The sequence below is a fragment of the Nicotiana tabacum genome, chromosome 3 (assembly GCF_000715075.1).
Source record: "Nicotiana tabacum cultivar K326 chromosome 3, ASM71507v2, whole genome shotgun sequence".
NCBI classification, from domain to species: domain Eukaryota; kingdom Viridiplantae; phylum Streptophyta; class Magnoliopsida; order Solanales; family Solanaceae; genus Nicotiana; species Nicotiana tabacum.
Window position 1 is genome coordinate 32,895,038 of NC_134082.1, and position 72,089 is coordinate 32,967,126.

The 72,089-nt window shown below is 41.0% G+C and overlaps 1 protein-coding gene and 1 long non-coding RNA gene across 6 annotated transcripts; one reads left to right on the plus strand and one right to left on the minus strand.

Annotated features, from left to right (window-relative positions):
- The first annotated feature begins 43,118 nt into the window (after positions 1–43,118).
- Positions 43,119–52,819, plus strand: LOC107806824 (uncharacterized). Of its 5 annotated transcripts, none has more exons than XM_016631073.2 (8): positions 43,119–43,311; positions 44,513–45,380; positions 48,323–48,511; positions 48,702–48,793; positions 50,519–50,578; positions 50,675–50,744; positions 51,915–52,118; positions 52,255–52,819. In XM_016631073.2, the coding sequence occupies exons 2-8, from the start codon at positions 44,673–44,675 to the stop codon at positions 52,639–52,641; spliced, it is 1,710 nt and encodes a 569-aa protein (XP_016486559.2). In that variant the 5' UTR covers positions 43,119–43,311; positions 44,513–44,672; the 3' UTR covers positions 52,642–52,819. The 5 variants fall into 5 exon arrangements, with proteins under 5 accessions (XP_016486559.2, XP_016486558.2, XP_016486561.2 ...); XM_016631072.2 differs by having other exon boundaries at positions 44,521–45,380; XM_016631075.2 differs by having other exon boundaries at positions 44,680–45,380.
- Positions 52,820–57,259: 4,440 nt separating this feature from the next.
- LOC107806825 (uncharacterized) lies at positions 57,260–60,051 on the minus strand. Its single transcript, XR_001652766.2, has 4 exons — positions 59,724–60,051; positions 59,396–59,503; positions 59,143–59,246; positions 57,260–57,649 (listed from the first exon to the last, which is right to left on the minus strand). It is a non-coding gene; the product is annotated as an uncharacterized LOC107806825 (long non-coding RNA).
- Between the last annotated feature and the right edge of the window lie 12,038 nt (positions 60,052–72,089).

A 72,089-nucleotide genomic window follows, 5' to 3' on the forward strand; every position in this document is an offset into this window, starting at 1 on the left:
TCAGTAGACTCATAGATGTTCTGTATATTTGTTGTGTCAAATGTTTCCCTATTTATGTGGCTTCAAACCTATATGTTCCCAATCCCTTCACCCCTATTTGTAAGTCTTCTTGTCAAGTAAATCTGGGTATTCTATGGTTAATTGGGTTGTTTGCTGAGTATGCTTTTCTAAAAGAATTATTTCAAAACTGATAACTCCTAGTATCTTTAAAAACTATTTCTGAACCTTTAACTTCTAAATTGCTTTACTAAGTCTTTCATCACTATGTCAAGCACTCTCACCTTACTCTTAGACCACTAAGTTCTACCCCTTTTGTGTGAGCCTTGCCTTGGAATCCTTGATCTCCTTCTGAACTTGGACACATAAAAGCTGGCCTTTCCACACTGCTCTTACTCTGTGTTAGCTATGAAATCTGGGTGTGAGCACTACCCGGGATCCCTTGAGGTTCTTAGGGAACTCTGACACACCCAAATATGAGAAGGCTATGAAACAATCTTGGCACTTGAGGTGATTTATTACATAACTCAGACAGGAGGTCTTATTTAGGTGTTGGAAATCTGGGCCTGTTTTTAGGCTTTCTATAGTGTAACTTTTACCTTTCTTTTCTACTTATGTAATTCATTTCAGTATTGGTTTGTAATAATCTGCTGTAAACAAGTATTAGGGCTGGCTAGTAAGAAGGGGAGGGTAGTTATATATGCTATCAACATCAATGGGTAGAAACCATGCCTTAGGATTACATTTCCTATATGTGCATTAGAATCCATGTGTAAGATCAACATATTCAAAGCATGTCATGCATTAGATACCATGTTCTTAGGTTTACTGTTTCAGCATCTCATTTGACATCACTTGATCACTTAGAAATCCTGCTTTAGGCTAAATAACAGCATTAACACAAAATGTTGCTCCTGCACTTAGAAACCATGCACTAGGAATTCTGTATATTCTGCAATCATTTTGCATTTTTCATATGTGCACGTTGGATACCCTGTTTTAGGAACTCACTTAGTCACACCTAGTTAAACCAATAATGCATGAAAAAGGACATAAAACAGTCTCATGTTTGATTATCTTGTTTGAGTAAAACTGGTCACAATCCCTGCATGTTTTTTTTGCAACATTTAGAACAGCATGTTTTAGGTAAAAACAACTTCCAAACTGTTTCAATAATTCTGGTAACTGCTGCATATTATTTTACGCCTAGGCAAGCCTTAGGTAATAAACTTAAATAAAAACCAAAACTGTCTTTGTTTAACTGACAGCATGTTAAAATCAGTAGGCAAACCTGATTAGGACTTCCTATTTGAGTTATGTTATAAATATGACTTTGTTATTATCACTTAGATACCATGCTTAGGATCTGAATTCAGACCTTAATTGTGTATGAGTCATGCTATTTATATGTACTGTGTGTGGAGGTATATCTGAGCCTTTCATTTGTCTTCCATGCTCCCCTTAATTGAAGTCCTACTTGTTTATTATATGTCACCTTAGTATTTTTCCTTTAAACTTGAGGGTCTGCCTAGAACACCCTTCTTATAGGATAGGAGTCCTAAATTCCTCTAGGAGTGATAGGAAGGGACAGGTAACAGCATGCAATAGGGGTCAAGACCAACCCTCACTTTAATTACCTTCATGGGACGGGAAAGAGTAGATATGGATATGATGACCGGTGCGTTAATACCATGTGTAGCTCCTCTTTGAGGAGTATCATACCGGGAATTGCATTGATGTGATCCATATTGTAAACAAACCTAGGACATCCCCCCTTTATATTCCCGAATATGCTTAGATTGTAATTCTTTTCAAAATCTTGCTTTCATTAACTGTTTTCCAAACATCTGTGTTTTTAAACCTAAATCGCCTACTATTTGAGCCATACTTGTTTATTTGCTAATTGTACAAATTCATAAACACTGTTTGGCCGGGAACACACTAGTGGATCCTGAAAGGTGCCTAACACCTTCCCCTTAGGATAATTTCAAGCCCTTACCCTATCTCTGGTTATCAAACATAGTTATAAAATGAACCTTATAGGTGCCCTAACGCACCTTTAATCGTTAGGTGGCGACTCTTCAAAAATGCAAACCCCCTTTCCCAAAAGGAAAGAGTTGTCCCAACCAAAATGTCACAAACACGATTTCACGAGAAAAAGGGGCGTGACAGGCTGTGGAGTGGAAGTGGATGCAACAGTATCTTGAGGAGACATAGGAGTCTGGGAATCTAAGGGCTCTATATCAGCATGAGCCTGGGTCTGAACCTTTGGGGGAGCAACATCTACTGCATCATTAATGCGCGTGATATCAATATCCTTCAGTGTTTTCCCCGTTTTGTCAGTATGTGGCATTGTAGGGACTTCCACAGCCTTACAGAGGGCTGTGATCAAGCAGGGGAATGGGAGTGACATAGCTGTCTGGTTGGCTTGGATCCCTAACTCTTAGAAGATAAAACCACCCACATCAATTTTGATTCCCGTCATAATGCATGCAATGAGAAGAGCTTTCTCAATGCTTATGTCAGTCTCATTTCTGGATGGTATCAATGAGAGGTGACTAAGCCAGAATCTGCCCTCTCGTGTGAGATCTTCCTTGAATATTTTGTGCAGAGGGTTAATCCAAGCAGGGGTCCCCTTGGCTGTCACTGACGCTATCCAGCTCTGCTCATTATCCCAGTTTGCCCATTTGGCATCATACTCAGCTGTGCCCGGTCGCCAGTTAGGAAAGTAGAACTCATTGATGGTATCACTGCTGCAGAACACTTGCTTCCCTTGAACCAATACAGTATCAAAGAACACCTTGTTGCGCTTGTGGTGAGGGGTCCTGGAGGCTCCATAAGAGGCATAAAACTCACGGACAAGTGTTTCATTGTAGTCATCAGGCAGCTCAGTGAGGCACTCCCATTTTCTAGCTTTGATGTTCTCCAATATGTAGGGGTACTGCTCATGTAGCCCATTCAGACTTAGTTGCTTTTCGGTCAGGATTTTACGTTTTGTCAGCCCTTCTCTATATAGCTCCCTATATCCTTCGACCCCAAACCTGAGTTGGAAGTCATCTCCTCTTTTCCTCCTTGCCTCTGCTTGTAGGTCAACTGAGGGCAAGGTCTTCTCCTCATCAGACTGGGAGGGAAGTGTAGTAGTAGGGTCCAATCGTGCACGTTTTGCTTGTTGTGCTTGATGACTGGTGAAGTCCCTTTTTATGGAAGACGATACATGTTTCTTGGGAGCCATATCTGCACAGAAATGAAATGTGAGCAACATAGTAGGCAATAACAGAAAAAGTGCAAAAAGTTTCCAGTATGCGATAGGTTATGCGGTCGCGTAACCACTATGCGGACCGCAAACCTATCGCAAATTCTCTACATGTTGAAATGATCTAGGTATATGATGGGTTATGCGATCGCATATCCATTACGCAGTTCGCATAACCATCGCCATACTTAAATGCTTGGAAAGCCATAATCACACTATGCGATTGCAAAGTCCATCGCAAAGATGGATTTGCGATCGTAGAATGGCCGCAAACAACATGCTACAAATGGGGGGATTTTCTTTGTTGTGAGTGCGCATGAATTGTAAGACTTAGCAGAAGATAGGTTCTTGAAGTATAACACAAGTGCACTTCACTATGAATAGCATTTTGTCATTTTGGTTGAGGCTCTGGTCACAAATTGATTAGTCGAATGGTTAAATGATAAGTTGTTTTTCAATAAGGGTAAATAAATGGGGTTACATGCTTGTTAGTTGTCAGTCAAAACCATCTATAGTCACTACTATTTTGTGGAATGTCGGGAGTAAAAGTAGTATAGAATAGGATAAGTTTGTTTTAGTTGCTTGAGGACAAGCAAGAGTTTAAGTTGGGGGTGTTGATGTGCCGTAGAATTTCGGCACAATTGATACCAATTGCTTAGATTTTAACTTGTCTTTTAATGCATTTATAGTTAATTCTGATCAAGTTTGGTTGTTTTGTAGTGCATGAGCTTGAAGACCCGAAAATATGGAAAAGAAGTCAAAAAGTCACAAAAACATGGATATGCTGCAAGTATGCGGCCGTATAATTCACATGCGGACCGCATAACTGACATGGTGATCACAAACAGAGACAGCTTTTTGGCCAAATGAAGAAGAAAATATGCGGTCCATTATGCGGTCGCATAACACCTATGTGAGCTGCATAATGGTCGCATAACTCCAGTAGAAGAAAGTTCTCAACATGATATGCGATGGAATATGCGGTCGCATAACACACATGCGGATCACATAATTGTTATGCGACTGAAGCAAGAACTGGAACTCAGCAAGTCTGCGATGGAATGATGAATATGTGGGCCGCATAACTGGTTTGCGACCATTATGCGATCGCATAAGCTATCTGAAGGGGAATTTTTATCCGATTTTGACTACAACTTTTGGTCCACTATAAAGAGAATAACTAGGGTTTCATTCAAGTCTAAAACAAGGTCCTACTTAGAGAGCACTGAATACTCCATTTATTTGGAAGATTGTGAAGAAGGAATCTTGCACTTTTGTAAGCTTTATGGCTTTATTAAATACTTTGTTATTTTATTCTAGTATGAGTAGCTAGTTTTAAATACTAAGGTTGTGGACCCTAGATGGGTGTAATGTTAATGGGTGTTTAACATTGAATATATATATATATAATGGTTTGGTGATATTTATTCAATTCTTGTTTGAATATATATATATATATATAATGGTTGGTTGATATTTATTTAATTCTTGTTCTTTATTTATGGTTGGTGGTTGCAAACATTAATCTATTCCATTTTACTCTTTCTTTACTTGGAAAAGTGAGTTAGGGTTTGGTAGAATTGAATATCAAGTACTCCAGACTTTAAATCTAGTTTAATAGAATCACTTAGGAATAAGTGGGTTTTACTTGCCATAAATTGGTTGTTCTTAAATTGCATCTCTTTTATATTTGGAAAAATCATAAAGGGAAAATACTACTCAACTATTGGAAAATATTGGGTAGTCATTTAGAAATCATTTGCATATCAAAGGATCTTCCATTAGAAATATATCATATTAAAACTGATAGCATTACATTCCATTGACGGGGACGCAACTTTGGTTTCCTTAATCAAATCATTTACATTCTCAAAATTACAATTAGTTATCTCTTTAATTCACAATCATATCATTCTCTTGTTACATTAACGGAATAGAATTACGACTTAAGTCAAGTTCCACACTACGAAAGTAAGCTTTTTACACCATATTCCATGTGGGATTCGACCCCAACCTTGTTGGGTTATTATATTTGTCACCGACCGCCTTACACTACTTAATTAAAGTGTAATTTGAGTGTATCAGTCACTTTCTCATGCGATCATTTAATATAACATATTATAACTCATATAGATAGTGCCTCTTCTTTCCGATGGCATAACTTTGTATCACCGGGAAGTTGGTAAAAACATTCTTTTTGGAGGAAAATTTACTGACTCCCTCTGAAAGGTTTTTTGATGGTTGATTAGACGCATTACTCTCCGCATTTAATGTCCTGAACACGGGTCCTCCCATGATTTAGCATAACTTCTGTTGTTTATCGAGGTAATTATCGCCACGAGTTTAGCCGCTTATACCTTCACTTATACACATAAACTTAATTCATTTACACTTCATAATACTCTAAATTTTCTAAGACATTCTTTACTCAACTCATACTTCAACGTTAAACTTTCTTTAGCTCTTATTTGAGAGAAAAAACCCCCATCTGATAAAAAATGGCATCTTCTTCAAGAAAACCTAGTTCTTCAAAGAACAAAGGAAAAGCTGATGATGCTGCCCCCTCCCCCCCCTGGTAGGTACCATCGTCCCAAAGAACACGATTACCAGTAAAGATTTCGAAGAGAAGTTTCCTCCTACTAACCCTCGTACATGGGTTGTTGGCAGATACCTTCTTCCATCCCTCCTTCCAGCATTCCTGTTGTGAATGAAGATTTCTACTGTCAAGAGTTAGACATTATCACTCCTAATTTGGTGGGAGAGGGTAACCTTACCCAAGAAGGGTTTTACGTATTTCTATACGTATCCCTTCACTTTGGAGGTATTTTCTTTGAGTGGAGAGCTTGACTCAGTCATTGTAGAGTTTTGGCTTCGCTACCAGGTGTGTTTGGCACAAGTAAGTCCTTCCGTGTGGAGTACGATATCTTGTCTTTTGCGCTTGTGCCAAGAAACGGGAGAGAAGCTATCCTTATCTCATATGATCAGCCTTTATTCCTCGAAGATCTTCCGTGGGGGAATGGTAAATTCAACAAACGTAGCAACCATGCTCTATTATCTAGCATGGATGATGACAACGACCGTGGATGGATGGAATAGTTCGTTGCAGTTGCCACCAATGATATCATTCCGGGAACGTCTTCATCCTTTCCGAAATCATGGAACCGCACTCGTAAATTCAATGTTTAATCTTTCTTTCATTAGAGATCATCTCTTATCATTATTGACCCTCCTTCTTTCGCCTATTTTAGCAACTTGATGGGTACCACCTAGGTTTGAAGGCTTGATCCAGGGGGTCCAGAAAATCTTGGACGTCACTACGCTCGAAACCTGTATGTGGAAAGAGCTAGCCTTTAAATATGGGTGTAAGGCCAAAAATCATGGTAACTTAGACTCGTCTTATCTTTGCTTTTTCTATGAGGAAATTGATTAATACTTTCTCTCTTTGCTGAATTCAGGCCTACCCCAAGGCTCACTTATCGTCCTTGAGGAGGATGTTTTGGATGATTATGCTGATGCAGCGAGGCTGCTTCAGGAAGCGTTTACTCGAACAGGCATCTCCAGGCCTGTTTTGGGTGCTAGTATTTCTTTTCGGAGTCCCCAACTAGAAAACAAGCAACCAAAAAAAAAGGTGTTCCTTCGCGGCCGGGGGAAAGAATAAGAGAGCGAAGAATGCTGCCCCCAATTCATCCTTGAAATTCATGGTGACAAGACCTCTGCCCGGGTCGACCATAGATATTGTGATGATTGACGATGATGGAGAAGACATCAAAGATGGGGCTTATCTGCACAAAAGACGATGACCTTCCTTAGCTCAATAGACTGCTTAATCTATCGAGTTAGCTACACCAACCGAGGATGATACCTCGGCACTCTAGGGGGAGTTTGAGATGGTGGATAATGCCAACTTTTGTTTCTGGATCCTAGTCATTACACTAGGTGTTGTGATGCTAAGTACCAGGTCCTTGCCGTCTTTGATTGATGAGCAATCAACAACCAGCACTGCGTTTGTCGCGGATGCTGCTCACCCGTCAATGCCATCAGCTTCATATCCTTCTTCACGAACTCTTCCACCAGCAACTGCTACATCATCTCCACCGGTTGCATCTATCAAAGAAAAGGATGTTCCTCTTCCCCAGTCCCCAGTTCATGGGAATTTAGGGCAAATTTATGTTGCCCCCTTAGAAGATCCACAAATGAGGAGGAGTGTTACTCACTTGGTCTCTACCAGATGCAATCCGTTGTCTCGACTGGTGGAACTTGCTAACTATCTAAAGCCTTTGGCTTCAGAAAAATATTGGGAAAAGATATAGTCTCTCTCGGGAGAGTTCTCGTTGAATAATTCTATGCATAACGCCGCAGCGGTATACTCTTCATTCCTATGTCATTTCTTCTATCTTTGATTTAGTATTGTTTTGATTTTACCTTTCTTGTTTTGCATGCCAATTTCCTTGCTTCAATTCCAAGGGCCTCCAAAGGTTGCTTCAAGAAAAGGAGGAACTTACCTCCGAGCAGGATCAACTTTTGGCCGAGCGGGACCAAACTATTGCTCACTTATCAAAACTGGAAGCCAAAACTGCTGAGGATGTTGTGTTGGAGGCTTGTTTGCAGCAAAAGCGAGCAAGAAGTAGAGAACCTTAGCCAAGAGATCGCCCCGCTAAGGGTTCAATTGGAAAAGGCTAAGGCCAAATGGGCTAAAGTCCATAGTGATGTTCTTGCTGCATCCAATTGTGAGGCAGCCTCTATTGAGAGATCAAATAATTTGGAGGCATCCTTGAACTCGAAAATTGAAGAGTCTGCTGCTGTCGAGTTGAAATTTGCTCAGTTGGAGGAGAAATATAAGAGGACCATTGAGCATAATAGACCTTTCATCTCTATTGTCTGTGATCTTGATGTTAATCTTCGATCTGCTAGATCTTCACGGGAAAATCTTTATGTCGAGGTTGACCAACTTAAAGAAGAACTTCAGTGTCGAGTGGCTTCCCTCAGTATTGAAAACATGCGTTCTATGTATAGCATGGCGAGAAAAACCTTGGAATAGACCAAATCGGATGTCATAGACTTTGATACTGAAAACATTAAGGCCCTTGAGCTGGAGTTAGCTGCAAAAAGAGGTCTTCCGGCTAGGTCTGATGCTACCAATTCTTTTGGTTTTGGTTCTGAGTTCTCGGGAACTGGAGAGGAACTGGAAGGAGACGATGCTGAGGGCCAAAATGATGAAGGAAAAGATATCAAACTGGCAGTAGATCTACCTCCTTCTTCTAGGGATGCAGATGTTTTTCTTCCTCTAGGTTCTGGATATGCAGCAGCTTAGCTTTTGATTCCTTTTTCCAACTTTTGTACTTGTGTCATTTGGCACATTCGTTGTAAATAAAAACACTTTTTGCTTAATTACTATACGAACTATCAATTCCACCAATGAATTGATAGATAATCTTCAGTTCGGTAACAACTTCACTTACCCATTGGAATTTATGCTATCGAGCCAAAGACTATCTAATAATGCCTTAGTAGCTTGCAGTTGTGAATGGTCGGGTAACCTTTGTTCGATAGCAAACTTAACTTCCGAATAGGAACTTTGCTACCGAGAAAAATATTATCTATCCACGTGGTTCTTCGCTTGTGTGCCTAGTTATTAGAAGGTCTTATTTCTTCTATTGAAACTTTTCTTCATAGTATGCTTTCCGTTGCTACCTCGTTAAAAACCTTACTAGAAAAAATCCAATTGGGACAATAATATCTTCAGTACAGCTGATACTTTCAATATAAGTGATATTCATCATCAATAATATCTCTTGAGGCGTGCCACATTCCAGTTGCTTGGCAGCTTTTCTCCATATTGATTTTCCAACTCGTACAATTCTTTCCTAGTAATAGCTAAAACCCGGTAGGGACCTTCCCAAGTCAGACCTAACTTCCCCGCATTAAGTTCTCGAGTGTTTTGAGTTACTTTCCTTAAAACCAAATTTCCTACTTTGAAATAACAGAGGTTGGCTCTTCGATGGTAATATCATTCTATTCTTTGCTTTTGAGCTACCATCCTTACATGCGCCAAGTTCCTGCGTTCATCAAGTAGTTCCAAATTGAGCAACATTGCTTCGATGTTTGCTTCTTCATTCGCCTGAAAGTATATCAGGTTAGGTTCCCCAACTTTCACTAGATCAGGTCTTCTACTCCGTACACAAGGGAAAAAGGAGTCTCTCTTGTGCTCGATTTGGCCTTTGTTCGGTATGCCCATAGTACACCAAGTAGTTCTTCGAGCCACCTACCTTTAGCTGCTTCTAATCATTTTTTCAGATTTTGTATAATCACTTTGTTCGTTGACTCTTGTAAGGCCCCGTATAATTTTGCTATGGAATTTAAGCTTTGGTGGTGCCGAGTTAGGATAATGTGTTAAGATATAGTAAAAATTTATCTTCGCGGCTCGCAAGCTTGCTGTGGCACGAACTTTTCAGGTTGAAGAATGCATTGAGGAGTAGATGAAATTTTTTTATAAAAGAAGGAAATTTGCGGTCTGTTTCACGACCGCTGAACCGTTTCGTGGGCCGCATAATCATCGAGGAGTTGAGCAAGAAAATTGTTGAATTTCAAGGGTTGTTTCATGGTCCATTGTGCGCTCGCATACTTGTTTCACTGTCCGCACTTCAGTCGCATAGTTAGGATGAGGAAATTTTGTTGGGCGATTCTGCGGCCGCATAAATGGTTTGTGGACCACAGACCGGTCCAGTGTATCCCAGTTCCTAGCGTCGTATTCGCGGCCCATTTTGCGGGCCACATACTTGTTATACGGTACATTCAGCGACCGCATACCTGAGTTCGGAGGGTCCATTTTTCTCTTTGCATAACCCAAGCCCCTTTTGATAAATAGCCTTTGGGGCTTATTTTGGGGCGTTTGTCTGATGATATTAGAGAGAGGTAAGAGCATTTTAGAGAGAGAAGGGGGAACCTATCAGTCTAAGCATCCAATCTTGCACCAACCTTCAAGAATCAAGAAAGCCAAACGCTAGGTGATTATCTATCTGGGTAAGTCCTACTCCTAAACTTTCATGCAAGAGGTTATGAGTCCAAGTATATATTGTGGGGTTGGGAATAGGACATGCATGTGAAACTAGGTTGTAGTATGTGGGATTAATGAACTATTTTGGGTAGTTTCTTGTTGAAATTGGTTGAAGAAGGAAGGGATTTCTATTGTAGAGCCTTGTAGTTTATTTCGCATGTTAGGTGTTTGACAAAATTTCTTAGAGAGTTACACCATGGGAATCCTTCTAATATTAACCGATTTTCGCTATCTTCCTATAGATTGTTATTGCTAGAAGTGTTGGGGCATTGTAGTAACTTAAGCAAATCTCAAACAAGGTATCTTGGCTAAACTTTCTCTCTTAAAATCGAATTCTATAATGTCTGTAAGTTCAAGTATGGTTGGCTAAAGATTCCTAATTTCTATATTCCGGTTTATCCCCCATAAACTTGATTATCCCGAATGAGCCTTATGTCGAAAGATAGATGTTCAAAGTATGGTTTGCATATTAAAATGGTATGTCTTTGAGTCATATTTTAAATGAAAACTAGTATACCAATTGGGTAAGAAAAACTCGATATGCTTAAGACTCATAATTGCTCATATGTGTACTTAAAGTCTTGATTGAAAATGTCATGTTGTTGATAATTTATAAAGATGCTTGAAAATGAAATAAGTGAATTAAGGAAATAGAGCGTGGCCAACGTGCCAACAATTTAAGTTGTAATTATGGCTAGTGATGCCCATGAAATGAGAAGATGTGATCAAGATTAAGAAATGAGCCTCGACTCAACTGCTTAAAAATGACTTCGAAAATAGAATTACCTAAAAGCTTTTGTACTCAATTCATGCCCATAAGTGGTTGTTTTAACTAATGCTTTGCTGTATAAATATATTTAATGTGACTCAAGTCATTATATGCTCAGGTGTTGACATTGTACGTTGTCATTTCTGGGAAAGAGTAGTGTAAGAATAAATGGTGTATCGATTATTTATGATCTTGATGTGTGTTTCTATTGCTAGCTGTATGCCCCATTCTTTGGGAAAAAACCTTTTGTGTTTAAAATTTCCATTACTAATGAACTTGGATTATATAATTTCTGAAACATTCTATATGTTGGTATTGATGGTGATCCTTGAAAACAAAAGAGGTGAAAGTGTGGAATATGAAATACGGCCACCGTGCCAGGAATAAAGAAGCTTGTGAATGGCCCAATGAGCCAAGAAAATATTGTTGTTGTGAGTGACTAAAATACTATTGAGGATTTATACGATGTGAAAGAGGTTGAGGTAAGTACAATTATATTTATGTTACCTTTGTGTGCAAATCAAAAATATTTTTGGGAGTATCATTAGCAAAACCAAGGAAGGTGGGTCATAAGGACCACACTTGAAACTATATGTGCTGGTGTAAGGGTGGATTGTGATTATTCACCTCATTTGGGATGAAATTGAAATATTGGTGAAACTATGATTATTCCCCTTAATTGGGATGAAACTAATAATAGCTATGAATTAGAAAAGTCAACATGTTTACGGTGAAAATGGTAACAACAATTAAATTTGTAAATAGGATTCTAAAAATACGTGATCTATTCTCAAACTAGTTATTTAGATCATTTGATGCTAAGAAAATGAAGTTTAATGATGAAATACAAGCTAAAATGAGGCAGTAACCAAACCGAGGGTCCTGCTGCCCGGATATAGGACTGATCGATGGGGGACCTCGGGGTCGACGTTAGGGTCGAGCTCAAGCTATCGGGGGTAGTCAAGAATGGAATAACAGTTAAGATATAATTAAATAAGGCTTGTTATACCCAATGCCAAGCAATAAAATGAAGAACAAGTAAGATAGCGATAAATATTAAAGTGTCCTCGGGCTAGCGAGAACGAGCAAGTTTAGGAAGAAGAGAGAGAGAGAGAGAGAGTGAGAGATTATTGCACTTGTGGAGAAATGGAGGAACATTAGCCCTTTACAAGGTTGTGTGAGTTCCTTTTATATAGGAGGGGGACTCGTCCATAGTACAACATACATTAATTGTTAAGTATGGAGATGGGACGGCTAGATGTGACGTTTCGGCGTAGGCCCTGGACAGGTCGGCTTTGCCAAACCTAGCCGCATGCCTTGGGAGCTTCCCCTTCTGTTATGGCTTCGATTTCCATCTTCTCTAAGTCGGGCCTCGACGAGCCCCGAGGTAGGGAACTCGGTCGTGACTTCCCGTCCTCGGGGACTCGAGGCATTCTTCCAAAATGACTTGATAGCGAGAAATCAAGTCCTTTGATTTTGCCACGTACAGATAGTCTCCGTGTTTCCAATAACGAAGTGATAGGAAATGATTCTGACACTTGACTCCTCGAGCATCTTACGGCAACGTCATACCAATGATGCGACTCATGGCATGAGCTTTTGTGGCGACCGGGATGTCCCATGGACTTGTACATTCTGACTTCATTCAATGCACTGCCGATTCCCGTTCTTCAAGGTTAATGTACCGCTAACAATTCGGTCTTTCAAGAATGTAGTAACTGTATCCGCCGATCGATCTTCCAAAGCCTTGATGACCGTGTCGTTACCCCCTATAAATGGGGGTGCCTTGGTGTTGTTTTTCCTATCCTAGTGCTTTCATTGGCTCATTTGCCCATCTCTTCTTACCATCTTCCTCTATCCTTGAAGATCATGCTTGGGGATCATAGCCTTGAGACCGTTTGGAGGAGCTCCCTTAGATTGTGGTATGGCCTTTTGCCGAGGCTCCCCTTTATCGAGCATGATCGTGCTGCCCTATTGTTGTTATGGTTGTTGACATGTTTGCCATGGCCATTGTTGTTGGCTCGAGATGGTGACATACGAGGGCCAACTTTCCTTATTTGCAGAAAGCTCTTTGGATTACATATCGCTGCTCAAAAGGGGGCTCGTATTATACACTGTTACTCACCTTCATATCCCAGCTCAATGTGGTGCTCTGCCCCAAGCTGGGGGCTTTCACAGCTAGACGTTCCAAGAAATGTATTCTAAGTAGTCGTGTAAGCGGGACCGAGGCTTGTTCGATCTGTTGTCTCTCTGAGGTTCTCTTAACAAGCGAGGGTCCTCGAGCTTCGGAGAGCTATGGCATTTTTTCATCCCTCCCTGCTACTCGCCTTATCCCTTGGGGATATCAGTGTGGAAGGCTGGGATGAAACTTCCAAGGATGTGCGTCCGGAGGCGCCCGTTGTAGGAGGCGGACCTTCGAAGGTGGACCGGTCTTCGAGGCTTATACTTCGTCTTTGCATCCCTTTGTTTATTCCTGTATGCGTAGAGATCCTCTGTAAGCTTCTGTAATTGTATGTAATGACCCCTCGAGGGCTGTTGTACATGGATCTTTATGAATATAAATATACCCCATCGACTTCTGCTTTCGATTTTTGCCTTGTAATTGTATGCTCTCGTGCCCTTCGAGGCCTTTTGAATGTCTTCCTCTATTGTTGACCGCTGATATCTAACTCGGATGCAAGCATTCTTTCCGATCCTCTACCGATCAACGTGGCTTCTTTTCGAGACCCTCGTCATACCTCAAACCAAGCCTGAATAGATTTGATAGGTTTGGGCTGTCGGGCCCTCCGAGTTGTATGGAGATAATAAGCTGAGTTTTGGAGATTTCGAGAATGATATCCTGAATGAAGGTCAGTTTTGGGTACCTGGGGGTCACTTTTGAACTTGATGCAAATAGATTTTTAAAGCGTATAGGGTAGACTTCTGTTGAGGAGTTGCTTGTACTCAGGTGCTGCCTTGAGCCTTTGTGGAGCTTTCATGATCAGAGCTTCCCGTTGTCATTCCTCTTTATAGAAAAGGAAACCATGAGACCGGGTACTGCCTTGAGTCGAGTGATGGCGTAGAAAGCTTCCCAAAATCCAACTTCTTTTTGGCAAGGATCCTCGAGGTAGAATGTTGCCTCGAAACTGGAGATAATACGACCGACTCCTTGAGTCCTGGCTTCTCGTCGAAGGATGCTTCTGGCATCAGGTATCACCCCATCGATCTGTATCAAGGTCATTGGCCTCCCGGGGCTCACTCCAAATAGGTGAATTGTCATTGTTTCCCGCATATATGTGGGGCGGCTTTGGCTTCTTCGAAAGACCTTACTATTTCAGATAACTATCCTCCCGCCTTGGCATAGGGTTCTTCATTTCTTCAGGCACAAAAAGCGTTGGCATACATCCTTGCCCTGATCTGTCAATTTTACCATAGTCATGGAAAATATTTCAGGGCAAACCATAGTAGGGAGTGGGGGTGCTACTCCCGGCGCTCAAGAACCGCGGGAGTTCGCTCTAAAGACCGTGTCTTTGATAAGAGAGGAACATATGGAGATGGTGAGGAGATACTGTGGATGGAGCGAGGGGATAACGTTGTGCTTTCCCAGGATGAGAGTATTACGGACTCCGCTGATGGATTCTTGAGCGTATACCTATATCCTTTCACATTTGGCCCCCTTGATAGGGTCGTGCTTGATTTTTGCTTAAAGTATCGGGTTACTTTGGCACAGATACATCCGTCATTTTGGCGAGTGGTGCTGATGATGAGGTTCTTTGCTGAGAGGGATGGGCTTGAATTCATGCTTAGCCACCTCGTCAGGTTGCACCGGCCCTTTCATCAGCAAGGCCTGCTAACCCTGAGGTGCCATTCGTCCACGCCCTTTGTTGTTGATGACGAAGAAGATAGGGACCAAGAGGGGGCCGGTTAGTTCATCCAGGTCCGGACGGCTGAAATTATCCCTGTGGAGCTTTTGCCATTTCCCGGGGGATGCAATTATGCACGTGAGCGGATTGTCTGGTGCTTTTTCAGATTTTGCTTATAGCAAAAATCAGTTGAGTAATCGTGTTTTTCCCCTTTTGCAGCAACTTCATGGATGCCGAGTGAAGTTCTTGACCTGCCCAGCTGAGTCCGGAGGCTGGTGACCCATTCGACCTGCGATGAGCGTAGTTGACGAGTTGTATTCCGCATCAGATGGGGAGCGAATTACCAAGGTATGCACGCACGCTGCCTTTGCCTTGGCCTTCGTATATTTGAGGTAACATTTCCCCCTTTCTTTTGTACTGGCTTTGCTGTTTGCAGGTATCGGGCAGTTCTTTGGGATGAGGCAATGCTCTTCCGAAGGAGGGGAAGGAGGCGTCGGCCTCCAAACTGAGGGATGATGGCGATAAATAGGATTGGCACCCGCAGTGTGATGGAGCTTTTAGTGGCGCTGAACGGGTCTGTGTCTTCGAGGAGAGGGCATCGTCCGAGCCTGCTGTTCCCGGGGTATCTGATTCTCGGACAGTGGTTCCTCCGAGTGAATATGCTTCGCTCGAGGTTGGTTCTCCTGGGGCCAAAGAGGCAGGATCAACAGGAGTGTGCTCGGACTTCGAGGAAGTCCACCGGCTTCACGTCATGGTGAGTTTAGGCGCAGTTTTTCTGTATTGCGTGTCCTTCTATCTTCATCGAGTTTTCCCTTTGTAGGCTTGTGATAGGCTTAGGTTTGAGCTGCTTCGTCAAGGAGCCAGGCTTCGGAAAGCTCTAGATGAGGGTGAGTCCCTTAGGCTCCTTAGCAAGGAGAAGGAGGTTGAGTTGCTGCATTGGCGATATGAGGCGTACCGAAGCTCGAATTATGACAGCTATCCAATGGAGCAGGTAAGCTTTTGTAACACGCGCTTTGCTCCTTTTGACCTTAAGATTAACCCCCTTTTGTTATATTAGCTGCAGAAGACGGAAGCCTTGGAGTACCTCAAGCGCGACATCGACCGCGCCAGAAATGCTTGTGGTGAGTTAAGGGCTCATATGCAAGCTCAAGCTCTAAAGGAGACAAGCGCTTTGGCCAAGGTTCCTGCCTTCGAAGCCCAACTCCGCTTGGCCCATGACAACGCTATAGTTCAAGCGGATATGATAGGGAAACTTGAGTCTGATCTCTCGAATATTAGGGCTGAGATAATCGGTGCCCGGGCTGAAGCGACATTAAGCCGAACCAAGTCTGATCAGGAGATGGCAATTCGTATGAAGGACGTTGCTGATGCCCAAGCCGAGCTGAAGCGGGCCCTCGACTGGGAGAAGAGGATCGAGGAATACGTCCGTTGTAGATCCCGAAGAGAAATACTCAAAGAGATTGGCACTAGGGGCTTCGTTCTCTCGGAGGAATTGGCTCGAGCGAGGGCGGACGAGCATGACGCTCGGTCACTTCTTGCTGACGTCGTGGAGAGTGAATCTGACGGGCTGTAGCCCTTTGGAGTGGAGTGTAGATTCCGCTGTTTTTTCGCTTTATATTTGATACTTGTAAAGCATATTCATAGATGGATAGTGCGCCTTTTTTGCATATGTAAGATAAGAGGAAACTTGGAGCCTTATTTCTTCTGCATCTCTTTCTATATTGCTTTTGACCAGGAGGGATAGCTTTCGTGTTTGGCGGGAGCCCCGTAGGTCTAGAACTAATCAGGCAGGCCCGGAGGCTTTTAAGTGCGATCTTTGACGTGAGCAGGCGTTGGGTCCTCTGTGCTTTGCCCAGCTATTTAGGCTCAATCTCCGAGTCAGTCCTTGACTTGAGCTTGCCTGACCTTCCGTCTTCCGTGCCCGTGCGGGCAGATGGTGATTGTTCTCATTTCTTGCCCTTGAGCATTCGCTATTTCAATTATTTTGGGTCCAGTATCCGAGTCGTGTTGTGATTCGAGCTTTAATTGACCCTTAAGTTCTTTCAATCCTGCATGGGCGGACGACGGTGGCCTTTATTTCTCGCCCTCGGGCGTCTGTTGTTTCAATTATTTCGGGTCCAGTCTCCGAGTTGCGTTGCGATTCGAGCTTTAATTGACCCTTAAGTTCTTTCGATTTTCAGACCAGCGATAGTGCCTCTTACGCTATTTTGGTTGTTGAGACCTTTTAATATGTGGCCCGGAGGCTTGTATAGTTAACTATTTTGGATCCAGTCTCCGAATCGGGTTACGATTCGAGGTCATTTTATTCCTCAAGTTGTCAATTTTCAAGCTAGCGACAATGGCTCTTACGCTTTGGTCATAGAGACCTTTTAGTATGCGGCCCAGAGGCTCGTTTAGTTGGCGACAATGGCTTTTACGTTGTTTTGCCTGTGGGCTTTTTGTAGGCTTTGTTTTCTGCTCATTAAGGTCTTTTGAAATAATTTTGCCTGACCCATCGTCATTTCCGGAAGAACCTCAATTTCATGTCGTTATCGGCGATGTTTGAGCACCTCAGAAGGTTTTTAGCTCATAGGTCGAGTATATTGACGCCTTGTGATTTGGAGTTGACATAGTCGAAGCTCGTTTTTGCCTGTTGAGGGAAGACTGTTTTAACCGGTTCTTTCCGAAGTATATTCGAAGTAATGGCCTGTGATTTTTGTTTAGCGACGGTCGGGCGTCCCTGAGTCGCGTTAATTTGGCCGTATCCGCCATTTTGACCATAGTCATATGTGTTTGGTCGGAGCCATTTTTGATCCCGAGTGATAGTTTAGGCGTCTATACCGAGGATATGCCCTTTCGAGATTCTTACACATGCGACGTATAGCCTAAACTTCAGGATTTTCATGCCTGTTGAGGTCTTACAGTTTGTCATGCCTGTTGAGGTCTTACAGTTTGTGTTGCTTTATAGAATAAATCTGGTTACACCGAGTCTGCCCGCTCGGGGTCTTACAGTTTCGAGTTTTCTAGTGCATGGTGATTGGCGACAGTCTCCGAGTCATCGAGTTCGCTTAGGCTCGAAGGCTGTTTATTTGTGAGCTCGGAGTTACCTTGGTGGAGTTTTATGAGCCCGAGGTTCCGACCCTGGGGTTGTGCGGGTGCCAAATCGTTGACGCTAAGTCCCTGAATATTTTGGGATGCATTCAGTGGAAGGGTTCATGCCGAGAGTACACTACGATTTCCTTGTTTGGAGAACAAGATGCCGAAAGATATTCTTTTATTTCTCGGCGTAAACATATATCGTTTCATTGTTGTGACCTCGGCCCGCCCGAGCGCGGCTCCTCGGACCATTTGGTCCGGTACATAATTCCCTATTGAAACTCAGTCTGCCGTTCCCTGATCTTTTTGAGGGGATGGCGCCCTTGAAAGAAGAACACCGCTCTTTGTTTGACTGTCGAAGAAGGCTTGTGAACTTATCGGATCCTCCTCAAGGGGTACGTTGCTCTACTAATAATCTTGCTGGCGAGACCCTCTTTGGGGCGGAAGTCCGATTGAGGGGAAAAAGCACGGCGGGCCCTATTAAGACCTTGGGATCTTCGGGTAGAGTTAGAACTTTCGAATGTCCCGGCTGATTGTCTGCATACAGGTTAGTGAAAAAATAATCAAAGGAGTGAAGCAGCTCTGCCTCACCGCGGGATGTGTAGGCGACATTTCAAGATTTGGTATGTTCCCTTTAATCCTTTTGAGGGTAGAGGTATTGATGCCGGCGATGCATCATATGGTGAGGAATTTCCCCTCGTCGTATATTGCTCCCTGTTGACTATTTTAATCCCGCCCCTTGCGTGGGATTTCATCCTTTTGGCAAAATGGGGTCGACGCTGTCTCCGGGCGGTGTGCCTGTGGCCGTCTAAATAAGACGTCCGTGCCTTGCACCTTCTTTGATGGTACAGAACTCGACATCCCGGCCCGAGCTTAGACGGGCTGTATCAAGAGAATGGACTTTCTGGCGATCATCGTTTGGAAACCGTTAGAGATTCGAGATGTGGGAGTAATTTGGTCTATTAGTCCAGACCGCCCCATTGACTTTGGTCTGACATCGTTGGTGTGCTTGATCGAACCACCTGAATTCATGAACACATGTTTTATTTGAAATAGATCAAATGAGGGAGACGGTTACTAATGCGTCAGTGTGAGGCCGAGGCGAAGTCTCGGTGTCCTTTTCTCTGGATGTAAGGGTGTCCTCTGGAATATATCCCTGGACCCGTTTTTCCCTGGCAACGAACATTTTTACTCTCCATTTTACGAGTCCTTGGAGGGTGTCGCCGCTCCTCCACTGTCGTGGTAATACGACACTGCTTGTTTGCTACATTCTTCCCAGTTGCCTTCCTCCCTTGGGGCTGGATTCAAGCCTGATCGCTCGACGGTACTTGGTGGCGATTTTTATCGAGTAGTACGGCTGTTGCCCTCCTGAGCTGGTGGCCATTTTTCACCCCGTGGTCACGTGTGCTATGCGGTTCTCGCGCCAGGTTATGGTTCCTTTTAAGGGAACTTGGTCGAATAGGTCTGAGACGCTCGGTGTCCCTAGTTTCGCTTATGGTGATCACGATGTTTGGTATAGCAATGCTGAAATCGTACTCTGTTGGGCGGGGTGTCCCTACCAGCCATACCTCGTTGAATCTGGTTCTGCTGAATATTCTTCGAGGATGATTCCCTCGAGCCATTTCCCAATCGTTGCAAGGTAGGTTGCATCTTGTGGTGTTCCTCCCATCCGCGGTGCATGGATGGTACCTCCATCGGTTTGGCATTAGCTTCTTTGCTGGGAGCTTGCTTGGGTATACCGAGCCCGAGGAGGCTCCCAGATGGTCGTCCACGACCTTGATTCGTGGTTGGTGCCAGGTACAGGCATCCGACCAGATCTCAGCCGGGTGTCTGATCAAGCTTCGTTTGAAATGCCCTGAAGTCGTCAGACACAGTTCGTTCAGGCTTCGGGTAAAGGCCTGTGTTGCCCAGTCATCCGAATCCTGGGGCGATCTCATTCGTTCTATCAGGTAACAAGGTGCGACTTCCTATGCCGTTTCATTCTCTCTTTGTTCGGCCTCAGATGTGTCGGGCTCTCCCATTACTGTTTTGATGGCATCGACATGTGCCTCTGCGGAGGAATCTGCTGGTATGGTAAGCGAGTTTGTAAGGTCAGGCGCTAGGCTACAGCGCCACATCATGGTTCCTTTTGAGAGTGTTTCCCCAAACTTCTTCAATGATATGGGCTCAAACTCATCATCTTGAAGGTCGCTGCCTTTTCCCGCGCATCTGTAAGCGGTGATGCGCTCGTCGTGATCAAAGGTCCTGTCGTACTTAGGGAGTTCCGACATTTTGCATTTCCGTGAAGCAGGTTCCGAGACCACTTCCTCGGGCGGCAACTGTTGCATGAACTTCCACGAACCTGACTCGATCCTCTTAGAGAGATCCCCAAGCATCTTCGCTATGGAAGGTCCTATTATTGATTCATTGTTGCTTGATCTCTCGGGTACTCGTTCGGCAGGGGAAGATATTTTCGGCGTTATTGTGTTGGGAGTCTTCAGATGGCTTTGCAACTGAGCAATAGCCAACTGCTGTGCCTGCAACATTTCAAATATCGTGAAAACTAACTTCTTGTATTTCCCTGGCCGGGGTTTGTTGAGCTTCCTATCGGTCGATATGTTGTATGCTCCCATCGGTGTGCGAGGCTTCGTCGACCTGCAGCGCGCCTTGCGAACCCGCGTCCGCTGGAGTTGGCCCAGATGCGTTATCAGAGTTCTGCGGCATCGCGCCAACCACTGGAACAGCCACACCGTTTTCATCGTGATTTTCAAGGTGGTTGTTCTCAACTCTGTTTACCGAGCCAGACATTTTTACCTGAAACCAAGAGATCTTTGGACAAGAAAAAGTGTGAAAGATAACGTGTGTTTGTGCAATGGAACCAGCAAGAAAATAATCACTATTATTTTTAGCCCCACGGTGGGCGCCAAACTGTTTGCAGTGAAAATGGTAACAACAATTAAATTTGTAAATGAGATTCTAAATATATGTTATCTATTCTCGAGCTAGTTGTTTAGAGCAGTTGATGCTAAGAATATGAAGTTTAATGATGAAATGCAAGCTAAAACGAGGAAGTAATCAAACCGAGGGGCTTGCTGCCCGGATATAGGACTGATCAATACGGGACCTCAGGGTCGACGTCTAGGTCGAGCTCGAGCTATCGGGGGTAGTCGAGAATGGAATAACAGTTAAAATATAAATAAATAAGGCTTGTTATACCCAATTCCAAGCAATAAAATGAAGAACAAGTAAGATAGCGATAAATATTAAAGTGGCATCGGGCCAGCAAGAATGAGCAAGTTTAGGAAGAAGAGAAAGAGAGAGATATTATTGCACTTGTGGAGAAATGGAGCAACATCATCCCTTTACAAGGTAGTGTGAGTTCCCTTTATATAGGAGGGGAACTCAGCCATAGTACAACATGCATTAATTGTTAAGTATGGAGATGGGATGGCTAGATATGACGTTTCGGTGTAGGCCCTAGATAGGCCGGCTTTGCCAGACCTAGCCGCATGCCTTGGGAGCTTCCCCTTCCGTTCTGGCTTCGATTTCCATCTTTTCTAAGTTGGGCCTCGACGAGCCCTGAGGTAGGGAACTCAGTCGTGGCTTCCCGTCCTTGGGGTCTCGAGGCATTCTTTCAAAATGACTTGATAGTGAAAAATCAAGTCCTCTGATTTCGCCGCGTATACAACCCACACGGCATATGTGGGAAGGCAGCCTAGCTGATCGTGTGGAGATCGGACGCCATGTTGCGCACATGGCGGTACTACTCTTGGTAACAACTTTCTTTCGCATCACATGGCAAACCACATTGTTCGTGGGGAGATGGCCTAGCCGATCGGGTATGATCGGACTCCGGGCTAACAAAGATAGGTGTATATCGGTGCTATTGATCTCCCAACCAAAATTGTATTTAAATTCGTATTTTGAAAATTATTATGCTTTAACTGGACATCTGGATATGGTTGATTGTGACTTGCTATTTCTATGGTGTTTCTTTTCTTATATGGGAATTCTATTTTGAAAGAGAACTTTTAGCAATACATACTAGTACTATTCAACGGTACTAATGTCCTTTTTGCCGGGGGGAGCTGCATCATTAATGGATATAGGTGATTCCACAGCAGGCAGCATTGATAAGTGATAGCGGTACACTTTCTTCAACTGACTTGGTGAGCCCTACTTCATTTCATGGTCATGTATCTTTTTTCTCATGTACTGTGTTTTGAGGTTTAGTCGGGGCCTTGTTATCGAAATTTCTATATTACTCTTCAGTTGTACTTAGAGGCTCTATAGAGAGGTTGTGGGTGGTGGTTGATGTTGGGAGTCAAAACTAGAAATGGCGGTATTTGGCAAACATGTTTTTTCATTATTTCTTTAAACCTGTAATATTTTGGAAATTATGAATGAAACTGCTAGTGGAAATGAAATGGAAGTTGCTAATGAAATCTTATTAGTGTTTGATTAATGGAGAACATCTCCTCATTATTCATTATGAGTTTAGGTAGAAAGAAATATATCAGGCTTGCTCGGTCAGGTTCACTCGGTTGAGCGCCGGTCGCGCTCCCTGAGTTTAGGGTGTGGCAAACTTGGTATCAGAGCCTAAGGTTTTAAAGTGTCCTAGGATGTCTCGGAGCCGTGTCTAGTAGAGTCCTTCTTATCGGTGTGTTGTCGGCCACATCTATAATGAGGAGGCTACTTGGACATTTAGGAAATTTCACACTTCTTTTATATTCCAAATCGTGCGATAGAGCTCAAGATAGGGAGCTAATATCCTCGTTATGTCTCATTTTCCAGATGAGTAATTCATGAGTTCAAACCAGCAAGGAGGGAATGTCCCCACCATTGAATCTGGGGGAAATTGCACAAGATTTCTGTATACGGTAAAATCGGAGGGTCCATTTTTCCATCGTTACGACGCCTCGTAAGCACGTCTCGAAGACTACAGTCGAGTTTCATTCCTCGAGGTCCATCGATGCTTGACTTCGGGGAAATACAGATCGACAGTTACGTAGAGAAAGTGGGGAGTTCCCAAGCCGCATAAATAAGGCTGACAAAGTCTAGTGGACTAGTCCAAAAACGAATCAAAGCATTAACTAGTTGTAGCGTCTCCATATCATTGTAATTAATGCATTTGTACTATGTTAGGATTACCCCTCATATATAAAGGTGATCCTTGTAACTTTGTAAACATTTGTTGCTCAATACTAAATACACAAGAACATTCTCTCTGCTCTCTAACATATTCTCTTTATCTCATTACTTCATTTATTGCTTATATTTATTGTGTTCTATTTATTGTTCATCATTATTGCTTATCATTGACCATAAGGAGCTATCATTTTAGCTCTCATAACTGTTAGTTCCCCCTCGATTACCCTAAGCCAGCCTCCAGATTTGACCTCGAGGCCTCATATACGGCAGCTCGAGGCCCTGGCCTCCAGCCGTTTGGTTTGACTATTACCTCGTTTTCTAGCTATAATCTTGCTTTCTAGTATCTTACTTTAGCACTCTTGCCTAACAACTAGCATAAAAATAGATCACGTATTTTTAGAACCATAAAATCAAATTTAATTGTTATTACTATTATCACGATAAACAGTTTGGCGCCCACCGTGGGGCTAAAAATAATAGTGATTATTTTTTTAATGGTTTTACTACATAATGCAAGTGATCTTTCACACTTTTTCTTGCCCAAGATCTTTGATTTCAGGTCAAAATGTCTTACTCAGTGAACAACAATCTTGAAAACCATGGAGAGAATGGTGTGGATGTTCCAGGTGTTGGTGTACCATCACGAAACTCTGAGAATGCACTAGAACGAATTCCAGTGGACACAGGCTCACGCGACACCCAACACGTCGATATAAGCTCCCACACTAACAGGCGCGTGCACCAAGGAGACCAACAAGAATCTCAGAAAACCCCAACTAGGGAAGAACGGGAGGTTAGCCTTCACATTATTTTGAAATGTTATAGGCACAACAGCTGGCGATTGCTCAGCTGTAAAGTCACCAAAAAACTCCCAACACAGTAGTACCGGGGACGGCCCCCCCAGCCGAGCAGGTACCAGAGAGGTCAAGCAACAATGGGTCAGCAACCGACCCCGCCATTGCAAAGATGCTCGAGGACCTCACAAAGAGGATTGAGTTGGGCGAGAAGAAGATAGAAGCCAACAACAAGAAGGTAGAGACCTATAATTCTAGGGTCGATCAAATTCTGGGCGCACCCCCGATTCTAAAAGGGGTAGACTCGAATAAGTTCATGCAAAAGCTGTTCCCGTAGGAAGCGGCCCCAAAACCCATTCCAAAAAAGTTTAGAATGCTCGAGCTTCCGAAGTACAACGGAACCTCTCACCGCCTACACTTGCACAGTGAAGGGCAACAACCTAAAGGACGACGAGATCAAGTCCGTCTTGATAAAAAAGTTCGGGGAAACACTCTCAAAAGGGGCCATGATGTGGTATCACAACCTAGCTCCTAACTCCATAGACTCATTTGTCATGCTGGCAGATTCTTTCAAAAAGGCACATGCTGGTGCCATCAAAGTACCAACAAGGAAATCTGATGTCTTTAAGATCAAGAAGAGGGACAATGAGATGTTGCGAGAGTTCGTATCTCGCTTTCAAATTGAACGAATGGAACTACCACCAGTCTCCGACAATTGGGCAGTGCAGGCCTTCACTCAAGGTCTGAATGAACGAAGCGCGGTGGCTTCAAAGCAACTGAAATAGAATCTGGTTGAATATCCCGCCGTGACCTGGTCGGACATTCACAACCGATATCAATCGAAAATCAGGATCGAGGATGACCAACTAGGACCCCCTTGGGCTCGGTATACCCAAGTAGGCTTCTAGCGAAAGATCCAAATCCAAACAAAGAAAGGTACCAACCATACACCGAAGACAGGAGATACACCCCGAGGCACAACATACCCCGTAATGATCGAAGGATGGACCGAGGCTAGAATCCTTGGGGACTTATCAACAGAGCTGGATTCGATAGGCACACAGGGCCAACGGAGGCACCTCGCTTGTCGGAATACAACTTCAACATCAACGCATCAGACATCGTGTTCGCCATTAGTAAAATCAGAGACACCAGGTGGCCCAGGCCTGTGCAATCAGATCCTTCACAAAGAAATCATAACTTAGTGTGTGAATTTCACAACATGCACGGCCACAGGACCGAGGATTGCCACCAGCTCCGAGAAGAAGTATCCTGACTACTCAGTAAAGGTCACCTCCAAGAATTCCTCAGCGACCGGGCCAAATATCAGTTCCGAGAAAGAGAGGCGACCAAGAAGAACGAAACAAATGAGCCACAACATGTAATCCACGTGATCTTGGGAGGTATCGATGCCCCAGAGCCCATGATGAGAAGAACAAAATTATCCATCACCAGAGAAAAGCGAACTCGAGGTTACATACCCGAGGATGCTCTCACTTTCAACGACGAGGATGTCGAGACCTTGTCTCAACCTCACAACGACACACTATTAATCTCTTTCCTTGTAAATACATTTCGAATTAAACGTGTACTTGTGGATCCAGGTAGATCGGCCAACATTATCAGGTCGAGGGTGGTAGAGCAGCTCGGACTGCTTGACCAAATCGTGCCCGCCTCTCGAGTCCTCAATGGATTCAACATGGCGAGAGAAACAACAAAAGGGGAAATCACCCTCCCAGTCAACTTGGCCGGCACAACCCAAAATGCCAAATTCCATGTCATCGAAGGAGATATGAGGTACAACACCTTACTCGGAAGGCCATAGATACACTGTATGAGAGCAGTACCATCCACCCTCCATCAAATGATGAAATTCCTGACAATGGATAGGATTAAAACCATCTACGGGGAAGAGCATGCGGCAAGAGAAATTTTTGCGCTACACGATGTGACGCCGATACCAGTACCTCCACCCTCAAAGGAGCCAAAGGGTAATCAAACAGTAAAATAGTAATAGAAAACTACGTCTTTGGCTAAGCCTGACTAAACAAAACAAAGGACCGTACCGAGTCCTCGTTACAAGCGATTGAATCCCATCGAGATCTGAAGCGCCGTCAGCATTAAGGTATGTCTATTCCCATTTTTCAGTTACATTTTATACTGACCTGAATGCAGGTACCTGATAAAAATAGCCGAAGCGTTTCCCAACTCGAAGGCCCTAGGTTTCAAAATCATGCGTTGCACTCTTTTCCTTCAATCGGGTTTTTATCCCAAGAAGAGTTTTACCGGCAAGATTTTTAATAAGGCAACATCTATATGCTACCTAAGGAAGACCGAACAAGTATTCAAGGCTTCTTTTGCAATCAACCTCAAATATTGGGGGGCATCCCCCCGAAAGGTCACCTACTCGGAGAAGCCAAGATGTACTAAGTGGGGTCTCGATCGGAAAATAATGTACCGGGCCAAACGGTCGAACGAACCGTGTCCACATAGAACAATCGAGCCCGTAACAGCAAAAACATGTATACTTGTACCATATAATCAAAGAAACTCGGTTTTTTTGCAAAAATGGCTCCTCTATCAAAAACGTACCGAACACTCGGGGACTAGCGTCAACAACTCAAAATAATGCGACCCCCGGGTCGAAGCTCCTAACTCGTAAGCCCTCAATAAGGCAACATCAAGATCACAAAATAGCTCCAAAGCCAAAAACGTCCCAAATGCTCGGGGACTGGCGTCGAAAACTCAAGGCCACATAACCTCCGGGTCGGAAACTCCAAAATCGCAAGCCCTCAATGAGGCAATACCAAGTTTACAAGTAATGGCTCCCGAGCCAAGAAACCCTCGATGACTCGGGGACTTCCGCCAATCGCCACCCCCATCAACTTATCAAAACCCGAGGCCATAAGACCACATGCGGGCAGCCTCCGTCTCGTAAGACCTATATAAGGCAATAGCAATATCTGTAAGACCTCAAGCAAGGCATAAACCACACTTGTACCAAGTGACAAAACTGTAAGACCTCAAAGGCATGTAAAACTTGTAAGACCTTACTAAAGGCATAAACCCGATATCAAAGTTAAGGCTATATATCGAACTTGTAAGACCCCTAAAAAGGCATACCCTCAATATAGACGCCGAAATTACTTCACTCGGGACTGAAAGGCTTCGGCCAAACACAAATAACTATGGTCACAAGGCTATACTAGCCAAACTAACACGACTCGGGGATGCCCAACCGTCGCTATAAAATCACAAGACTTTAATTACTTCGAAAAGAACCGGTTAAATAGGCTACCCTCGACATAGGAAAGAGAGCTTCGACCATGTCAGCTCCTAAATACAGGCTTCGAGATACTCCACCACCAAGGCAAACCTCCCGAGGTGCTCGATCTTCTCCATATAACGACTCACAATCAAGGTTTTTATCAAACTGTCGAAGCGTCAGGCAAACATTATTTCAAAAAATCCTTATTGAGGGAAATATAAAGCCTATATTAGAGGTCGCATCGACCCAAAGCATAAGAGCCACTAAAGCTGGCTCATATAAAAGGTCGCATTGACCCAAAGCGTAAGAGCCACTTTTGCTAGCCCACATAAAAGGTCGCATAGACCTAAAGCGTAAGAGCCACTGTTGCCAACCCACACAAAAGGTTGTACCGACCCAACACGTAAGAGCCTAAGGGACAACTTGAAATTCAAAAACTTGAGGGTCGAATGAGCTCGAGTCGATACTCGACTCGGAGACTGGACCCAAAATAGTTGACCAAACATGCCTAATAGCACAAGAATAAGAGCTTGAATGCCGGGTTATACTAAAAGGTTGTATCGACCAAGAGCGTAAAAGCCTACGGGCCAGCCTAATGAGCCCCAGGTCCATACCACGATCTAAGGATTCCTTTTAACTCAAAGACCAGTTCATCTGGCTAAATTCAAGGCAAAAAGAAATGCAGGAGAAATGAAACCGCGAGGTTTTCCTTTCATACATACATGCGAGAAAATACAAGCTCTATTTACAATGTATTTTGAAAGTACTATGTACGTAAATAGAAAATGAAATCTACATCCCCCTTGGGGACTATGGCCCGTCAGCCTCATCCTCGCTATCCTCAGCATCAGACAGAAGTGACCAAGCGCCATATTCGTTCACTTTCACCCGCTTCACCTCTTCCGAGAGGTAAAAACCCCTAGCATGGATATCCTCGAGGGTTTTCCTTCGAGATTTACACTGTGCGTATTCCTTGCTCCTTCCCTCGTGGTCAAGAGACCTTCTCAGCTCTGCTTGAGCATCGGCAGTGTCCTTCAAATAGACCACCACTTTTTTGTCAGCCTTAGTTCGGCTCATTACGGCTTCAGCCCGGGCATCCACAACCTCGGCATTTATCTTCAAAAGCTCAAACTTGAGCTTTGTAATCATATCTGTTCGAACCAAGTTATTATCACGAGCTAAGCAAAGTTGAACCTCAAAGGTGGAGGCCCTAGCCAGAGTACCCTTCCCCACTGAAGCTTGAACGTCCGCCTGAGCCTTCAACTCATCGTACTCGTGCTTGGCTCGGTCAGCTCCATTCCGAAGATGCTCTAGGTCCTCTGTCTTTTTCTGGAACTAAAATAAACAAAACATTAGCCTCAGGAGCTAGAATAAGGAACACACGCTCTCTCAGAACAAAACTACTTGCTCCTTTAGGTAGCTCTCACAATCCGAGCATTGACTTGCCTCATACCGTAAACGTGCCAACTCATCTTCCCTTTCATCGCAAAGAAACCTAAGGGATTTCTCCCCGTCAATGGCTTTTCACAATCTGGCCTCACGATGAAGCAGCTCAGATTTGAGCTTATTAAAAGCTTCTGGAAAAGAAACATGGTAAGAAAGTGAAAATTACAAAACTATAAAACTAGTACGAACGGCCTGGACCTACCTCCAAGTAAAGCTACTGAGCTTCCTCAAGTGTTAAACGTACATCTACTGGTCTGGCTCCATCTACCCTAGAAGAATCGCCCCGGTTTGGGATATGGTCGCCCGATATATGCACCCCTTGCGTCAAACATCCCTCGAAGTGCCTTTGACGGGAGAAGAAGCCAGCGGCAGAGAACCCTCACTCCTCGAAGTACCATCGACAGTAAAGAAAGATGGAAGTGGAGGTGGGACCGTTTCTCTGAAGCCAGAGACCTTGGGTGCTGCAGGTTCGGCTGATATGCCTTCTCTAAGCCTCCGGGTCAGACTCGTCTTACTACAATCACTATCGTCCTACAAAGATCTCTTCTGCTTATTGTTATTATTATCATCCCTCAGTCCTGAAGCCGACGGTCTTTATCCCTCTCCTAAAAGGCACGACCTTGCTTTAAGGGACTCCCCAATGCCTACGGTGACAGATTTAGTGCACAAAAAGAAAAAGCACCCTTTCGAGAGAGGGGGAGAAAATCATATAGCACGTACCGTGGTGTTTTGCCTCCCACCTATCCTTATATAAAGCTCGCCACTTACGCTCATTGTAAGTTAAGTGGGTCGCCAACTTTCGAACCCAATTCGATAGATCGGGAACCTTGCCCGACATCCACGAAACCACTGCAGAAAAGGAAAATAAGTCACATTTACAAAGCCTGCCATCGCCATAAACAAAACTACGAAGGCACGAGTGTACCACTTACGTGAAAAATTCCATTCCTCAGGAAATGGCAGAAACTCCACCGAAATAATATCGACAGTCTGTACCCGGACGAATCGGCTCATCTATCCCCGATCTTCATCTTCTTCATCGTCAACAACGAAAGGTATGGTGGATCAGCATAGCAGGGTCAGTAGGCCTTGATGGTGAAAGGGCTGATACAGCTTGATGAGATGACTAAGAGCGAATTCAAGACCTACTTCTTCCGTAAGGAACCTAATCATCAATATTATTCACCAAAATGACGGGTGAATCTGCACCAAGTAACCTGGTACTTTCGACAGAAGTTGAGCACAACCCTATCAAGGGGGCCTAGCGTAAAGGGGTACATGTACATGTTAAAAAATCCATCGGCACGGTCCATGATGCTCTCCTCCGGGGAAGGTACCCGCAATGCTACCTTTTCTCCCTATCCACAGTCCTTCCTCACTGACTCAAGGTGCTCCTCTCCTATTAAAGAAATGAACTTCGAGGCATACTCCTAATAACCTCGAACATTGGGAGTCTTTTCTAACGAGAGATTCCGACGCTCCCTTCTCCTTGCTGAGCGGACCTTGACGTGGAAGCCATGATTGTGATAAAACTAGAGAATTGGAGTGGGAACTTGAGCAAGGGCATCAAAATTGAAATGAGAAAGGACCTAACGCAGGAAAGGAGAACTCTATAAAAGAGGATAACTACATAGAATAGCGGAATCTCTAAAAGGGCGAAGACAACCCTATTTATGGAAAAAGAGGCGACCACCCACCTGCCTCAAAGGTCAATTAAAAATACTGGCTGAAGCTTTTATCGCTTTGGAAGGATGTGCCGGCGGGATCGCCTCGGTCATTTCGTAACCATGTCATAAACTTGACACCGCCATACAATGTTTTGGGGGTAGAGACCCCTGCATCAACCAAGCCTCGAGATGGTACCCAATCTCAAAAGCCTCCGCCAAAAAGAAGAAAGGCTCTAAGGAGCCATCAATATCATTACAAGCCTCGAGATGGTACTCGATCTCGAGGACCTTCGTTAAAAAAGAAGAAAGGCTCTAAAGAGTCATCAATATCATTACGAACCTCGAGATGGTACTGGATTTCAAGGACCTTCGCCAAAAAGAAGGTAGGCTCCAGGAAGCCCGTGACATCATTGCACGTCCCGAGATGGTACCCGATCTCGAGGACCTCCACCAAGAAGAAGATAGGCTCCAAGAAGCCATTGGCACCTATACACATCCCACGATGGTACCCGATCTTGAGGACCTCCACCAAGAAGAAGATATGTTCTAAGGAGCCATTAATATCATTGCGAGACTCGAGATGGTACCCGGTCTCAAGGGCTTCTCTCAAAAAGAAGATAAGCTCTAAAAACCTACTCATACGGGCTGGGCTTCGAGGTACTATCTAAAACAGGGTAAGCCCTCATCCAGAATCTATCTACAACGCCTTAAGGCAATCTACACTAAGTTCAAAACAAGTCTCTAGGTAGCCCACTTGGGGACTGCTCCCGAAAGCCCAAAGGCTATTTTTATCCTCAGGCATTGAGCAAATCCCCTCATCGAGGACTATCACGGGGACTAAAAGGCTAAGTCTCATACTGAAAGTTCAAAGACCTACTCCCATTCAACTCAAATTCGGGGATCCCGACGATCCGAGTTTATCAAACTGATCCGGGCCCGGTCCAAGGAACGGCAAAGGGTTCTACGGGGAATCGTTTTAATCAATCAAGGGCCAGAAGAAATACTTGCACCCGGGATCGATACTCGCACCAATCGGTGGGGTCGTGCATTCAAATTCTCCGCAAACGCAGATAAAAAGAAATATAGCATAAATCATAAGCAAATTGAAGAAACATCTTTGTATTCATAAGCACACGATTACAAAATCCCATGAAGGGTCCTTACATATGATTACAAAAGCCCACAAGTGGCCCTTACACATAAACAAAGAAGCAAAAAAAGCATACATATAGTAAAAGCCAAGAGCCTAATCTATTCTCGGGGGTACATTCTTGGCAGCAGTATCTTCGAGCACCACCTCCTCAGGGGTCTCTTCTTGGTCTTCCAATATGGTATCTCCAAGGGAGAAGATGAAGAAAAGTAAAGTGAGAAGATGGAGAAGAGGAAAGTGAAGAAGCAGAAAAAGATGAAGAAAAAGTCATAGCCCGCCAAAGAGCAAAAGCTTTTACCAGGCTAAGAAGATCACGGCTCAATAGAAGACTTGGCGAGCGTCAGCCTTACCTGCATGGCTACTTTGAGTCCACTTCTTGGGACATTGTTCCATGCAAGTTACCCGCCAGAAATGCCACTTCACCCCGCGGAAAGCAAAAGAGATGAAGTGCCACACTAGGCTGGGGTAGGGAGGTGAGCAGCGGTGTAAAGTCCGAACACCCTCTTGAGTAGCGGTGTAGAGTCCAAACATTTTCCTGAGTCGGAATAAATCGGCCCCCGATCTCATCGCCTCGAGCCAACGATGATAGCAGTAACAACAACAACAAGAAGAAGAAGAAGAAGAAGAAGTTAGTGCAATCTCGCTCGGTAAGGGAAAGCCTTGGAAAAAGGCCATAGCGCGACTGATGAGAACGTCATCATGTAACCTTAAGGACGTGGGCCCCAAACATGGGAAATAATAATGGATGAGGATGAAGAGAAGAAAGGGGTGAAAGGCTATCGAACAACACTTGAATAAAGAATTGGTTCCAGAAAGCTCCCATTTATAGAGAAAGGGTAGCATAACCAACAGGCACAATTAATTTTTTTGAAAAACATAACCGACAGCGCCATCAATGTCCTTGAAAGACATATAGGCAGACACGATCAATACATTTTTGGTAACTAGACCGATGGCGATATTATCGCTTTGAATAATAAGAGTCAGCAGTACATTGAGTAATTCTGGAAAGATAGGTCGACAGGATGCCTCAGTTGTCACAAGGGCTTATGTCATAAGTATGACATCATCAGTATAACATCATCATAGGAAGTTCGGGGACTAGCTGTATACGGTAAAATCGAAGGGTCCAATTTTTCGTCGTTACGACACCTCGTAAGCACATCTCAAAGACTTGAAGACTACGGTCGATTTTCATCCCTCGAGCTCCATCAACACTCAACCTCGGGGCAGTACAGACTGACAGTTACGGAGAGAAAGTGGGGAGTTCCCAAAGGCACATAAATAAGGCTGACAAAGTCTAGTGGACTAGTCCAAAAATGAATCAAAGCATTAACTAGTTGTACCGTCTCCATATCTTTGTAATTAATGCATTTGTACTATGTTAGGATTCCCCCTCATATATAAATGGGATCCTTGTCACTTTGTAAACATATGTTGCTCAATACTAAATACACAAGAACATTCTCTATACTCTCTAACATATTCTCTTTATCTCTTTACTTCATTTATTGCTTATATTTATTGTGTTCTATTTATTATTCATTATTCATTGCTTACCATTGACCATAAGGGGCTATCATTTTAGCTCTCATAACTATTAGTTTCCCCTTTATTGCCCTAACCCGGCCTCCAGATTCGACCTCGGGGCCTCGTATACGGCAGCTCGAGGCCCCGACCTCCAGCCATTTGGTTTGACTATTACCTCGTTTTCTAGCTATAATCTTGCTTTCTAGTCTCTTACTTTAGAACTCATTGCCTAACAACTAGCATAAAAATAGATCATGTATTTTTAGAACCACAAAATCAAATTTAATTGTTATTACCATTTTCACGGTAAACAAGTTCATTGGGAGAATGCCTCGAGCTGTGGAAGGGTTGGAAAAACTTCTTTCTTGGGGAAGTGTCATGGTTCCTACCAATGTCATGGCACCACCAAATCATGCGGTAAGAGAACCTAAGAAACAAAAGGGGGTTGTTGGTGCTAATGAGCCAGATTGTTTGGTTTGTAAGAAGTGTCACTTGGGGAGATGTTGGATGACTCTTGAAATATGTTATGATTGTGGAAAGAGAGGGCACAAGAAGAACAAATGCCCTAGGTTGGGTACACCAATCCCGGTCTATCCAATAGGCGGGAAGGAACATTTGGTGTCATGTTGTGAGTATTCTCAGCAGCGTGCTGGGGGTGGTAGATATGGGCAATTCCAAAGGCCCACACAATAAACCGATACTGGAATTGTTACTCCCGCATTGGAAGCTTGGAGGAAGGATAAGGGGTATGCTTATGATGTATGTAAAGGGGATAAATATCAAGTCAGTAGAGCGAGTCAGTTTAGTGGACCTCAACTACGTTGTGTGATGAGTGGGAGATGTCATCCGGTAGTATGTCATTAGGGTACCAATGTATGCTACAAGTGTGGTATGGCAGGTCACTTTCAAAGGGATTGTTATTTGTCTTGCCAAAGCGTGGGCGGGGTGCATCACAGCCAGCCAGTTTTGCCGCTACTACATCCATAGCGCCTCCCCTAGCTTGATGCACTATAATGCCCACAAGGCATGGAGTAGCTAGGGGTGGTATTCAGATCTCGGGAGGGTCTAACAGGTTTTATGCTATAAGGAGACGTCAAAAGTCGGAAGCTTATCCAGGTGTGGTTACAGGTATATTGACTTTCCAATCTCATGATGTGTATGCTCTTATTGATCCCGGTTCCACTTTGTCATATGTCAATTCTTATGTTACTATGGAAGTTGGGATAGAGCCGAAACAACCTTATGTGCCATTCTTTGCATCTACTCTTCAAAAGAGGCATATCATTCGTTAAACCTCTTTATCACAATTATCTTACTTATAACCTCTTGGGGAATTGAGTTTTATAATGATTTCATGAATTGAGTCATAATCCTAGGGTAATACTTCCCACTTGCTTCCCTAAACATCTCAACAAGGGACTACACCTGATGAATTTCTTACAAAACTTTTTCAATCAAATGGATAACATCTGCTAACTTGTGCTTATGCATGCACCGTCATAAAGTTTACATATGTGGGTCAAGTTCAATATAAAGAAGCCCAGTATTGTGATCCTTCTTGAGTCACTCTTTTACTCTCTGGTGTATATGGCTTCTATGGTTTGAACAGTGACTCTACTCTCTTGCGAGTATCATCATGAAACCTTTTCACTGTCTAGTAACATGAGAGCATATCTCAGCTCTTATCATATGTGTGCATGTCAATTAAAGTAGTCACTTGTCCCTATAAAGTTTCTGAGAAATTTGAGGTTTTCACAAACCCGACATAGGAAGATCTTTTGTTTTCCCATTGCAGTATGACTTTCGTGCCCACGTAGATCATTCTACAGTAAGTAGCTCACTTTGTTCATAGTATTGTAGTTGCCCATGAAGTGGCCTAGTATTGCAGCCCGAGAGTTATTATGGCAGAAACATGTCTAACTCATAGATGTTCATTCTCTCTCACCAATACATGATTTCATCCCAATATTTAGATGACCTGGCTATGTGGTTTCACTCATGAAAGGGTTCAGCTTAAATGTTTTAGGTTTTTGCACATATCACAAACATTTTGATTTGGAAGACAAGGTGTCGTATCTTTAGTTCTCTCATATAGGGTCAACTATCGGGAAGGGTTAAGCTGTTTGAATTATAATAATCTCATAAGTTGAAGCCTATCCATCTATTAGAGAACCCCAAAAACACATCCTAACAACATATACATAATCCACTGACGTAACACAACAGAAAATAACACCAAACGTGGCTATATAAACAACATATAACCAAAAGGGAACACCTTTACATTAACTGAACAAGTGATACAAAATTCATAGGTGACAATTTCATAAAAAAGATTACACAAATATTCAAACAAGTGAGGATACTTCTTCTTCATCTCTTCCTCGGCCTCCCAAGTAGCCTCTTCAACTTGTTGGGTTCTCCGTAACACTTTCACGAAGGCAATTTCCTTATTTATCAACTTTCAGACTTGCATATCAAGAATGACAACTAGAATTTCTTCATATGATAGTTCTTCATTAGCGTCAATAGTCTCAATTGGCATGATAAGCGACGGATCTCTGATTACTTTCTTCACAATAGACACATGAAATACCGGGTGCACCAATGACATCTTGGGTGGTAGCTCAAGCTTGTATGCCACCTGACCAATCCTCTAAATGATTCTGTATGGCCCGACATACCACGGACCTAATTTTCCTTTCTTTCCAAACCACATTATACCCTTCATGGGGGAAACTTTCAGGAATATCCAATCATCTTCTTTGAACTCCAAATCTCCCAAGAACATCTGAATAGTACTTTTGACGGTTGTAGGTAGTTTTTAACCGCTCCTTAATGATCTTAACCTTTTCCATAGACTAATATATGAGGTCTAGTCCAATCAATTCAGCTTCCCCAATCTGGAACCACCTAATGGGAGATCTACATCTCCTACCATATATCACCTCAAATGGTACCATCTGAATGCTAGCATGATAACTATTATTATAAGCAAACTCTATGAGTGGCAGATAATCATCCCAGCTACCCTTGAAATCAAAAACACAAGCACACAATATGTCCTCAAGCGTTTGAATCTTCCAAATTAGCTTTGAACTAAGCCCCTCGATCGAAAATGATGGAAAATGGATCTCCATGAAGCCTAACTATTTCCTTGATATAAAACTGAGCATACTGATTTGCCGTATCAGTAGATTTAATTGGCAAGAAATGTGTTGATTTCATGAGTTGGTCCTCAATAACCCAAATTGAGTCAAACTTGCGCAGAGTGTGCGGTAACCCTACCACAAAATCCATGTTAATCATCTTTCGTTTCTGTAATGGGAATTTCTATGCTTTGTGCTAACCCACCAGGAAGTTTATGTTCGGCCTTCACTTATTGACAATTCGGACACCTTGCCACAAAGTCCGCCACATTCCTTTTCATGTCATTCCACCAATAGACTTCCTTGAGATCATGATACATTTTTGTAGAACCTGGGTGCACATAATACCTAGAAGTGTGAGCTTCCGCCATGATTCTTTCCAGAAGACCATCAATATCTAGAACACATAGTCGCCCTTGGTACCGTAGTGTACCATAATCCATGCCAAGAGAAAAAGTTGTGGTTTTGTATTTATGAATCCCCTCCTTCAGTTGTACCAATAATGGATCATTGTATTGTTTTTTTTACCTCCGCCACAAGTGATGATTCAGCCCTATTCTGCACAATTACTCCTCCTTTATTAGAGTCCGCAAGACAAACTCCCAAACTAGCCAACTGGTGAACCTCTTTGGCCAACGGCCTTTGATACGCCTCCAAGTGAGCCAAACTTCACATATATTTCCGGCTAAGAGCATCCGCCACAACATTGGCTTTTCCCGGGTGATATAGAATGTCGATGTAGTAGTCTTTGAGCAACTCAAGCCATTTTCTCTGCCTCAGATTCAACTCCTTCTATTTAAAAATATATTGAAGGCTCTTGTGGTCCATGAATACATCTACATGGACCCCATACAGATAATGATGCCAAATCTTCAATGCAAAAACCACCACCGCAAGTTCTAATTCATGTGCTGGATAGTTCTTTTCATGATTCTTGAGTTTCCTAGAAGCGTAAGCTATAACCTTGCCATGTTTCATTAACACACACCCAAGCCCGATCCTTGAAGCATCGCAATATACCACAAACCCCTATGTACCCTCTGGCAGAGTCAATACCGGTGCCGTAGTCAATCTTGATTTCAATTCCTGAAAGCTCCTTTCACAAGCATCGGACCATTGGAACTTAACCTCTTTCTGCGTCAATTTGGTCAACTGAGAGGCAAGAGAAGAGAACCCTTCCACAAACTTCTGTAATACCTGGCTAAACCCAAGAAACTACGAATCTTTATTGGAGTGGTAGGTCTAGGGCAATTCTTTATTGCTGCAATCTTTTGAGGATCAACCTGCACTCCTTCTCTAGAGACGACATGGCCCAAGAATGTAACAGATTCAAGCAAAAATTCATATTTTGAGAACTTCGCATACAATTGGTGCTGATGAAGAGTCTGCAGAACTGCCCTGAGATGACCGGCGTGGTCCTCTCGATTTCGTGAATATACAAGAATGTCGCTAATGAACACTATCACAAAAGAGTCAAGAAAAGACTTGAAGGCTCGATTGCTAAGATCCATGAAAGTTGCTGGGGCATTTGTTAGCCTAAAAGACATTACCAGAAATTCAAAGTGCACATACCGGGTCCTGAAAGTTGTTTTCGGAATATCCTGCTCCCTTATATTTAATTGGTGATACTCGGATCGTAAGTCAATCTTGGAGAAGTACCTAGCACCCTCTAATTGATCAAACAAATCATCTATCCTTGGTAGTGGGTACTTATGTTTATTGTGACTTGTTGAGTTGCCGATAGTCAATACACATCTATAGCGATCCATCTTTCTTTCTTACAAAGAGAACCGGTGCGCCCCAAAGCGACACACTCGGTCGGATTAAGCCCTTCTCTAACAAATCCTTCAATTGTTCTTTCAGCTCCTTCAATTCTGACGGTGCCATTTTATAAGGTAGAATAGATATAGGTTGCGTGCCTGGCATCACATCGATCCCAAAATCAATCTCCCTATATGGCGGAATCCCAGGGAGCTCATCTGGAAAGACATCCGGAAATTCATTCACAACTGGCACAGACTCAAGTGTAGGTGCCTCAGCATCGGTGTCCGTGACCCAGACCAAATGATAGATACACCCCTTGTTAATCATTTTCGTGGCCTTAAGGCATGAAATAAACATGCCCTTTGGCACCACATTATCCCCCTTCCACTCAACAACTGGCTAATTAGGAAATTCAAGCCTCATAGTTCTAGTTCGGCAATCGATCTTGGTGAAACATGAATAAAGCCAATCCATTCCTATTATTATATCAAAATCAACCATCCCTGATTCGACGAGATCGCCATGGTATACCGACCACGTACCGTGACAACACAATCTCTATAAACCCGCGTGGCCATAGTAGACTTACCAACTGGAGTAGATACAGAGAACGGCCCATGAAGTTGTTCCGCTTCTATCCCAAATTTCCTAGGAACATAAGGGGTAACATAGGACAAGGTGGAGCCGGGATCAATAAGAGCATATTCATCATGAGACTGGACAGTCAGAATACCCGTGACAACATCTAGAGACGCCTCTGCACTATGGCAACCACTCATAGCATAGAAATGGCTGGGTCCTCCCAAACATTGCGCACCACCCCTAGCTGCACCATGCCCTACGAGTGCTGGAGTGCCTCGAGCTGGAGAGGGTGCTGAGGATGTAGCAGCTGTAGGACTGGATGGTTGTGTTGTGCCCCGGCCCTCACCCTGGCGGGATACACGACACTCCCTCTAAATATGGCCTCTCATCCCGCACCCATAGCATATAGGTAAGTCCATGTAACAAATCCCTAAGTGCATCTTCCTATACCTGGGGCATGAGGGCCTCCTCTGCTAGTGGGATCTCCCTCCTGACCGACCCTGCTGGTGGGGTCCCCTGTTGCCCTAACTGGGCCTAAAATGACTCCATTGCTGCTATTGATTGGGCCATGACTCCACTGCACTAGCTGAAGACTGAGCAACAGACTGGGATGGCCCTGATGACCTCCCTAAAGGCTGATCTTCCCCCACCAACTGACTCCCCGAAGTTGCCCGTAGATCAGGCCTTGCTGCTACCCTCTCGCTCCATCTTGTTCTTCAGTTTACGATTCTCTATGGGTTGAGTAAATGCCAACATCTTCCCATAATTCATATCAGAATTCAAGGCAGCTGTAAAAGCCTCATTAATAATGAAAGTAATAAGGCCCTGAACAAACCGACGCACCCTAGCCTCCATAGTGGCCAATATGTGAATAACATACTTGGATAGGCGTGCGAACTCCATGTGGTACTCCCACACACTCTTGCTCCCTTGCTTTAGATTCTCAAACTTAGTTGCATGGGCTGCCTTTGTCTCAGCAGGTAGGAAATGATCCATAAAGGCGTCAGCAAACTCACTCCACCTTGGCGGTTGGCTCCCATCCTCGCGGGAGTCTTCCCACAACTCAAACCAGGAATAGGACACCCCTTTCAAAAGGTAGGCAGCCAACTCCACTCCCTCGGTCTCAGTTGCACGCATAACCCTTAGGGTCTTGTGCATCTCATCAATAAAATCCTGGGGATCCTCCTCGGGATTTGCACCTGTGAACACTAGATGGTCTAGTTGAAGAAATCTATTTACCCTAAAACTGACAGAATTCCCTTGCTGGCTAGAAAAGCTGGGTGCAACATTTGATCTCTAGGCCTGAGAAGCCACTAACTGTGTCAGCATCTGGATACCTCCCCTAAGATCCCCATCAGAAATACCAGAACCGGAAGCTGGGCTGGAGGTGGAACAGGAATATCAGTGGAAGGATCGTTGCACCCTCGGTAGATGTAGGAGCTGGTGCAGTCTGTTCCGATATAGAAGAATCAGGCAATGTAATAGTTGGGGGATTATCCTCACCCACACCATCAAGTAGGAATCAACAGCCACTCATGGGGTTGCATTGGCTTCTTGGCCAATTCTTGCTTTCTTCATAGGTTCCATTTACTGAAAGTTAGATCAATGCACGAGTTAGAGGAGAACAGCCTCGCATTTAGTTCTATCGCACGATATAGATCAACAAGGAAGGATATTATTCCTAAATCTCCAAGTAGCCCCCTAATTATAATTATAGATGTGGTTGACAACACACCAATAAGAAGGGCTCTGCCAGACATGGCTCCGAGACATCCTAGGACACTTTTAAACCTTAGGCTCTGATACCAAGTTTGTCACGCCCCAACCTCGGGGAGCGTGACCAGCGCTCACCCGAGTGAAGCCAGATGAGAAAGCATGTTAGACACTTTCCACCCAACTCACTATGATCAAAAGGAGGTGTATTTTCATTAAGTAAATAATAGGAAAATCATGCAAACATTACTAAATCATTTCAAATTTACTACATCATTGTTAGATTTCCAAAATACATACACATTACGATTTAGTGGAACAAAAGTCCAAAATGCAACATAATTCATTGACCTTTCTAATACCCATATATAACCCACATAGTGTCTCCGGAGCCTCTAAAGATACAAAAGAGAGTACTACAAAAGTGCTGGCAACAAGGCCTCAGCTGTACCTCAAGTACAATACATAAGGAACAAAAGATGTACGACCCCGAAATAAAATGGGGCTTGCCAAGACTGCTGGGAGGAGTATACCGCTAACACCGGTCGATGTCGTTTGTTGTGGAACCACCTGTATCAATTAAAGATATAGTGCCCCCGGCAAAAGGGACGTTAGTACCGTCGAATAGCACTAGTATGTATAACTAAACACTATCTCATTAGAAAGAACAATAATTCAAGAAGGAAGTAATCATCAAATCAATAAAAGCCTTAAACAGCATCACAACACCAAATCAAGGATCACATAAACTTTCAAGTAAATTTCCATAGCTTTAGATTGGGACATTATTAGTATTGATACCTCATCATCCATAATACCACCGTACTTTTATACGGAGACCGATCACGACCTGATCGTCTAGGTCGTCTCATTGGAGACATTCATCACAATCACAATTTCAGTTTCAGCTTCTGTTTCAACTTCCAGTTTTAATTTCCAGTACAATACCACCATGTGTGTGGCATGGCGTCCGATTACAGCCCGATCGGCTAGGCCGTCTCACTCAAGACATTACTATTTTACATCAATCATTTCATTTCATATTTCCCTCACATATTTCAATTTCCTCGACACTAGTGGCCACAATCGTTACAACACACTTGGCACTTGGCCGCATTTCATAATTCAAGTTCTTTCCTACGTTTCACATTATTATCATTTCCAACAAACAAGCCTTTTAATTCAAGAGGTTAAGGACACACGAGATCAATTAAAAATCGTAGGTGTATAAAGGCTTTCACATACTTTGGCATAACAATCTTTATTCAAACTCGACATGAAGTCTAGGCATTTTAGCACATATTCCATATCTTTAACACATCCTCAAATGGCAAGATATCATAATGAGAGTATTGAAATACGTATTGCACATATATTCTTGCAACACAAGCACATTTGGAATAGCAATTTCTACATCGATCAATTTTGGAACTTACACTAATTGCATGGACATCAAGGGGGTTCAATTTCTAAGAAAAGGGGGTTTTAGTCATGCATACCTCAATAAAGCTTCATTAAATCCTACTATATTCCGGAACTCTTAGCATCTTCAATCTATTCTAGCAATATAACAAGTTGAACCAAACATTAGAAAGATGATCATGATTCTAGCTCATATGAGCTCATTATCAAACACTAGGTGTGCATTATATTTGTAAGACCCTTTTGTGAAAGATTCCATCATCCCACACCCCATTCTTTATCATTTTTAACTCACAATCCTCCTACACTCTTTCATCACACATGCATGCAAGATAACAACTCCCTTACCCACAGATGGTTTTGCTAAGTACTCATTTTTAGTGGAATTTCGAAATTAAGAGCTTGGGCATAGATTCTTATCTTTAAGGTGAAGACTTAGTGAATTTCCTTGTTAATCTTCAATGATTTGAGCAAGAATTGATGAGTAATAGGTTGAAGAGCACCTCCCCGCTCTAATCTCTCTCTCTCTCACCATAAAAGTATCAGTTTTTACCAGAAAAATGATCCAAAATGCTTATATAACGAGATTGGGTCGGGTTATAAAAACCCCAATATGAAGCCCCGGAACAGGATCTGCAGTTGTATATGCGACCGCATAATGGTTATGCGGTCCGCAAAATGATCGCAAAAAGTGGCCCTCAGGGACTTGAATTTTCTGCTCCGGTCTGCGACCAATATGCGGTCCGCAGAACCTCCCGTCGCAAAAGTCCAAGGACGATTATGCGACCAAAGTGCGGCCCACGAAATGGTTATGCGGTCGCATAATTGACCGTGAAACTAACCTCAAAATTGGCCAAAAAGACTGCCCCACTCTGCGGCCAAAGTGCGGCCCGCAAAGTGGTTATGCGGCCGCATAATGGGCCGCAGAAACCGTACTTCTGCAAAACATATTCCTTTAACTCTGTAGCGTACTGTTCAATCCAAAAAAGTCCGAACCGCGGCGAATAATGCATAAATCGAACTTGGCACCATAAAATTCCGGGTTTTAGATAAAAAATTTTGGGGCCTTACATGCGCCATGATATCCGGTTGGATGCGGATATCATGGTCCCCTGTTTGTGCAGCTGTTTGCCATGTTTTCCGAGGTCTTGGAGCTCGTTCTGGGTTCGGGGAGTCTTGTCTCATCAGGTTCGATGGTGGGCACTCCGTTCGGGCCTCGATACAAAGAGTTCTCAGCTTCGATTTCGATCTCATATATTCATACTCTTACCTCATTTTTTCCACCGAAAAATCGAGGTATGCGTTAACGCGATTTTACCCATATACAACCATATTAACCTTAATTTTTTTTATTGCAGTTACAACAAATACTCCTAAGCTCTTTACTTCTATGGCAACTTTGGAAAAGAAAATTTATATTTGAAAAAATCAAATATTACGGAGCATGAGAAAAAAGACCATAAAATCCATCCTAGGGAGTACTTATTATGAGTTTAAAAAAATAAAGAAAAAACTAAACTACAGTTTAGTCCAATTCGCTCGGCTTCGTGCTATTGATGGATGTCTGTAGTTTCCATAACCCATTTCTATATTTTGATCGTGACTGAAGAAATGAGCTAATTATCGGTATCATCTTTACTTTACTGATTTCGTGTGTCCTGTGGATCGTATCCTTTCCATACTTCCATTGGCGATTTCACAGATATGTAAGTCATTTCTTTTCTTCTTCTTTGGACTTTCTGGGTCTCTTATGCTTGCAGATTACGCAACTGCGTCTAAAAGTAACATTTGTTGTTTACACTTCATAGAGTGGGAGGAATTCACAAAGCAATTTGATACTTGTTGTTAAAAACATTTTGACTAAAGACAAGATAAATGGAGTCTTGCATAATTTAGGAGACATGTATAATTCACTCTACGGTGTTCTTTGCTTTAATGAACTGGTAATTTTGAAATCTTGCTTGTTATATGATGGGCAAAATTCTGATAGTCAATTAAGTAATTGAAGTTGTATGATAGTTTGAATTCCAGTGTTAATTAAACCTTTGTATATTAAATAAATGGATGAGCTTGTGGGAAGACAACTTATTATGGTTAATACTCTTAGTATCCTTATAAAATTTGTCTTTCCCTCTATCCCTTGCTTGTTCCTGCAACTTAGCTACTACTATTTTGGTGTGTTTCTGTATTCTTGGGTTGATATGTGGAGCAATTGTTAGGGGTTGTTTGGTTTAAAAGCGAGCTGTCCGGGGATTAGTAATACACGAATTGTGATATAAGATTAGTAATGCATGGATTAGTAATACATGGAGTGCAATGTAGGGATTACTTATTATTGAATGTTTGGTTTGTTGTGTTAAAAGTTATTATACCATGTATAGTTCAAAATATGTTTTTATTCTTTTAGCAAAATAAAATATTGATACTATATTGACGGGTTATTTTGTTATTTGGTGGTTTCCATGTATTCCTCATTATGTCCTGCATAAATAATACACTGATTACAGTATAACTTATATGGGTATTAATTATGGAAAAACTAAAAATGGAATCAAATATTCTATTGAATAATGCTAAGTTTTATGTGAAAAAGATAAACGAAACCAAATATTATATTAATAAATATTGAAATTTGTGCGTGGATTATTCTTACCACTAGTCCCAACCAGACTACCTTCCCCGGACCCCGCTTGTGGGAAAAACACTGGGTTTTTTTGTTGTTGTTGTTGTTGTTGTTGTTGTTGTTGTTGTGGTGGTGGTGGTGGTCCCAACCAAATGGCGCTTCGTTCATTTTCCAATTGCAGGATAAAAATAACAAAAAGTTTGTAAAACATGTCTTACTATTTTAGTGTATTTAATCTTGAGCTACTCGTTTGCATGCCCTCTCAACTAGACTCGTGATCCTAGTTTTTCAGGCATGCCTTTGAGGAACATCCTAGTAATATCATAATTGCGAATTCAGAAGGTTTTCTGTTAACTTAATATCAACAGACACTGTTCGTGTTGCAAACTCCTTATGCTGAGAAGAAAATAGCTGACTTGTGATTTTCTTGTGCTTCTGCTGTTCATGAAAGTGAATAAAGGTGGTATGAGCGAGGGCTACTCTTCGCAGGGCTATAGGCTAAGGAAGCCAGAGAGTAATAGTGGGCACTACCATAAGGATGTCATGCCAGGGAGTGAGCTCTGGACTGATGGTCTTATTTGTGCTTTCGAGTTTGTTAGTGGACAGAAAAAAATTGGATCAAAATCTTCTACAAAGGGTTTACCACTTTATGAAATAGATAATGAAATTGTTAGAAAGCCTTCTAAAGCGGCCGAGGCTTCTGCTGAGAGCACCAACGGGGACAGTTTGCTGGATTCTACCCCTATTGTTGAGTCGAGAGCACAGGAAATTTCTCCAGCTGATGGCAAGATGGACAGCCAAAGCTCTCCCCACCAGCATCTTCATAATTTGGATAGAGTTGGAGGGAGCCGTTGGATTCCTATTGGTTGGGCTAGGATTTTTGAACTGGTGCAAACTGTTCAAGCGGATGCTGGATGGTCCACCCAGCAGTTTGATCTCATGGATGATGAAGATGGCCTCACTGTTGCGGATTTAGCCGCTCCCTATTGGGAGCGTCCAGCTGGACCTATATGGTGGTGCCATGTGACTGCTGGTCATCCTTCTGTAGATGCATGGCTCAGCCATGCCCTGTGGTTACATCCTGCAATTAGTATTGCTTTAAGAGATGAAGGTCGGCTAATAAGTGAAAAAATGAAACACCTCTTGTACGAGGTACTCTACTCGCTTACTTTTTTTTTTCCGTTGATGTCTGCGCATTCTTGACCTGTTTGACATTTAGTTCTTGACCTGTTTGACATTTAGTAGTTTATCTGTTGCTTAACATGTGAAATATATTTATATATACTAGTCTTTAGGTACGCGCATTGCTCGTGTATAGTATCTCAATGAGTACAACTTTTTAAAAAAATTGCATAAATGTTTTATGAAAATTTGTGTTTGAGTAATAAAAGAGAAGTGTATGTTCATGAAAAAAAATGAATATTGATCTTATATCGCTAACTTGATAAAGGAAATTATAATATAGAAGTCCTTAATCATCCGTCGAGATGTTCAACTTAGAATTTGTTTCAGTTTCATAATTTTATCACTTTAATTTCTCAGACTATTATGCTTCCTTTTCAGTTTCAACAACAACAAATTATCCTTGAGGATTTAAGATGAAATAAATTTAATGTATGTTTTGAAGTATTGGCTTAGAAGAAGCTTCCCTGGGAATCTGACATTACAAAAACACTAATTATTAGTCTAAAATAAAATATTTACTATCCAAAAAACTTATTTACCATCTCAATTTAAGATTCCTTTTTTGTTAAAAGAAGAAAGAAAATAGGAAAGGTTGAAAGAGATGTTCAAATTGAAATAAAACAAATACGATGGTTTTTCTATCTTAATAATTTTCTTGAATATAGATCAATTCACAGTAAGTTTAATTAATAAAATTAAAGGAGAAAACCTTACTATACATTTTGTTAAACAAATTGTACTGTCAACAAACCTCACTGTGTCCTTTATATCACTATCATATTGAATTTAAGTTCTATGCACTGCTGTAGAAAGTATTTACCCAACCATGTAACTTATAAGATAATTACAGGTAATCTCTTCATATAACATTGTAATATATTAAAAATGGTACCTAACAACTATCACGTGTTACAATTCACTGATATTATAAAAAGAATTCGAAAATTATACAACTTAAATCCATATCACGATCACCAATGCATTAAATCCTTATAGATGTCATATATTTATTGGTTACAATGGTCAATTGTATTAAGTTTTAACTAATGAATTTATTGATAATCTAATTAAGTTAGTTTAAAACGATTAAATTAACTTTAACAAAGTAAGAAAAAGAAAAAGATAAACTTGGGAAGAAGTAATAATCTCACTACATTTCATTCAGCAAATTAAAGGGACCTATAAGGAAATAAAGCTCTTTTATATTAAAATTCTAAATATTAGGACTGTCTACCTAGTTCAAATAAGGAATGATTTAACAAGTAGAATTTTTATTGTTTTCAAAGTCCTCATAATAATTAAATGACAATGTTGTCCCATGTGAATTCTGCTTGTTTCTACTGTTTCTTTCCATTTTTCTTGAGCCGAGGGTCTATCAGAAACAACCTCTCTACCCTCCCAGGGTAGGGGTAAGGTCTGCGTACACACTATCCTCCTCAAACCTCAATTGTGGGACTTTTTGTTGTTGTTGTCCCTTGTGAATTCTATTTTTAAGGATAAAAAAACGAACAATATTTCGGTACGGGCGTTCGCGCTTTTAATATAACTAGTCTCATGGTACACGCTTTGCGCGTGAATTCTATACCAATAAGCATATAAGTTTTTAAAAAATTATATATATTATTATTAAATAATGTCTTTGTGCTATAAAATACAATACAAATTAAAGAAAAAAGTGTAAATTCTTAGAAAGATAATGTTGATTTATTTAGGTAGTTGAATATAGGAAGAAATTATGCCCATGATAGTAATTATATGACTTATTTTGATTTCTCAAAACCTTTGTGGTAATATCTAGGAAAAGTTATTGTTATTCTTATAACCTAATAATACGAAAAGATTATCTATTTATACTTTCAACAAATTTTATATTGTAATTTAAAAAATATTTCATTAATTGACAAGCATAACTCAAATGGTGTTTGAGTGGGCAAGGAGTGAAGAAAGAAAGAAAGACTTTTGTATGGCTATAAATCATTTCACAAGGGTAAAATGGAAAATTTAAAATTAAATTGTTTCTAAATATAGAAAGGTGTCATTCTTTTTTGGATAGACTAAAAGGAAATACATTGGAACGGAGGGGGTAAGAGCGTGTTAAAAAGTGTAAAAGTTTCTAACCGTGATAAACTTTTTTATATTACAGCTGCAGTTTTCTTTTTCAATTACTTGTGAATTTCATTTGGAGAAATATATCTGCTTATAAGATAGTGCAGTAATTTGATTGTCTTAACATGTTTCACTTGGTGGCTAAGAAAATTGATTGAATCAACAGTAATCTGATATAAATTTTGTTTATAGAGAATGATCATGTTCTCATGATATTTTATCATAGGTGGTTGTAGATGGGTAGACCGGTGTTTTGTTAATGACTATTAGTTCTGGCACCAATTTTATATCCCAAGGCAATCATATTTTTTTCTATGGAAGTTGATAATCTTTGAACTGCTACTGAGGTGAATGATTCTGTACTTTGATAAATATACTATCCCCATCTTCATTTCATCCTTGAGATTGAAAACTTACTATTACATATGGATTATCTCAACAACCTGCTTCAGAAGTGACTATTGTAATTAGTGGGTTTAACATATTTGCTTCTAACCATCTTGGATCTTCTTAATTTATCAACTGTCTGTGATGTTCCTTTTCTATTAGATTAATGTAACAGTTTTAGTTATAATGTTTGGACTTGCAAAAGTAATATTCTAACAACATTTACAATTTTTTCTGCTTCATGCCTTCTCTTCTTGTCATTGTGAATTGAGGAGGTAAAGAGATAATAATCTTATCTGTATCAGTGACAACCTCATATCATAATATAAAAGAGCTAAAATGAAAGGGATTGCCTTCTTTCTGCTGTAAGAAATGAAGATCATATTGTCATTTTCACAGAAGTTGGATTTTATTAGGTCCCAGTAAGGGTGGCTGGAGGGCTATTATTTGAGCTGTTGGGGCAATCTGCTGGTGATCCATATGTTGATGAAGATGACATCCCTGTTGTAACTCGTTCTTGGCAAGCACAGAACTTTTTAGTTACGGTTTTGCACGTGAAAGGATCAGCAAAAAGCATCAATGTTTTGGGTATCACAGAAGTTCAGGTTGTCCTTTCTATGGATGCTAAACATTGCCCTTTCTCACAACTTATGTGTTGGTCCATCTGGTCGTTTATGCTTATTCAGCTTTACATCCTTCTTATCTCAATTTGACTTCTAGTTTTTGGTTGCAGAAGTATTTGTATCTGACTCTTAACATTTTGGCTCATATAATCTGTTGATTTCTTCACTATAGGAACTTCTTCTTGCTGGTGGCTATAATGCACCAAGGACAGTACATGAAGTCATTGCGCATTTAGCTAGCCGCCTTGCTAGGTGGGATGACAGGTAAGAAAACTGCTTTTTCATTCGAAATTGGTGAACTGTGTGGTCTTGTAGAACTAGTTGGTAGTAGAAAACATTTGAAGCCTAACTTCAGTGGACGCTTTTCTGCAATGCCCCAGCGTCCAATATCAAATTGTTCTTGTGTAGGAAGAGACTCATCGAGCTGTTAACATATTAAGTATGCAAACACTTTCTGTTGAGTATGCAATCCTTTTGCTATGGATGTTCTTTATTTTGTACTATTATAGAAACGCATCTGCAAAGGGCCTCACTGTTTGAGCCAAATCTATTTAGAGGGGTTGGCTTCAGAAAACATTGCAATTTGATGTTGCAAGATTCACCTTACAAATTTTGTTACCTTCTAATAAAATATGAGACTAGAATTACCATTATATGCAACTACCAAATTGCTAGCTACAGTGAGAAACTTTCTGTTCATGTAAGGTTCATTCATCTAAGGTCAAATGAGAAGTTGTTAATTCTGATATGGAAGTAATTGCTTGGTTTTTGTAACTATATAGGGTTTCAAAAATGCAGTTAGCATCTTCAGGCTCATGAAATTGGCACATGCACGATTGCATTCTGTTGAAAACTTAATTTAGTAAATCAAAGTGTGCTCTCTAACAGCTTAAACATTTTAGATGACATGGTCACACACTTCAACATGATATTAGAGCAGGTAGAGTGCCTCTGCTCGAGTCTTACCGCCATCCATTATCAAAGAATTTCCATGTGCTTGACCCATTAAAAAGTATCAGGCCTGCACGTGAGAATGAGTGTTGGAGATATAATAAGTAAATAAAAATGTAGTGGCCTCTCTCTAACAACTTATACTTTAGATGAGATGGTCACACACTTCAACACACTCCTTCTCTTAAGGTCCAATATATATGCTTGATTTCCGCTAACATGGCAATTTTATGCTCACTTATGCTGGTCAATTACTTTAAAAGGTGTATTCAGTTCACTTATCGTCTTCTACTTCACTCTCTATTCCAAAGAGAACAGGAACTTCTTAAGCCTAGTAGCCATCTCTTTCTCTCTTGCCCCTTAGACTAAAGAGGTCCAATTGCTGCCACATTCACCTAAGCAGCATCACCATATTACTCAACCCCGTAAGACAACGTCATTTCACCATTGCCGTAAGTGCTATTATCCTGCTAAAAGTTTGCTCCAGTAAATCGGATTTGCCAAAGGGTACACCTTGTTTTCATTGTGTCAGCATGAGGACACTAAAAATTGTATTTCAATCAATGTGGATGAATTTATCCCTGTTGTCTGCTTCATGCTTTACTCTTCATACTCTCATAGGAGGTAGTGAAGTGTTTAGTAAGTGATTTTTGTTTGGGGGATGGGGGTGGTGAAAGTGATGGGTGATAGTGATTTTTGTCACTTAAAGTCAATGGTGTTATATTCCCGTGGAGAAAAAATCAATGGTGTTGTACTAGTGAGCTGAAAGAGGGGTGAGGACAGTGCAGTTATGTCATTTTCGACGGAAATTTAAGTGTTTGTTCTGTCTTATCCCAATAATTTTAGCAAACTACGGTGTAAACTTGTTTATTTGTCAGTGAACTAACAGAAGGGTCCTTAAATGCAAGTTTTACAGAATTTTGGATAATTAACTGACATGTAACGGTTCTAAGCATCAGAGTGAAGAAAAACCATGACACAACAGATGTTTATTATCGAGTAATCCTAACCTAATTCTTTTTTCGTGCTTATCCGAAGGTTATTTCGGAAATCGATATTTGGTGGAGCGGATGAAGTGGAATTGAAGTTTGTTAACAGGTAAAAGAGTTTCATGTCATAGTTTCGCTTCCTGGAAGCGATTACTCTTTCATGTCGCATATTCTGTTATAAATAAGTTTTCTTTTCTTTTAATAGGAGGAACAAGGAAGATCTGAATCTCTTAGTAATAATTCTCAACCAGGAAATCAGAAGATTATCAAGACAGGTCTACCTTGTTCCCTGATTGAATTTCTTACTTTCCCAAATCTTTCTATATCAAATAGGGAGTATCAATCATGACAACTTATTGCATATTATTGGTCATATCTTGGTAATTCTGGATTAGCTTTGAAGCATGCTATTCTTTCCTTGCATCATGAAAATTCCTTCCGGGTCAAGAAATATGACCTACACTAGCATTTTATCTTGTTATAGATGAATCACCTAATAGTGTTGGACTGGTTGCTGTGTCATATTCCCTTTAGACGCCAATAGAAGAAGATGAACCTGCCATCATAATGAAATATCAAACAAAAGAGAGATTTCTGTGGTTTTCAGAATTTCTAACAGCTTATCGTAGTAAATTGACTCAAGTATAGAAAATCTGGGTTCTTCAGCTGAATTTACTGAGAGAAGTGCACAAAATTTACTAGTAGCAAGTCACAGTATATATTACTTAAGCTGCTTATCTATCCTATGGGTCTTGCCATAGGATTACACCGCCTAAGATGACCATTCAGCTTTTTCTTCAATCATATCCATTGGAAGGTATTTGTTTACATTGCGAACTTTATTGCAGCTACTCCAATATATTCTTATCATGTTTGTCAATTATTATTTGCTTTTCAAGTTTCCTATTTGAAGGAGGTGCTGTGGTTGGGAACAAGATCCCAGTTCAAGAAGTAAAACTGACTTCACCTTTTCCAATTCTATAAATCCTATGGATCGGGACATTATATCCAAAAAGTGAAATTTTGAAGAACCCTTCTTGAGTATCTATTATTAAGTATCAGGGGGTTGGTGGTATTAAATAGCGGAGAGCCGGTGACAGTAAAAGTTCTGTGTTTAGGCTCTTCAAACTTTTACCTTGGGTAGCATTTACATGAATTTTAAGTTCTTCAGGACTTTTTGATCTTGTGCTGATAATCACTTTCCTGGGAGTATGCTATTCGCCAAAACATGTTAAGTACATTTTAACCCTGTTAGACCTTCGTGTTGGGGATGGAGTCGACTGATATCACTTCAAAATGCAATATTTATTCACCATATCATGTATTTCAAATTCCAATGTTGGCAACATAATATAGGCCGTTTATCCTTGTCTTTTGCATGCTTTGTTGAATGTTCAAGTATGAGAACTGTTCTCGAGTGACACTGGTTATGTAGTGTAACGCAGGTTATTAGAGTGAAATGGTCACTTCATGCTAGGGAAGAGATTGTTTTTGAACTTCTTCAGCATTTGAGAGGAAATACAACTAGAATTCTACTTGAAGGAATAAGAAAGAGTACGAGGGAAATGATTGAAGAGCAAGAAGCAGTTCGTGGACGCATATTTACAATTCAAGATGTCATGCAGAGCAATCTCCGTGCATGGTTGCAGGTTTGTTTGATGTTCAATCGACTAGGGTTCCACTTCATTCTAATACCAGATGATTAAACTTCATTTCACTAAGGCCTTTCCTTAAGAGTTCTCTCAACATCTAATGTAATGTTTTCGGACATTGTTCCAATTTCAGGATAAGAGTCTCAGAGTTTCTCATAATTTAGCTGTCTTTGGTGGATGTGGCCTTGTTCTTACGATCATCACCGGTCTTTTTGGAATCAATGTGGACGGGATCCCTGGAGCTGCGAACACGCCTTATGCGTTCGGTCTATTCTCAGTCCTCCTTGTCGTCCTAGGCATCGTGCTCATTGCTGTTGGCTTGCTATACCTCGGGTTAAAAAAGCCGATCAGTGAAGAGCAGGTCGAAATTAGGAAACTTGAGTTGCAGGAGTTGGTCAACATGTTCCAACATGAGGCTGAGACTCACGCACAGGTTCATAAGCATATTTCTCGGCATAACTTGCCCCCGACAGCTGGTGATAAGTTGATCGAAGACACAAATTATGCTCTTATCCAATAATTTCAACACCTCAAAACCATTCATTAGTTAAATAACTGCAGTAGTAGGATAATTAAGACACCAGTGGTCAAGGACTCCTAGCGCGCGCTCGAGTGTATTGGTGCCTGTTTACTTGTAAAAGATATTCCCAACTCTTCTTGTCAATCATCAGAGGTAATACCAATAGCAGTTTTCCTTACTGTACTGTACTTGTCTTCTCTGCGCTTCTCCATCAAGGTACCTTATGGATCTTTGACCTAGAGCTGTTTAATGTTTAATTTCTTGAGTGACTTTCAATTCATTTCAGATTTGGTTAATTAAATAGTTGAACCAGGCAAGAAGATGAATGATCAATTCTAGCTCAAATTGACTAGTGCAAGCCTTTTTTAATATGGAATGTACAAAAAAAATCATAACCGAACGGACTCATTTCACCGGTCGTAATCACAATCTTCCTTATATCACCTCGTGAGCATTGCATTTATTTTGAAAATATTTTTCCCGAAATAGCTACACACGTTTTAGCCCCCTTATCTCACAGCATGGCTTCAAGTAATTCTCATACTAGTAACATGCGTATAAATCTCACCTTATCTCACCACATGCCTATCAACCCCTATCCTTATACCATCGCATGTGTATCAATATCACAACACAATAATCAACTCGCACCACACGTGCCCATATGCCACAACACTTGCCAAAAATCAACAATACCAATGTTACTACAACATATAGCCTACGACTCAACCACAATATGAGTAAGAATCTCAATAATAACAAAATAAATGAGAAATACTCAATGAGAAAAGATATCTTAATAATAAACAACTTCAAACAAGAATATTGCAACAATAAAAGAGGTTACAAGACAATAAGAGAGGTAACAACTTCAACTAAAACATATAAGAGCAAACTTGACAATAAAAGATAGAACATGTGCTAACAACGTCAAATATAGAGCATGTGAGAGTAAATTTAACCATGGAAGATATAATATGTTATGACAATTTCAATTAAATGCATGGAAGAAGCCTAAGAGTCTAAAACGGTCAAAATACCACATATAAGCCTGTGTACATACTCGTCATCTCGTGTACACGTCTTCCACATAATTCAAATAACACAATCAACCCAGATCCTAAGGGTAGTTCCCTTTTCCCCCCAAGGGTAGATCTTGACTACCCGTAACCCCACAAGTCTATATATGTGTTTGTTTTCAAATTCGAGTCCAATTCGACTCTCAAATATCAAAGTTTCATTTTTCAAAACTTAGACAAAAATTCCCAAAATTTCTCTTTGATTCTCATAAATCTGATGTTAAATCTCATATATAATCATGAAATATAGTTGGAAAATAATTAAAACTATTTAACCAATGATTGCTGGTGAAAATCCCCTCTCCGAATCACCTCTTACCGAGTCTATGGTTCTAAAATAAGGAAAATGAGATGAAATCCTGACTTTTCAGCCTTTTGTTCAGTTGCAGATGTCACAATTGCGACACTGGGTTCGCAATTGTGAACCCTCGCAATTGCAAAGAAAGTCTCGCAATTATGGCTACTAACAACCTAAGGGGAAAGTCACAAATGCGATACTGGCTTCTTATTTGCGAAGCCTGTTCCAATCGCAAATGCGACGAAATATTGCTAATGCGATACTACCCAGCCCAGGTACTACTTTGCAATTGCGATCCAGGCATCGCAAAATGCGACACCTGAGATCCCCTACTAAGATCGCAATTGCGATGCTGGTGTTCGCAATTGCGACACCTAAGGCATCAACGCACCAACAATCCTAATTTAGTTCAAAACTATTCTGAAACACATCTGAAACTCTTCCGAGCCCTTGGGGCTCCAAACTGAATATCCACATAAGTCTAACAACATCATACGAACTCGCTCGCACAATGAAAACACAAAAATAACATCTAGAACTATGAATTGGACATCAAAACGTGTGAATTTCAAAAGAAAACTCAAGAACCTCAAGAATTGCAACCAAACGTCTGAATCCTATCAATCCAAATTCATATGACACCAAATTTTGCAGGCAAGTTACAAGTAGAAAAATGGACCTATTCCAAGTCCAAAACCAGATTCTGAACCCAATAGCCACAAAGTCAACCTATAGTCAAACTTAGTGAAACTTCTAAACCTCAAATTGCCAACTTCCGGCAAAACAAGTCAAATCAACCTAGACACCTCCGAATTAAATTCTGGGCATACACCATAGTACAAAATTACAATACGAAGCTATCAAAACACCATTCCGGGATTCTTTTCACAAAAGTCAAACTTTAGTCAACATTTTCAACTTAGGCTTTAAACCAAGAAACAAAGGGTCAAGATTAACCCAAAACTTTTCCGGAACGAAATTAACCAATCTCGCAAGCCATAAAGGAAAAATACACGTGTAAAACTTCAAAAGGGGAAACGAGACTCAAATACACAAAACGACCGGTCGAATCGTTATAATATGTCTATTACTCAATATAGTTTTCTGATTATGATTCATCTAAAATATTAATATTTTAAACCCCAACTTGTGTTAAAGCTGAGGTTTTGTTGCAGGTGTAACAAATAATGCAAATATTTACCAATACAGTGGGTGAAGCAGTTGGGGGGCATTTGCATCTATATTTTATTTTGGGGTTACCATTGAACTTATATCCACTTTGCACAAAAATTTGCAAGTCTACCCACTTTTGAAGAAAAAAAGTCTGAAGTGAAATGCACTTAAAGCCAATTAATTCTAAAGTGCAAAAATTACACTTAAGATGCACTTAAGGCCAAATAGTTCTGAAGTACAATGTCTGAAGTGAAACTTTGCACTTACGACAAGTAGGTCTGAAGTGCAACATATGTTTTCATACACTTAAGGCCAAATAGGTCTGAAGTGAAAAATTTACATTTGAGGCCAAATAGGTTGAAGTGCATCAAATATTTTCATGCACTTAAGGCCAAATAAGTCTAAAGTGCAAGTTGCCCAAAAACAGAAATTTATTTTTCAAATTTCAATAATTCAATACACGATTCAATATCTAATCTACTCCAAACTATCTCAAATTTAAAACATAACATTCAATTATCATAAAGAAGAAACACAATCATAAATTTGTCAAAAAAAAAATCTAACAGACCCATTTTGCAATTATGAAGAAGGAGATGAAGAAGCCCTAAGCAATTGCAAAGAAAGGAGCGCTGCAGCAACTCACTACTGTAAAACACCATAAACTACCTTAAAACTTGCTCACAAATACTATGTAAATTCTCCTTCACCTTTGTTTCCAAAGTAGCTAAGAAGAAGGAGGATGAGGAGGAGGAAAAAACTTGAAGTTACATGTACTTTGGATACTAATTAAATTTTTTTTTTAAAAAGAGGGTACATGTCAAATGGGGGCGGCCAAATAAGGCGCCCCATAAAATTATTACAGCAATTGAAAATAAATTGGAGTTATTTTCACCTCAAGTAGTAGATAAATATCTCTCACATGCAATGAGATAGTTTTATGTAAAATTGACGTATTTTCCTTAATCAAACTGCTCTTTGATCTCTTTAATTGAAAATAAGTTTCAAGAAATTAGTACTCTTACGATGTTGATGTAATAGTCAATTAAAATAAAGTAAAGTGATTTTCTTTGTGGAGTCTTTCTATTTGTTTATTGTTATAGCTTATTTCTATTTTTTTTGCTGTTTTTCCCTTCTATATCTGCTGTTCCTTCTGCCTTCTCTTTCCATTCTTTCCTCCTTAATTAAATTAATTAAAACATTATATCAAGGAAAGATGACATTATCTATCTTTAGACCAGAAAATACAATTATGTTTTTCTCATTTTAAAACTTTTTCTCAACATTAACGCCCAATAATATGTAACTACAATACTAATATATAGTAAATTAGCTCAATAATCTCTTGAGTCTTTTTTATTCCTCACTTTTATACTCTTTAATATTCCTCGATTTTATTATATTCTTTAAACCATTTCGTTTATAAACTCAAACTATCATCTTCTTAAATTTTCTTATAATGTTTCATACATTCCCCTTTTCCCATAATTGCTTATTAATTAGATATTTATCATTTTTCTTAGTAATTGCGTGATACCCAAAATCATTCTTTTTTCATTTTTAACTTTCTTTCTCCTCATTAGAGCTCAAAGTCTCTAACTACATTTATTAATGAATATTACTATTATTATTATTATACTAGTAAATTTGCACGCGCTTCGCGCGATCGTAAATTAAAATAGAAAATGATTAAATAATTAAGAACATAAAAGAACTCAATCAATCTCTACTAATCAAACATTTTTTTTCATGTTTTTACCATAAACTATTACAATGATCACAATTGGTTAAGTAAAAAAGTTTAAAATTTTTATGCATTAAGTTTTTTTTACTAACTCGAAAGTGAAACAAAATTTAAGTTACAACACCTCTATTATCGTCTAAATAAACCTCCATATTATCATACGATTTAAGAAACAAAAATATTGAAATACAATTTTTAGAAGTGGATTTTTAAAAAGTACTATATTGATGAAAAGGCTCTAAGGAATCAAAAAGGAAATAACGGTTTGAGAATTTATGCACAAACTTAAAAAGGGATAGGGAGGGAAGAAAGAGAGAACAATAATGAAGAGTAAAAATTGTCTTCCTGTAAAAATTGAAATAGGACAGGGGAAAAGAAAATGATGATAAGAAAATTTTTACATATGAATAATGAAGGGTAAAATTTGTCTTTTAACTGTCATATCAAATATTTTGTGCTTCTGTTTCTGTTGTTGGTGTTCTTCCACTTTGACTAATATGGCTTTACTATTCTTAACTTCTGTTTTAGGAGGAACAACAACTTTTATGGTGCCGGTTTCTCGTCATTCTCAGCTTCGGCTTCAACCACTATTTCCTTCTCCTTCTTTGCTTCAGTTGTGCCCGCTTGATTGGTTGCTCAATTCAGCAACAACCAGGACTTCCATCTTCTTAATAAAGCCTCAAAATTCAGCCGGCGAAAGTCTGCAACACCCACCTATTTAACGAATCAATCAGTCCTCACATATTGATAAACTTTCTTTAGTGTATAACCACCAGATTAAAGTACTAAAATTATGCTAGGATAAAAAGGCAAGCAAACTTATTCAGTCTCAAGTCTCAGAAATAAAATTATTTTAAATAGATTCAAAACTAGGCTTGATTGTCCAGGACAATCTCCAGCATTAATAAGTGGAGCACTGTGTACTGCTCTTCTAGCAGCAGCACTTCAAAGTATCTCAAAACAAAAGTAATTCTACTATATATAACCAAACTCCAATATAAACAAAGTCCCCAAAATAGCTAACAGATATAACCAAATTCCCAAAAGCAATAGAGTCCTTAGTTATTAGGCCAGAATCTTGAAAATTCAAAGAGATATAACTGTATATAAGCTACTTCTTAACTATGCCGATTAGGTAAAGGAGTTGAACATTTATCTTTAATAGTCACTCGACCAATGAATTCATCCATATCCAGACTATGGAAAAATAATGGATAGAACTGAAAAGTAAATTGATGCTTGTTGAGCAATTGATTATACCCAATGCACTAACCAAATTCAGTAGTTCCTTTTCAATCTAAAATGTAAAAAAAATCTTGATTATATAGCCTCATGAGGAAAATTAGATAGGAACATTCAATTAAGAAAAGTCATACTAAATGAGTTGGTATATTCTAACTAATGCAGCTAGAATATAAATTAGAACAAAATGTTGAAAGACAGAGATGAGAACAAAAACATGTACATAGCAAAGCCAATAAGATGATATGCTATTTGATGGTGGTGAGATGTTTTATGAAACTGATTGAATAATGTATTTTGCGACCTTTCTATTAAGGCTTATATATTGCTTCTGACAATCGTAAAAAACCTACGACTCTACACTTTTTAAGTATAATCATCTATTATCTTTGGAACCTCTCTGAATCTTTTTCACCCACTACCTCTCACATCCTCCTGGCACTCTGTCTCCTTCTTTCTTTTTCCCTTCCACTTCATCTATTTTTTTCAATTTTCTTTCTTCATCCAACTTTGCTACAATTAGTTACTATTTGAATTTTTGGCTCGAAGAACAGAAGGTAAAGAGGAAGATTATTCTTAACTGGTGATTCTTTCTTGTAAACAATCAAACAAAGTAACTTCGTTGTCACAGTTTTTTATTTTTAAGTCTTTTTCTCTTAAACGTAAATCAGACTCTCAAGAAAAATACTGTGAAAGCTAAATGGAAAGGAAGAAGGAGAGGATACAAAGTTTCGCCCGAATCCCTATCCTTGACCTCATACATGCCACTAATCACGCTTTCTAGACAAACACGATAACATCCAAATGGAATAGAAAAAGAAGATTAAACAGTTTCATCCAAATTCCCAAGCTGGGAGACTTGTAGTCGTACACTGCCAAAAACTAACGTAAAAAAAAAAAGGGAAAAAAGGATTTAATACAGAGACGCATGGAATTAACCACCGACAAACAAGAAGAATTTGTACCAGCCAATATTTCCCATAACCGGAGATTGCTTCTTCTCTATAGATTTCCTCTGCCGTGTCAGACATTACGTGTCCCCTTTATATGAAAGGATGCATGGTCTCGCCTAAGATCACAGAGAGGTTAGAAGATTCGCGACATATTTTAAAAATAGATAGAGCATCCTTAATGCATCCTTAATGCATCCTTACATATATATGCACAAATAGTCTGATAATGTAACAAAGTAAAGAGGGAAGACAAAGTAAAGTATACATCATTTTCCCCGAAAAACAATGCAAAAGATGGTAACATATGCTCCACATATTGTTCATCTTCAATTGGGTGCGCTCCTTATAATCTCGTTCTCTGCTCGTTCAATAGCTGAAGAAAATTAATTACTGTCAATTTTCAAATCTTCCATGTGCAAAGAATGTAATTTATGTTTATTCCATTCAAGATTAAAGGAATCTCGCAAAAATGGGCCAAAAAAATAACCAAGAAATGTAAATTTGGTTGGTACAAGTTACCTGAAATAAAGAAAGAATGGAGAACGTAGAATATGAATACCGAAAAATGGTATAAGTAGAAAGAGGAGATTTACCTTGCGCTGTGTAATCCTTATTGGGGATGAAGCCCTAATCCTCCGTGGAGAAAGCAATCCATGTTCTTTATCCTCTGTCTAGGGGATTAATCCATACCCTAATACCTCCGCCAGATGAGAAATTCTTGTTCATTAGGAGTTGTAAAAGTGGTGTGAGAGGGAGGCGTTGTGACTGAAGAAGAATGGAATAGATAATTGGAAGAAATAAGTTAGAAGATGAAGAGACGCATTCATTAGGATAAGTAAAAGTTGCTTTCAAAAGTTTAAAGAATCCGGGGAAAAAGTCTGCAAGATCAGGGGAAAAAAGATAAATGATATTTTTGCACAATGAGAGATGACACGTAACCGTGCTTGTGGCCCTCTCTCTATATATATATAGATTATTATAACAAATAATATATTATTTGTAAACAACACTTAAACGAAAAGTAACGCAAGAGAATTTAGCGCTGCATTTTTCTTTCTATCGAGAATTCTCATATTCTCTTCTCTAATGTTTATATGAATTTGATTAAAATTCAAGAAGTGCACATATTTTATGACTATTCTTTATCACCTATGTTAAATAAATTTCATATGTTAGAATATATTTATTTAGTGTATAAACATAACCTATTGAAAGAGTTTGGAAACATCAACAACATTGCTAAGCCAATACTCAGTTATTTTACAGTAATGCAAGTAATATGTCATGACCCAATTTTACTATAGGTCGTGATGGCGCCCAACATCGTTGTTAGGCAAGCAAACGCTGAACAATCTAGTGGTTTCCCGTTTTTAAAAAGTTTACTAAGTAAATAACTTTCCTCAATTTAAAAGATTTAGGAAATGACATATGTAAAATAATAAAATGAAAGCAACTGAATGCAATCATAATCATAGAAATGAACCCCAAATCATAAGTCTACTAGTGTGTGCCAAGACTTGATGCCACAAGTATATAAGCATTCTAGTAGAATATACAAAAGAATAATAGTCCACTGTTTGAAGTGAAATAGACAGAAAAATATAAGCAAAAGAAAGACTCCAGCTGCTGCAGAACGGCTCGGAAGACAGCTCATCGTGAAGTCTCGAAGTGGTAATCAAGTGTGTGCACCGGACTGATATCCAGATGCACCTGCCTCGGATCCTGCACATGTAAGTATGGAAGTGTAGCGTGAGTACATAAACAACATGTACCCAGTAAGTATCTAGTCTAACCTCGAAGAAGCAGTGACGAGGGGTCGATTCCAACACTTACTAAGGGCCAACAATATAATAATATGAAATTCTAATTAAACATGATAGATAGAAATAACAATAAAACTCAAATTAAGAAATAAATGAACAATCCTTTTACCATTAATAAGAACCGAGTCATTTCCCTCATTTAAAACAAGTAATTTCTCAAGCTAATGAATTAATATCAAATATAAAGGGACTTCCAGTTTTATTATCACGTACGAATTATGCCGAGGACGTATGACCCGATCCAAATATACATATACATAACTGTGTGCACTGTCGAGGGTCGAATGACACGAACCATAGATGCATCTATTAACCTGCCTAGGCGAACGACCTGCTCCCATGAGAGTAGTGGAAAAGTTATTCCATTCGCAGAAAATACTTGCGGTGCGGTTGAATATAAATTTCTCAAGTTACCATAATATCCTTAATTTTTCCAAAAAAAAGAATTTCAACTTGAAACTTTTGAAATCTTAAAATCCTCAACTTAGTCCTATTCGATACAATTAACAAATATAATCAAATAACAGTGTCAATAAAGCATGGTGTAAACCTAACACTACCCGGATATAAGCATGAATAGTAGCTACATACGGACTCTAGTCACCTCGTGCGTACGTAGCCCCCACAAATAGCAGCACATATTAATTTAGTTCATCTATGGGGTTAATTCCCTCTTACAATATTAGAAAAGAGACTTACCTCGTCCCAAGGTATACTTTCCGATCCAAGGTTGTGCTCAAACCCTCAAATTCAGTGCCGAACAATCCAATACTAATCAATACATGTTCAAAAGTCCATATTCCAACTATTGTTGTGATTACCCAACCTTAAATGCAAGATTTCTAAAATTCCCCTCCCCCCTCTGGGCCCACATGCTCGGATTCCGGAAATTTTTGAAGAAAGTTGTTACCCATAACCTCACGAACTCAAATATATAATATTCACTAAATTTCATAACCAATTTCGTGATTAAATCTCATTTTTATCAAAAACCTAGGTTTTCCATCTAACTCATAAATTCCACAAGTTTACATGTCAAAATCTACCCATAATCAATATATTAAACTCACATAAGGTAGAAATTACTTACCCCAAATAACTAGGTTGAAATCCTACTTTTGAAGCTCCAAAATTGGCCAAGTGTGCAATAAATGGACCCAAATATGGCTAAGTCCCGATTTTTAAAACTCTCTGCTCAGCTGCCCCTTCTTCGTGAACGCGGAATAGGCCTCGCGTTCGCGAAGGCAATGGCCCAGGACCAGGAAATTTTACCCATTGCGAATGGGAAAGGAGCCTCGCGAACACGGAGGCTCGCTTAGCCTAGCCTACGCGAATGCAACGAATAATCAGCGGCCACCCAGCTCAGCCTCATCTACGCAAACGCATGCCAGGTCACGCGAATGCCAAGGCTAGAGGACCCAGACCTCCACGAACGCAGTCCAGCTCACGTGAACGCAAAGGCAAAAATCCCCCCCAGCCCATAGTATCCCAATCGTTCATCGCGAACGCGAGGGTCTGTCCGCGTTTGCTAAAAGGAACCGGAAAATTTGGTTCTTTTCAATTTAACTCTGGGCGGTTCGAAACATACCCGAGCCCATCGGGACCCTGTCCAACTACTCCAACACATCTATAAACATAATACAGACTTTCTCGAACTCTCAAAACGCGTTAAACAACAACAAAACCAAGAATCACACCCCAAAACCAAATAGGATCAAAATATGAACTTCACGTTTTGAAATTGCTCCGAAAGCGCCGAATCATACTTAGACTACTCGGAATGCCGCCAAATTTTGCGTACAAGTCTTAAATGATATTACAGAACTATTCCCGGTTTCGAAATTCCATTCGGCCCTTGATATCACCAAAACCTACTCCAAACCAAATTTAAAGAACTTAAAAACCTTCATAGAACCAATTTTCATTGTTAGGCGTCAAAACGCTCCCGGGTCATCCAAAACCTGATCCGAACATATGCCCAAGTCTGAAATCATCATATGAACCTATTAGAACCATCAAATCCTGATTCCGAGGTTGTTTTCTCAAAATATTGACCGAAGTCAACTTGACCTTTTTAGCCAACCTTAAGGAACCAAGTGTTCCGATTTCAAGTCATAAAACAGTAAAAAAAACGTACGAGAAATCTTATTTAGGGGAACATGGTTCTAGCAAGCAATACAAACGGTCAGGTTGTTACATTCTCCACCACTTAAAAAAATATTCGTCCTCGAACGGGTTTAGAATCATACTTGGAGTGTTGAATAAGTGTGGATATCTGCTCCGCATGTCCTCCTCAGGCTCCCAGGTCGCCTCCTCGACTGGTTGGCCCCTCTACTGAAACTTTACCATGGAAATCCTCTTGGATCTCAACTGGAAAATCTGTCTAGCAACAATGGAAACTGGCTCCTCCTCATAATCCAGGCTCTCATCTAACTGAATCGTGCTGAAGTCTAACACATGTGACAATTCGGCATGATACCTCCAGAGCATAGACACATGGAAAACTAGGTGAACTCCCGATAGACTGGGAGGTAAGGCAAGCTCATAAGCAACCTCCCCAACTCTTCTCAACACCTCAAATGGGCCTATAAACCTTTGGTTCAACTTGCCCTTCTTCCCAATTCTCATAATCCCCTTCATCAGCGAGACTTTCAAGAGAACTTTTTTGCCTACCATAAATGATAAATCACGAGCCTTCTGATCCGCGTAACTTTTTTGTCTGGATTGTACTGTGCAAAGTCGATCCTGAATCAACCTTACCTTTCCCAAGGCATCCTTCACCAAATCAGTACCAAATAACTTAGCCTCACCAGGCTAAAACCACCCAATGGGATAACTACATCACCGACCATATAAAGCCTCAAATAGAGCCATCTCGATGCTGGACTGATAACTGTTATTGTAAGCAAACTTGGTCAAAGGCAAAAATCAATCCCACTACCCTCTAAAGTCAATCACATATGCTCTAAGCATGTCCTCCAGGATCTGAACTGTCTACTCCGACTGCATGTCGGTCTATGGATGAAATGCGGTGCTAAGCTATACATGGGTCACCAATTCACTCTGTATGGCTCTCCATAAAAGAGAAGTAAACTGAGGGCCTCTATCTGATATGATAGAAATAGGCACACCATGTAACCGAACTATCTCTTGAATATAAATCTAGGCCAACCTCTCTGAAGTATACGTCGTCACAACTGGAATGAAGTGTGCCGACTTGGTCAACCTGTCGACAATGACCCAAACTGCATCAAACTTTTGCAAGGTCCGCGGCAACCCAACTATGAAGTCCATAGTAATGCATTCACATTTCCTTTCTGGTATAGTCATCTGCTGGGGTAGGCCACCTAGCCTCTGGTGCTCATACTTAACCTATTGGAAATTTAGGCACTTGGCTACATACTCAACTATATCTTTCTTCATCCGCCACCACCAGTAATGTTGTCTTAAGTCGCGATACATCTTCGTAGCACCTGGGTGAATGGAATACTGAGAACTATGTGCCTTCTCTATAATCCTCTCCCTTAAGCCATCGACATTAGGAACACATATACGACCCTGGAGTCACAGAACACCATCCTCGCTGATAGAAACCTCCTTGGCACCACCTTGTAGTATCGTGTCTTTGAGAACCATCAAATGCAGATCATCAAACTGTCGAGCCTTCATTTGCTCCAATAGTGAAGACTGGGCAACGACGCATGCAAGAACTCGGCTGGGCTCTGAAATGTCCAACTTCACAAGTCTATTAGCTAAGGACTGAATGTCCAAAGCTAATGGCCTCTCCTCTACTAAAATGAATTCCAAGCTACCCATACTCTCTGCCTTTCTTCTTAAGGCATCCGCAACCATATTCGCCTTGCCCAGATGATAAAGAATGGTGATGTCATAATCCTTCAGTAACTCAAGCTATCTGCGTTGCCTCAAATTAAGATCCTTTTGCTTGAACAAATGTTGCAAGCTGTGATGATTAGTGTAAACCTCATAGGACACCCCATAAAGATAATGTTTCCAGATCTTAAGAGCATGAATAATCGCGGTTAACTCTAGATCGTGTACAGGGTAATTCTTCTCATGGGTATTCAGCTGACATGAAGCATACACAATAACTTGCCCTTCCTGCATCAGTACACAACCCAAGCCAATATGCAAAGCATCACAATACACCGTATACATCCCCGAACCGAAAGGTAACACTAGAACTGGTGCTATAGTCAAAGCTATCTTGAGCTTATGAAAGCTTGCCTCACAATTATCGGACCAACAGAATGGAGCACCCTTCTAGGTCAATCTAGTCAAAGGTGCTGAAATGGATGAGAAGCCCTCCATAAATTGGTAATAATAACTTGCTAACCCCAAGAAACTCTTGATCTTAGTCGCCGAAGTGGGACAAGGCCAACTCTAAACTGCCTCAATCTTCTTGGGATCCACTTTAATAACCTCGTCTGGTACAATATGCCCAATAATGCCACAAAATCTATCCAAAACTCACAAACTTAGCATATAACTTTTGTTCTCGCAAGGTCTGAAGTATCACTCTTAAATGTTGCTCGTGCTCCTCCATGCTATGCGAGTAGATCAATATGTCATCAATGAAGACAATGAAAAACGAATCAATATAAGGTCTGAACACCCTGTTCATCAAATCCATAAACGTCGTTGGGGTGTTAGTCAAGCTGAAGGACATCACTAGAAACTCATAATGGTCATATCTAATACGGAAAGCAGTCTTCGGAACATCCGAGTCCCAAATCTTCAACTGATTGTACCCCGATATCAAGTCTATCTTGGAAAACACCCTAGCACCCTGCAACTGGTCAAAAAAAATCATCAATACACGGTAATGGGTACTTATTTTTAATGGTAACTTTGTTCAACTAGCAGTAATCAAATGACATTCGCAAAGTCCCATCTTTCTTCTTCACATATAACACTGGTGCACCCTAAGGTGATACACTTGGTCTGCTGAACCCCTTTGCTAGCAACTCCTCAAGTTTCTCCTTTTGGCTCCTTCAACTCTTTTGGAGCCATACGGTATGGTGGGGAAGATATAGGCTGGGTGCCTGGAGCCAAATTGATACAGAAGTCGATATCACGATCTGGTGGCATGCCTGGAAGGTCAGAAGGAAACACATCGGCGAACTTCTGGACTTCTGGCATTGAATCAATCGCTGGACTCTCTGCAGTAGTACCCCGAACATAAGCTAGATAAGCTAAAAACCCTTCTTGTACATATGTCAAACCTTCAGAAAAGAGATAACCTGACTGGATGTACCGATAGACAAACCCTTCCACTCCAATCTAGGCAACTCTGGTATTGCTAAGGTAACAGTCTTTGCATGGAAATAAAGGATGGCATGATATAGGGATAGCCAGTCCATGCCTAGGATGACCTTAAATTTGGTCATATCCAGCAATAGAAGATCTGTTCTAGTCTCGTAACCACAAAATGTGACCACACAGGACCGATAGATCTGATCTACAACAACGGAATCGCCTATAAGAGTGGACATATAAACATGAGTACCCAAGGACTTGCGAGGAATATCCAGGAAATAAGCAAACATAGATGATACATATAAATAGGTAGACCCTGGATCAAATAATACCGAAGCATCTCTACCGCAGACATAAATAATACATGTGATCACGACATCTGAGGCCACTACATCTAGTTTGGTCGGAAAAGCATAGAACCTAGTTGGAGCGCTGATTGGCTGGCCTCTGCCTAACTGAACAGTAGCTGGCTGACCTCCCCATTCCTAGCCTCCACCTCTAGGATGGCCCCTACCTGCCTTCCCTCCACCTCTAGGCGGTTAGACGGCTGGTGCTGTAATTATGGGATGATGACCCTACTGTACTTCCTTGCCCCAAAGTCTGGGATAAAATCTCTTCATGTGACCTAGATCCCCACACTCGTAACAACCTCTCGGTACAAGAGACTGCTGCACTGAAGTCTGACCCTGCTGGCTTGAATACCTACTAGAAAAAACCTAAATAGCTGGTGGGCGGTATGAACTTTCTGGCATGGCACTAAAATAGGCGCTGGAAGAACCCTGATGACCTTAGTACCCACTAGAAGAACCCTGAATAGCTGGTGGGATGTATAAACCCTCTGGCATGACACTGAAATAGGGTTACGCTGAAGTACCCCACGAAGGTGGTGGTGCTGGATATGTGGGCCTGCTAGGATGACCCCTCCCAAACTGACCTCTGCCCCCATCCGGGGCACCCTTAAACTCTCCAGAAAAATAGGACCTCTTGTCTCGCTGCATCTGCTCTCTACCTCTCTGACAGTAGACCTCAATCCTTCGAGCCACTACTAGTTGATAAGAAGTGCCCATCTCAACCTCCCGGGCCATACTAACTCAAATACCAGAGTGCAACCTCGCAGCAAACCTCCGTACTCTCTCTGCGTCAGTAGGAAGTATCATTAGTGCATGGCCAGACAACTTAGAGAATCTCGCCTCATAATCGGTCACTAACATCTGACCCTGCTGGAGCAGCTCAAACTGACACTGCAACTCTTCCCTCTAGGAGGGTGGGATATACCTATCCAAGAAAATCTGTGCAAACTGGTCCCAAGTCATGGGAGGAGAACCTACTGGTCTGTCAAGAAGATAAGGCTTCCACCATCTACGGGCCCTGCTCTCCAACTGAAAGGTAGTGAAATCTAACCCATGGGACTCCAATATACTCATGTTGTGAAGTTTGTCCCTGCACCTATCCATGATGTCCTGGGGATCCTCATGTCGCTCACCTTAGAAGACATGAGGATGTAGCCTAGTCCATCTGTCCAAAAGATTATACGGCTCACCGGCCACAGCTGGTCTGGGCTTAAGTAAGGCTGCTGCCACTGGCTAGGCCTCGCCCATGGGTAGTACACCCGAGGTCTGATATACAGCTGGTACATGCCCAGAAGCCTGAGTAGTAGGAGTCTGTGTTTCCCCTCCTGCATGTGATATGACTGGGTCTACTGGAAATAAACCAGCTTGGGTCATAGTATCCATAAACCACAACATACGGCCTATGACCTCTTGAAGGCTCAGTGCTGACATGAAATCAACGGGGCTGGCTCTGTTGTAGGCATATCGCCCTACTCCTTAATAGTGGGATCCTCCACTGGATTCACTGGTGGTACAACTAGGGAAACTCTGGGACGTCCTCGTCTCCTACCTCGGGTTGGTGCTCTCCCCCGGACTCTGCCTCAGCCTCTAGCAACAAGGGGACCAGCTCCTCTCAGGTTTGGAACATCCACCTTACGTGTTCTTACCATCTGTGAGACAATAAGAGAAAGAACTTAGTATACCATTAACTGCACAATAGGAGATAAATAAAGAGTAGTTTCCTAACACCTTATAACCTCTCGAAGATTAGTACGGACGTCTCCGCATCGATCTGCAAGACTTTATTAGGCCTGCCCATATCTTGTAAGACCTACGTGAACCTAGTGCACTGATACCATATTGTCACGACCCAATTTATTATAGGCCATGATGGCGCCCAACACCGTTGCTAGGTAAGCTAACACTGAACAATCTAGTGGTTTCCCATTTTTAATAAGTTTACTAAGTAAATAACTTTCGTCAATTTAAAAAATTTAGGAAATAACAGATGTAAATAATAAAACGAAAGCAACTGAGTGCAATCATAATCATAGAAATGATCCCCAAATCATATGTCTACTAGTGTGTGCCAAGACCTGGTGTCACAAGTATATGAGCATTGTAGTAGATTATACAAAAGAATAATAGTCTACTGTCTGAAATGAAATAGACAGAAAACTATAAGCAAAAGAAAGACTCCAGTTGCTTCAGAACGGCTCGAAATGCAGCTCACCGTAAAGTCTCGAAGTGGTAATCAAGTGAGCACGCCGGACTGATAACCAGATGCACCTGCCTCAGATCCTGCATATTTAAGTGCAGAAGTGTAGCGTGGGTACATGCGTGGGTACATAAACAACATGTACCCAGTAAGTAGCTAGTCTAACCTCGAAAAAGTAGTGATGAGGGGTCGACTCCGACACTTACTAAGGGCCAACAATATAATAATATGAAACTCTAGTTAAACATGATAGATAGAAATGACAATAAAACTTAGAGTAAGAAATAAATGAACAATCCTTTCACTATTAGTAAGAACCTAATTATTTCCCTCATTTAAAACAAGTAATTTCTCAAGCCAATAAATTAATATCAAATATAAAAGGACTTCCAGTTTTATTATCACACACGAATTATGCCGAGGACGTACGACTCGATCCAAATATACATATACATAACTATATTCACAGCCGAGAGTCAAACGACACGAACCATAGATACATCTATTAACCTGCCGAGGTGAACGGCCCGCTCCCATGAGAGTAGTGGAAAAGTTACCTCGCTCGTGGAAAATACTTGCGACACGGTTTACTATAAATTTCTCAAGTTACCATAATATCCCTCAATTTTTCCAAAATAAAGAATTTCAACTTGAAACTTTTGTAATCTTAAAATCCTTAACTTAGTCCCATTCGATACAATTAACAAATAAAATCAAATAACAGTGAACATGCGTACGTAGCCCTCACAAATATCAGCACAAATTAATTTAGTTTACCTATATATGGAGTTAATTCCCTCTTACAAGGTTAGAAAAGAGACTTAGCTCGTCTTAAGGCCTACTTTCTGGTCCAAGGTTGTTCTCAGACTCTTAAATTTTGTGTCGAACAATTCAAAACTAGTCAAATTGTATATAAATTAATTAATACATGTACAAAAGTCCATATTCCAACTATTGTAGTAATTACCCAACGCCAAATGCAAGATTTCTAAAATTCACCCCTGGGCCCACGTGCTCAGATTTCGGAAAATTTTGAAGAAAGTTGTTACCAATAACCTCCTGAACTCAAATATATGATTTTCACTAAAATCCATATCCAATTTCGTGATTAAATTTCATTTTTATCAAAAATCTAGGTTTTCCATCTAGCCCATAAATTCCACAAGTTTACATGTTACAATTTACCCATAATCTATATATTAAATTCAAATTAGGTAGAAATTACTTACCCCCAATAGCTAGGTTGAAATCCCACTTTTTGAAGCTCCAAAATCGCCCAAGTGTGCAATAAATGAACCCAAAAATGGCTAAGTCACGATTTTTAAAACTCTCTGTCCAGCTGCCTCTTTCTTGGCAAACACGGAATAGGCCTCGAGTTCGCAAAGGCAAGAACAGGCCCAGGAAATTTTACCCATCTTGAACACGACAGGAGCCTCATGAACATGGAGGCTCGCTTGGCCTACCCTACGCGAATTGTGAGGGATTCTTCGCAAATGCGAAGAATGATCAGCGGCCACCCAGCTCAGCCTCCTCTACGGGAACGTGGGCCAGGTCACATGAACGCGAAGGATAGAGGACCTAGACCTCCACAACGTGGTCTAGCTCATGCGAACACAAAGGGAAAAAGCCCCCTTCACGTACATTCTTTTACTATTTTATAACTTGCGGGGGATGGTCGGTTTAGGTTTAGAAAGGTTTGGGTTGAAATTGGAACACTTAGTTCCTTAATAGTGGCCTATGATGACCAAGTTTGACTTGAGTCAACATTTTGAGTGAACGACCTCGTAACCAAAATTTGATGGTTCCAATAGGTTTGTTTGATAATTTTGGACTTGGCATATGTTCGGATCGGGTTCGTATGATAATTTTGGTTTATTGAAGGGTTTCTAGTTCTTTAAATTTGGTTTGGAGTAGAATTTGGTGTTATCGAGGTTTGTTTCCGATTACGAGCATGGGAATAGGTCCTTATGGTGATTTATGACTTATACACAGTATTTAGTGTCATTCCGAGTAGTCTAAGTATGATTCGGCGCTTTCAGAGCTAGGTGAGAAGTTTGAAGTTCATAAGTTGATTCAATTTGGTTTTGGGGTGCGATTCTTAGTTTTGTTGTTGTTTTACGTGTTCTGAGAGTTCGAGAAGGCCCGTATTATGTTTATGGACTTGTTGGTGCATTTCGACGGGGTCCTAGGTGGCTCGGGTGCATTTCAGAATACTCGGAGCTAAGTCAAAAATTGCAGAAAATATTGTTCTGGTTTCCTTGTTCACGAACACGGAAGGACCCTCCCGTTCGCGATGAAGGATTTGGGGACTGGGTGATGTTGTTCTTCGCATTTGCGAAGTAGTGTTCGCATTCACAGAGGCTTGGGATCAGTGGCCTTTGCGTTCGCAGTGGCCATCTCGCGTTAGCAGAGAAGACCTGGACCTGGGGGCTGGTCAGGTAGAATACCCTTCGCATTCACGAAGGATAGTCGCGTTCGTGTAGGTTGACGGAGACTGTGCTTTGCGTTCGCGAAGGCTTTCTTGCGATCGTGTAAGAGGTTTTCAAGGGCTTAGGCAATTTTGCCTTTGCGATCGCGAGGGATTGTTCGCAATCGTGAAGAAAGAAGGCTTGGGAAGCGGACTCTAATAAAAACTATGGGTGTGCATTCGAATCGATTTATCGATAAATCGAATCGATTATTTGTTATTGGTGTATCGATATTGGTTTATCGATTTCGATTTCGAAATTTTTCTTATCGAGTTATTGATTTCAATTTCGATTTTATCCTCTTCGGTTATCGGTTTATCGATAAACCGATAAGATATACTAAAAAGACAAATATACCCTTATTCTATAATACCCTTTCCTTTATCCTAAGTCCCTAACCCTATTATTTCCTTTACCCATTCTTCAGCGCCGCTTTTACCTTTCTCCTTCTCTCCCGTGAACTGCAAACCCAACAGAGAAAGTGAACTCCGCGTACTTCAATAGTACTTTCTCTGCTATCTCCCCCTATGATTCCTGTACTTGAAAAACCTATTTATTTACAGATTCCTATAGAATTGATAAATCGAATGCACACCCCTAATAAAAACGGGACTTGGCCTATTTTTTTCATTTCTCTTATTTCTTGGCCGATTCTAGAGCTTCTTGGAGACGGGTTTTCACCTAGCTATTGAAGGTAAGTGATTTATGCATATTGCAAGTTAAATACATAGATTATGGGTAGATTTTAACATGTAAAATGTGGCAATTTTAGGAGTTTGTTGTAAAACGAAAATGATTATGGAATTGAGTAGAAATTATATATTTGTGTTCGCGAGGTTATGGG

Coding starts and splice junctions, on each gene's coding strand:
- LOC107806824 (XM_016631073.2), top strand. CDS start 44,673: ATGAAAGTGAATAAAGGTGGTATGAGCGAGGGCTACTCTTCGCAGGGC. Junction 45,381..48,322: donor TGAAACACCTCTTGTACGAG/GTACTCTACTCG, acceptor GGATTTTATTAG/GTCCCAGTAAGGGTGGCTGG. Junction 52,119..52,254: donor ATCTCCGTGCATGGTTGCAG/GTTTGTTTGATG, acceptor TTCCAATTTCAG/GATAAGAGTCTCAGAGTTTC.